The 72,089-nt window shown below is 34.0% G+C and overlaps 1 pseudogene; it reads right to left on the bottom strand.

The window, feature by feature from the left end:
* Nucleotides 1-30,746: 30,746 nt before the first annotated feature.
* Nucleotides 30,747-33,715, bottom strand: LOC100408000 (kelch-like protein 12 pseudogene; annotated as a pseudogene).
* Nucleotides 33,716-72,089: the final 38,374 nt, after the last annotated feature.

Here is a 72,089-nt window from a genome sequence, read left to right as displayed (position 1 = left end):
AGATATATGGTAGAATTATTTAGCTGTCCTCATAAAATGAATACAATTTCTTAAAAGTTGTAACAATTTCAATTGTCTGAAAAAATACTGTCCTGTAGTGTGAGAAAAAGTTTTTATTACTAGATGTGTTCAAGCAGGATATGGTAACGAATGCAAACCTAAAACTCAGTGATTCCGTAAAGTCATACACCTCCAAATATTCTCAAGATTCATGGAGATTTATCTCTACAACCACATCTAATATCCTTCCAGTCTTGCCTTCAGCAAACCAGTAATATTCTACTGGTGCATGTACTTCCCATTGTCATATTAACGAATGTATTATATTCTAAGTAAAACCTTGGTCTTCTCTGTCTCATGCTCCTAACATGCTATTCTTGCAATTTTGTTTTCTAAGCTAAAATTTAGTACCATTATTTACTCAGTTGTTCAAGAGAGAATGTACAAGTTAAATTTACCCAGTCTCTTTCCCATAGCCTTATATTTCTTACATTAGCAAGACTTACTAATTATAGTAGCAAACTCTACAACAAATTCCCTTCTTTGCTAAACCAGTCCTGCTCCCCATGCCACTCAGTTGGGTGAGTGATAACCCAGTTGTGAGTTATCAGACTCTGTTGTCTGATAACCCTCCAACAGAGTTATCAGACAGCCTATATGGGAGTGTTTCGGCTGGCATCAGGTAGATGCCCAGAGAAAGGAGCAGGAACCAATCTTTCTGTTCTACAGCCTCCTCAAGTGATGTTTCCAGGCACTTGAGCTAACCAGATGAATATGTTCTGAATTGAAGCCCCCTTTTGAAGAAGCCCAACTATGAAAAACTGCATCGACTACTGTGCAAAATAACCAGACAGTATCATGATGACAGAATCAAATTCACACATAATAATACTAAACTTAAACGCAAATGGGATAAATGTCCCAGTTAAAAAACACAGACTGACAAATTGGATAGAGTCAAGACCCACTGGTGTGCTAAACTCAGAAGACCCATTTCACGTGCAAAGACAACATAGGCTCAAAATAAAGAGATGGAGTAAAACTTACCAAGCAAATGGAAAAAAGAAAAAGGCAGGAATTACAATCTTAGATTTTGATGAATGAAAAAAGACAAAAAAGGGCATTACATAATGGTAAAGATTTAAATTTATCAAGGAGACTTAACTAGCGTAAATATATATGCACCCAATACAGGAACACCCAGATTCATAAAACAAGCTCTTAGAGACCTTCAATGAGGCTTGGAATCCCACACAATAATAATGGGAGACTTTAATACCCCACTGTCAATATTAGACAGATCAATGAGACAGAAATTAACAAGGATATTTAGGACTTGAACTCAGTTCTAGATCAAGTGGCCCTAATAGACATCTACAGAACTCTCCACCCAAATCAACAAAATATATATTCTTCTCAGTGCTACATGACACTTACTCTAAAATTGACCATATAATTGGAAGTAAAATACTCCTCAGCAAATGCAAAAGAGTGAAATCATAACAGCCTTTCAGATCACAGTGCAATCAACTAAGAACTCACCATTAAGAAACTTACTCAAACTCACACAATTACATGGAAATTGACCAACCTGCTCCTGAATGACTACTGGGTAAATAACATAATTAAAGTAGAAATCTAGTTCTTTGAAACCAATGAGAACAACAACACAGTGTGCCAGATTCTCTGGGACATAGCTAATGCAGTGCTAAAAGGGAATTTTAGCACTAAATGTCCACATCAGAAAGCTAGAAAGATTTCAAATCAACACTAACATCAGAATTAAAAGAGCTAGAGAAACAAGAGTAGACAAATCCAAAACCTAACAGAACACTAGAAATAACTAAAATCAGAGCAGAACTGAAGGCAATAGAGACATGAAAAACCCTTAAAAAAAAAACAATAAATCCAGGAGCTGTTTTTTTTTTTTTTTTTTTGAAAAACAAAACAAAATAGACAGAACGCAAGCTAGACTAATAAGAAAAGAGAGAAGAATCAAATAGACACAATAAAAAATGATAAAGGGGTATCACCATTGACCTCACAGAAACACATTACTATCAGAGAATACTATAAACATCTTTACACAAACTAGAAAATTTAGAAGAAATGGATAAATTCCTGGACACATACACCCTCCCAAGACTAAACTAAGAAGTTGAATCCCTGAATAGACCAATAACAAGTTCTGAAATTGAGACATTAACTAATTGCCTACCTACTGAAAGCAAAACAAAAAAATCCAGGACCAGATGGATTCACAGCTGAATTCTACCAGATACACAAAATGGAGCTGGTATCATTTCTTCTAAAACTATTCCAACAATTGAAAAGGAGGGAATCCTCCCTGACTCATACTATGAGGCCAGCATCATCCTGATACCAAAACTTGGCAGAGACACAACAGAAAAAAAACTTTAAGCCAATATCCCTACTGAACATCAATACAAACATCCTCAATAAAATACTGGCAAATTGAATCCAGCAGCACATTAAAAAGCTTATCCACCATGATCAAGTCAGTTTTAAACATGAGATACAGGGTTGGTTCAACACATGCAAATCAATAAATTAATTTATCACATAAACATATCCAATGACAAAAACCACATGAACATCTCAACAGAAAAAGCCTTCAATAAAATTCAACATCCTTTTATATTAAAAACTCTCAATAAACTAGGTATTGATCGAATATATTTCTAAATAATAAGAGTTATTTATGAAAAACCCACAGCCATTATCATAATGAATGACAAAAGCTGGAGGCATTCCCTTTGAAAACCTGCACAAGAAAGAGATGCCTTCTCTCATTCCTCCTATTCAACGAAGTATTGGAAGTCATGACATAATATTGAATGTCCTGGCCAGGGCAATCGGGAAAGAGAAATAAATAAAATGTATTCATATAGGAAGAGACAAAGTCAAATTGTCTTTGTTTGTAGACAACATGATTGTATATTTAGAAAACAACATCGTCTCAACCCCAAAACTCCTTAAGCTGATAAGCTACTCCAGCAAAGTCTCAGGATACAAAAATCAATGTGCAAAAGTCAAAAGCATTTCTACATATCAACAATAGACAAACAGAGAGCCAAATGATGAATGAACTCCCACTCACTATTGTTACAAAGAGAATAAAATACGTAGGAATACAGCTAACAATGGATGTAAAGGACCTCTTCTGGGAGCACTACAAACCATTGCTTAAGGAAGTAAGAGAGGACGCAAATAAATGGAAAAACATTCCATCTTTATGTATAGGAAGAGTCAATGTTGTGAAAATGGCCATACTGCCCAAAGGAACTTGACATATAGATTAGTGGAATAGCACAGAGGCCTCAAAAATAACACCACATATCTACAACCATTTGATCTTCAACAAACCTGACAAAAACAAGCAATGGGGAAAGGATTCCCTGTTTAATAAATGGTGCTGGAAAACTGGCTAGCCTTATGCAGAAAACTGAAACTGGACCCTTTCTTTACACTTATACAAAATTTAACTGAATATGGATTAACACTTAAATGTAAAACCCAAAACCATAAAAACCCGAGAAGAAAATCTAGGCAATATCACTTAGGATAAGGCAAGGGTAAAGACTTCATGACAAAATGCCAAAAGCAATCGTACAAAAGCCAAAATGGACAAATGAGATCTAATTAAACTAAAGAGCTCCTGCGCAGCAAAATGTACTATCAGAGTGAACAGGGAGCCTACAGAATCGGAGACAATTTTTGCCATCTACCCATATGACAAAGGCCTAATATCTAGAATCTACAAGGAACTTAAACAGATTTACAAGAAAAAAAAAAAAAGTCAAACAGTGGCAAAGGATGTGAACAGACACTTCTCAAAAAAAGACATTTACGTGACAAAGAAACATGAAAAAAAAAACTCAACGTCACTGATAGTTAGAGAAATGGAAATCAAAACCACAACGAGATACCATTTCATGCCTGTCAGAGTGGCTATTATTAAGAAGTCAAGAAACAATAGATGATGGCGAGGCTGTGGCGAAATAGGAATGCTTTTACACTGTTGGTGAAAATGTCAGTTAATTCAATTATTGTGGAAGACAGTTTGGCAATTCCTCAAGTATCTAGAACCAGAAATGCCTTTTGACCTAGCAATCTCATTACTGGGTCTATGCCCACAGGAATATAAATTATGCTACTATAAAGACACATACACATATATGGTTTTTTTGCAGCACTATTTACAATATTAAAGATTTGGAACCAACCCATATGCCCATCAATGATAGACTGGATAAAGAAAATGTGATACATACACAACATGGAATACTATGCAGCCATAAAAATGAATGAGGTCATGTTCTTTGAAGCCACATGGGTGAGTCTAGAAGGCGTTATCCTCAGCAAACTAACACAGGAACAGAAAACCAAATACTGCATGTTGTCACTCACAAGTGGGAGTTGAACAATGAGAACACATGGACACAGGGAAGGGAATAACACACACTGGGGTTAGTTGGGGGCGGAAGGGCAAGAAAAGGAAAGCATTAGGACAAATAACTAATGAATGTGGGGCTTAAAACCAAGCAGATGGGTTGATAGGTTCAGCAAACCATGCTGGCACACATATACCTACGTAACTAACCTATACAGTCTTCACTTGTGTCGGGAAGTTAAAGTAAATTTTTTAAAAAGTAACATAACATATTATATTTCTCAGTCTTATTTATGATAACATTTTCTATGATTGTAATAGTTAATGTTTACTTTATTCTTCAAATATGTAATATAGAACACTCAAAGTGTTATGATGCATTCTCTCGCAGTGTAGTTTTAGAGATGGCCTTAGGTATCCAGGGTAGAAATTTAAAAAGTTTAAAATTTATTTTTAAATTGTAACTGGGATTATTGTTAAATATGAGGTTGAAATTAATTTTTTTCATGTTTTTAAAATGTAGGTCTTACTGTTAATATCCTTGTTAAAATATAACCAGGAGTGTCATATAGTCAACTTGATGATTATATAATATTTTGTGAATTATTTGTTATTATTGAATAAAAATTCTTTCATGAAGAATTTTGCCATGTTGAAGTATTTTAGCTGTGAATTTGCAACTCAGCTGACAGCTGATATCACAATAATGCTAGATGAAATAATATGCAATATGAAATGTCAGTTTTAGCCAAATCATAAATACAAACAATAATATAGATATTTTATGATCCTCGACTTGCATCAAAGAAGCAGTTTCTTCTTTAAAAACTCAGCTAATTTATGTAGTTTTAGGTGAATAAAGTTTTAAATGTTCTTTTTTGTAAATCAAAGAGAAAACATACATTATATATGCAGTATACATATTAAATCAAGACTGTTTTATTTATGTGTAAATATTCTAACATTTGAATTATGTAAAAGGAACAATAGCAATATGGTATCTTCAAAAGAGAAAGGTTGTCTATAATGTAAATGGTGGCTCCTTGGAATGGTAGTTCTACAAACTCCACAGCTCACATAACTGCATGTGGCAATCTTGAGAAGAGATGGTAGTTATTGGTACTCTCATATTTTTATTAATTTGCAATGTATTGTGACATGGCTAATTTTCCAGGTTACACTGACTGGGAAATGAAATATAGTTAAAACACAGTTGACCTCACCATATGGCAAGTTGAAATCTCTTAAGTAGAATTACACAAGATCCAAGATAATTCTAACACAAGCAAATAGCAAAAAAAATATTTTATTACTGTCTGAATGCATTTTATCATTTCCCTTTATTACTGTCTGAATATGTTTCTAACAAAAAAAGATAAAACATTAATTTTCTAATTACATACTCTTAGACATGAGCTCAAAACATTCAAAATTATTAGGAATAGTATTAGAAACGTAGAATTAGAATGACTATTCTCAATAGTAAAATATAAATAGACTTTGCATATTTGTCCTGAGATTTTAAAAAACATTTGTACAAAAACATTCCCCATAGAAAAACTTTTAAAATGTAAAAATTATGAATGTGAAAATTATGAATATAAAATCAAAACATGTTTAGTTGTGTTTAAAGTCTGTAATACACATTTTATTTTTCGGAGTCTCACTTCCCACTCTGTCGCCCAAGCTAGAGTGCAGTGGCACCATCTTGGTGAATGCGTGAAGGTCACTACTTCTCTGTATCAAATCATGTTATATTTAGAAATCTTTACAAAAATTATATGGAAACATTTCCCTGGTGATAGTATGTTCTTAGAAAATACAAGTACCTATAAAATTTTTAAATCTATTTTCTAGCTTGTTAAAAAGTCTACAAAAGGAATAATTTAGTAGTGTTGAATCAACTTCTTAGGAACAAAAAGAACATCTTACAATTAGTTTTATAGATGTGTCAAACAATCAGGAAGATAAAAATTTGACAGCTGAATTTCAACTACTACCAGTTGAAAACCAAAAATATTTGCATATAATTGCTTAAAATGATTTAAATGATTGATTACATTTTACAAATAACTGACAACAATTATCATTTTTAGAGTACTTAACTTCAAATATATGTGTGTGTATATACGGCAGCCATTAAAATGATGTAATAAAGCACACTGCAGTTAAAAGCAGAGCTTTAAATTACTCATCTTTGAAAAATGTCTATTTCCATCCATTTAAAAATATCAATTTTATTACTTTTTAAAATTTATAATGATAGGTGAGAGTAACCATAGAACTCTGATAATTCATTGTTGATTTATTGCAAAGATCAGGGCCAATTCAAACATAATTCCTAGGTTTATATAATGTATTTTCATACATTATATTTTTCAGCTTATTGGAGTATCAAAAATTGACTATACTTAAGTTATTATCAAGTAGTGTCTGTGCTATAGTTGTATAGTTTTCCTGTATGGATTTCAGTTCACTGCAAGCTGTGGTAGTGTCTTAGTTCGTTGTGCGTTGATATAAAGAAATACCTGGAACTTTGTAATTTATACAGAAAAATTATTTATTCGGCTTACATTGCTGATAGCTGCAAGGTTATAAGATTGAGCAACTGTACGGGTGAGAGTGTCAGCCTGCTTCCACTCATGGCAGAAGGCAAAGTGGATTTAGCATGTGCAGAGATCACTTGGTGAGAGAGGAAGCAAGGGGGGATTGCCAGCATCTTTTTAATAACAGACTCTCATGGGAACTAACTGAGTTAGAAATCACTCATCAACAAAAGTACAGTACTAAGTCACTCATAATAAATCCAGCCCCTGACCCAAGTATCTCCCATTAGGTACCACCTTTGACATTGGGAATCAAATTACAATACGAGTTTTGGGAAGAACAAATATCCAAACAGCAGTAAGCATTATAATCAATTAACAAAATGATTCACCTAGTATGTAACAGGCAAATATAGTCAATGTAAATTGCTAAGTTATTTTAGCAAGCATTACTTTTGAGCCTTTGTTTACATTGATATAAAAATTAAATGTCAATAGATTAAACAATAGCAATTACACTCTAAATTAGTGCAATGGACATCTTTAGTAAACCAGTGAGGTTTTTCTTTTTTTATAGTTATTAATTATGCAATGATTCCATTACATAATTGTACTTGTTTCTTTTCAACCTGAACCTGGTGGGGAAGAAGTTGTAATTGATTTGTTTTGTTTTCACCAGTGCTTACACTATATCTGCGTTTTAATACGCAAATGTCATGGAACCATAGCTTAACTTAAAAAAGTTATTTCAGAATATCAATATCAATACTTCTGAAAAATATAGAACAAAGTAAAATATAATGAGGTCTTACATTTATTTTATATTTGTTTGGGAACATTTGTATCATTATACGACATAAAGTAATGCGGATGAAATTATAAATTTATTTTATACTTTCAAATGATTTTGTCTGAATTGAGAATGTACCCACGTTCAATTTTTCAACAAAAGAACTATATATTAAATGTTGTTTCAGTGTATAACAAATTATATTGTAGATCTACCTCTAAGTTAAAACACTAAACTATTGTTTTCCTCTGACAAGTTTAACAAAATTCCATCACTTCTGCCAGAACATGTTTATTGATGTTACCAATATAAAAATAAAGATAAATAAATATTTTGCTTTTTATTTTGCATTTAATTATGTGTATATAGATAGATTTCAAAAGAGAAAAGGCTGAAAAACAGTGATCTAAAATTTTACCTTTTGGATGTGGAGAATGTGGCAATCTATTCAATGAAAGTAAAAATTGGAAGTAATACAGAAAAAATTCAGACATAATGAAAAAGAACATAAATATGTAATTTTAAAGATCTCTAAATTTAGAGTACAATTCTTTAAAAAATTAATGAAAATGATAATCTCCTACAACTGTAATGAAGAAAATATATAGAAAATCCAGTTTACTAATAAAGGGATGACATTGTCACATAATACTGTATTTATGTGAAAATCTCTACAAAGTATTATCTTTCATTTCTGAAAAAATTTTTTAAAAGATATCCAATCACTGGGAAAGATGCAGAGCACCTAGAGGGCATGTACAATTTCATGTGCAGTTGGGGAACTGGCAATATCTGAAGTTGGCATACACATAATCGATGACCCAGTCATTGCATTCATAGGTACCTGCCCAATAATAACATGTACATGTGTGCCACAAAAGTATAAAGATGGTATTATTCATAAAGAATTCTATTACTTATAAATGATGTATTTTCATAAAAGCTAAAAATAAAATAAGTCAAATTCTATCAAGAATAGAAAAATAAATTGTGATATATTCAGAAAAAAGAACACAAAAATAAATGTGTGCTACATTAAACAACATGGAAACAAACATACTGCAGGGAAGAACTCAGATATAAAAGAGCAGATATTGTATGATTCCATGTAAATAATATTCAGAGACAGCAAACCTAATTGTTGCTGAAAGCAGGATACTGTTTGCCATTATGGAGACTGTGCCTTGGAGGACTCTGAGGACTTCTGGATGTTGGGGCTAACAGTGATTTGTTCACTTTGTCCAGCAACATCTTTGTGATTTGTGTAGTTTTTTTCTATCTTTGATAAACTCTAATAATTTTTTCTCTAAAAATGTAAGATCAAAATTCTGTAATGTATAAATTATTTGTTTAAAATTTGTTTCTGTCTGGAAATACAATATAAAATAGAACAGAAATATGAAAGCAAAGTCATTTGAAATGCACTTCTAGGAATTAAATGTTTACATCATAAGCCAAAGTTAGTTTGGGAACCTGGATATTCAATAAACATATGAAAGGATACCACCCTTCATCAATAGTAATACCAATAGCACATTTGATGACTAATTTTCTCTAATAGTTGGTAATGTTGGTACAAATAATATTTATTATATTGGTCAAATTAAAGATGCTTGTGATGAATACAGAATTTTAACGGTCAGTACCTGCACAACAAACCTTATTAAGTGGTATGTCATTGAAAATTATTTAAGTAAGAAGATAATGAAGTAAAACTCTTGAAATACATTTAGCATAATTAATTATGAAAAGTAGGGAAGTTTCTTAAAACTAAGAAAATAGTTTCCCATTTTAACAAACATTTAAAGTACTACATTTGAATGACTCATTATGACTTATGATATTTAAGCTTTTCTTTTGCCATTAAAAAATAATATATAAAATATTTTCTATAAATCACTTCAATAAGTCAGTAAAATAATATTATTCCTCATGAATTAAATAGTAGTTATAATTTCGTCATAATAGAATTACATAATTATATAATGATAGTTATAATTAGTAATATCTAGTTATATCTCCTATTAACATCTAGAGATTCCAAAAGGTTTAGACAAAGGATTATATTCTAAGAGTAAAACTACATGACTAAATCTGGCTCATATTCTTTTGAAAATAGAACAGTGCATTACCTATTATTTCCATTATTGTTTTATACTGTAATATATATTAATCATCAAGAAGCATCAGAGAAAACAAATTGCCAAAGTGTACAAAAGTTAGTGTAATTTGTAGAAACAATCAAAAAGTAATTATTATATTAAATGTGAAATGCAGAAAATCTTTAATAATAGAGATAGAAATCATAAAATATATGAAGAAAGACATTAACAAATAAAATGAACAGTTAAGAAAATAAAAAAAAAATAAGAAACCAGGGCACTACAATAGCATTTTTTATATACATATTCTGTATTTCTGGAGACCTGTATGTGCATCTAGATAAGAAAAGAGAATTGTAGAATTAATGCCTCTATAAGTCCAAATCATTTTTATGGCCTGTTAGTGAAAAATTGAGTTATTTTTTATTTCATAAAAAGTTGAAAATGAATATTAATCATACTTAAAAATATTCAGCTGATTTTTAATATATCTCCATTTTGACAAACTTTATGTAATCTCAGATTTATTCAAATAATTGTTTATATGTTATTTTTTCACAGTGATATAAAAGGCTAAAATTCCATCCAATTCCTTTTTGAGGAAGTTGTATTTATTATTCCTTGAGATGCTTGACTCAGAAATAAAATGTTGCTTTCTTCTCAAAAATATTAATTCAGATTTATTTTTGTTCGGGAATAATTTCTGCAAAATACAAACTTTCTAAAGTATGTTTAATATCAATTTAGATAACTCTCAGCTAGTATTTAAGTAATATTTTATGATACCTCTCTTTTCTTTTCTTCTGTTCTTTATCCCTTTTTATCTCCCTTCCTCCCTTCCTCCTCTCATAATGCAAACCATTAATGGAAAACCTGACAAGTATTTATCTCATTTTAAAACTGGAAATCTGTAATGAAATCAAATAACTTTCTGAACAGCAATTCTGCTCTTCATTTTTACCATGCCATTTTCTCTTCAAAGCAGACATATGGAATGAACAGGCTCTTTCTATATTTCACGTTGCATGGACTTTTTGTCCAGGAAAACCATTTATTGAACAATAACCCTTTAATGGTCCTATATATTCCACTGTTTTTCACAAAAGGGGAAGAAATACCAAGAGCCCAAAGCTAGCTGAGATGTATTGAACACTTCAATAGAAAGTATAATGTTTTTCTGGTTAATACTTAATACTTCAAGGTTAATTCCTAAAAACCATAGTTATTTTTAAGTGTCAGTACACCCAGATTACGAGTTTACTTTATTCAAGTCCTAATTTAGGTATTTTTTAAAAATTGCATTGGTATTCTTTAAAATATTCTAAAATGTATTTTTAAAAAGCATAGCAATCATATGCAGTCCAGATACCACAAACCAAACATTTTAAAATAATTCATTAATCAAACAAATTTCGGTATACAGATAATCCTTGTATTTAAAGGAGATGCAATTCTTATTTTCTTAAATATGAATAACTCAAAAGAAACTAAAAGAAAAACCACAAAAATCTGTTCTCTTTCATGAATTTAAATAATTCACAAAGAAATGCATTTTTATGTTTTATATATTACTGATATTTTACCATTAAAAGCAACACTGTCATCTTTTGCAAAATGCTAATACAAAATTTTTTAAATTGCATGCCTGCTGTTTCTAACTATGATTTGCAATTTCATTGAAACACATATTTTTGTATGTCTAATAAAAACCTTGTATCTTGCATGGTTTGGAAGTAAATATCAAAATATGACACCCCTAAATTTAACATATTATGGAAATACTATTTATCTCTGTTAGAGAAACATTTTTCAGTCTCTAGAATGTTAATATTAACATCCATGCTATAAATTATTAGAATTTATCTTGTCATTCACATGAAATGCCAGTACCTAAGGCATTCATTTGACATTAAGTTGGTTGCCTTTCAGAATATGACAAAAGCATGACTGATATAATTCCTATGTGAAAGAGACACTCTAAAGGACTTGCTAATTAATTATTCCTTCAGATCTTTGTTTCTGAAGAGCTAGTGTGCATAAAAATCATCTGTTAATATTCAAATGCCCTCTCCTATGATTAAATAAATGTTGATTAACAGGGTAATAGTCAGACTTCTTTTTTTTTTTTTCTCATAGTCCATCTTCCTCTTCCTAGTTTTCATTCTCAAACTTTTTCACTTGTTCACCTATTTCAATTAGATGGAGTCTGAGACACATTAGCCAATGTTTTAACAATTGTGGCTGCTATTTTTAAGTTAAAAACTAGATTCTGTCCTTCCTTTATTTTACTTTTTGTGCTGAGATGGAAATTATTTCATTCCCAGCTTCCATCTAATTCCAGGGTCCATATAATTTTCAATAAGCTAAATTCAGCAATTCCGGGCCACAGAAAGCATAGGTTTTTTAAAGCATTTTATGTTTTCTGCATGTATCAATTGACAAGACAGAAGAAACAGTATTCTTGTGTGATGGTTTGTCCCAGAAGTAAGGTTTGAGTTTGTTTCCTGAGTACTATACTAAAAGAATTTGTAAAAATGGAGAAACAAAAATAAATAATGTTAATAGTGAATAGAAAGTTGATTGAAAAGATCTCAGTGAAGAGAGAGGGTCCAAGTGATACAAATTTAGAACCTGTAGAGCAAACAATTTTGAGTCTGCATGATGGTTTATGGAAAACATGATAACAATAAACAGATTGGAGACAAGTAAACTATGAACAGACATTCCAGAAGCCACTGAAGAGAAGAAAAAATTTGGTTAGTCACAACTTGTCAGAAGTTTGTTATTGAATTTGAAAATCATTTTTAACAATGAGATTCTCTGATAAAATGAACTTTAAACCAACAAAGATCAAAAGAGATAAAGAAGGGCATTACATAATGATAAAGGGATCAATGCAGCAAAAAGAGCTAACTAACCTAAATATATATGCGCCCATTACAGGAGCACCCAGATACATAAAGCAAGTTCTTAATGACCTACGAAGAGACTTAGACCCCCACACAATAATAGTGGGAAACTTTAACACTCCCCTGTCAATATTAGACAGATCAACAAGACAGAAAATTAACAAGGATATCCAGGACTTGAATTCAGATCTGGACCAAGTGGACTTAATAGACATCTACAGAACTCTCCACCTCAAAAACACAGAATATACATTCTTCTCAGCACCACATCAGACTTACTCTAAAACTGACCATATAATTGTAAGTAAATCACTCCTCGGCAAATGCAAAAAAAAAAAAAAAAAAAAAAAAAAATGGAAATCATAACAAACAGTCCCTCAGACCACAGTGCAATTAAATTAGAACTCAGGATAAAGAAACTCACTCAAAACAGCACAGCTACATGGAAACTGAACAACCTGATCCTTAATGTCAACTGGATAAATAATGAAATGAAGGAAGAAACAAAGATTTTCTTTGAAACCAGTGAGAACAAAGACACAACATACCAGAATCTTTAGGACGCATTTAAAGCAGTGTCGACAGGGAAATCTACAGCACTAAATGCCCACATAAGAAGCTAGGAAAGATCTAAAATTGACACCCTATCATCACAATTAAAAGAACTAGAGGAGCAAGATCAAACAAATTCAAATGCTAGCAAAAGACAAGAAATAACTAAGATCAGAGCAGAACTGAAGGAGATAGTGACACAAAAAGACCTTCAAAAAAGAAAAAACAATGAATCCAGGAGCTGGTGTTTTGAAAAGATCAGCAAAATAGATAGATCACTAGCCAGACTAATAAAAAAGGAAAAGAGAGAAGAATTGAATAGATGCAATAAAAAATTATAAAGCAGATATCCCCACATATTTAACAGAAATACACACTACCATCAGAGATTACTACAAACTACTCTATGGCCATAAACCAGTAAATATAGAAGAAATGGATAAATTCCTGGACACTTACATCCTTCCAAGACTACCAGGGAAAAGTTGAATCCCTGAATAGGCCAATAACAGGGAGCAATTCATAGCCTGCCAACCAAAAAAAGTCCAGGTCCAGATTAATTCACATCTGAATTCTACCAGATATACAAAGAGGAGCTGCTACCACTCCTTCTGAAACTATCCCAAACAATACAAAAAGAGGAAATCCTCCCTAACTCATTTTATGAGACCAACATCTTCCTGAAACCAAAACCAGGAAAAGACACATCTTAAAAAGAAAATTTCAGGCCAACATACATGATGAACATCAATGCAAAAATCTTCAATAAAGAATTGGCAAACCAAATATAACAGCACATCAAAAAGCTTATCCATCGTGATCAAGTAGGTTTCATCCCAGGGATGCAAGGCTGGTTCACCATGCAAATCTATATATGTAATCCATCACATAAACAGAACCAAAGGCAAAAACCACATGATTATCTCAATAGATGCAGAGAAGTTAATTGACAAAATTAAACAGCCCTTTAAAAACTAAAGGGCTAAAAAATCTCAATAAACTAGGTATTGATGGATGTATCTCAAAACAATAAAAGCTATTTATGACAAACTCACAGTGAATATCATATTGAATGGGCAAAAACTGGAAGCATTCCCTTTGAAAATTGGCATTAGACAAGGGTGCTCTCTCTCACCATTCCTATTCAACACAGTGTTGGAAGTTCTATCCAGAGCAATCAAGCAAGAAAAGAAATAAAAGGTTTTCAATTAGAAAAAGAGAAAGTAAAATTGTCTCTATTTGCAGATGACATGATGGCATATTTAGAAAACCCTGTGGTCTCAGTTCAAAAGCTCCTTAGGATGATAAGCAACTTCAACAAAGTCTCAGTTTACAACACCAATGTGCAAAACTCACAAACATTTCTATACATCAATAACAGAAAAACAGAGAACCAAATCATAAGTTAACTCCCACTCACAATTGCTATAAAAAGAATAAAATACAGTGGAATACAACTAACAAAGGATGTGAAGAACCTCTTAAAGGAGAACTACAAACCACTGTTCAAGGAAATAACAGAGGACCCAAACAGATGGAAAAACATTTCATGCTCACGGTTAGGATGAATCAGTAATGTGAAAATGACCATACTGCCCAAAGTAATTTATAGATTCAATGCTATCCCCATCAAGCTACCATTGACCTTTTTCAGGGAACTGGAGAAAAACCACCTTAAACTTCACATGGAACTAAAAATGAGCCAACATAGCCAAGACAATCCTAAGCAAAAACAACAAAGCTGGGGGCATCACACTACCAGACTTTACACTGTATTAAAAACAGTAACCAAAACAGCATGGTACTGGTATCAAAACAGAGATACAGACCAATGGAACAGAACAGAGGCCTTGGAAGTAATGCTACACATCTACAACCATCTGATCTTTGATGAACCTGACAAAAACAATGGGGAAACGATTCTCTGTTTAATAAATGGTGTGGTAAAACTCTAGCCATGTGCAGAAAGATGAAATTGGACTGCTTTCTTACACCTTACACTAAAATTGACTCCAGATGGATTAAAGATTTAAACATAAGATCTAATACTATAAAATTCCTAGAAGAAAACCTAGGCAATACCATTCAAGACATTGGCATAGGCAAGGACTTCATGACAAAAACACCAAAAGCAATGACAACAAAAGCCAAAATAGACAAATGGTATCTAATTAAACATAAGAGCTTCTGCACCAGAAAAAACGGAAAAGAAAAATGAAAAGAAAGAAAGAAAGAATCATTAGAGTGAACTGGCAAACAATAGATTGGGAAAAAATTTTTCCAGGCTACCCATCTGACAAAGGGCTAATATCCAGAATCTACAAAGAACTAAAACAAATGTACAAGAAAAAAAACAACCCCATCAAAAAGTGGACAAGCATATGAACAGACACTTCTCGAAAAAAGATATTTATGCAGCCAACAAACATATGAAAAATGCTCATCATCACTGGTTATTAGAGAAAGGCAAATCAAAACCACATTGAGATGCCTTCTCACACTAGTTAGAATGGTTGGTTTTCATTAAATAATCTGCAAACAACAGATGCTGGAGAGAATGTGGAGAAATAGGAAGGCTTTTGTACTGTTGGTAGGAGTGTAAATTAGTTTAACCATTATGGTAGACAGCGCAGCAATTCCTTAAGAATCAAGAGCTAGAAATACCATTTTACCCAGCAATACCATTACTGGTTATATACCCAGAGAATTATAAATGTTTCTATTATAAAGACATAGGCACACGTATTTTCATTGTGGCACTGTTTACAATAGCAAAGACTTGGAACGAATCCAAATGCCCATCAATGATGACTTAGATAAAGAAAATGTGGCATGTATACATCATGAAATACTACGCAGCCATAAAAAGGCTGGAAACCATTGTTCTCAGCAAACTGACACAAGAACAGAAAACCAAACACCACATATTCTCATTCATAAGTGGGTGTTGGACAATGAGGACACATGGACACATGGAGGGAAATATCACCCACTGGGATCTGTTGTGGGTGATAACATTAGGATAAATATCTAATGTAGGTGACAGGGAGATGGATGCAGCATAACACTATAACATGTGTATACCCACGTAGCAATTCTGCATAATCTGCACGTGTACCCCAGAACTTAAAGTATAATAAAAGAAAATGAGATTCTTAAAAATGAAAAGCTTAGGCTATTATGTTATACATATTATTGCTTCATTAAACATCATCAAATGTGTTCATGTGAATATCAAAACCTTACTGCAACCAACCAAAAATTATGGGTTTTGCAAACACATCCACACCCACACACAAAGTAATCCTAATAATGATATATGCCGTGATGCCAATTTACTTACAGAGAAATGTTCCTCACATTGATTATTTTAATAATCTGTAAATGTTAGCTAAATTCTGGTTAAAGTATTGGGAATAGTGCACCAAATTTTGCCATGTACTGACTTGGCAAATTATTCCTAAAATCACACATTTCTTTTATGCTCTGAATAAACAAAAAAAAAAAATGTTTCCAGTCCTTAAATATATTGATTTTGGACCCAAGGCTTTGAGGCAATTTCGTCTCCCATTACTGTGCCTAATAACTTATGAACAAATTTTTATTTTTTTATTTTATTGATTCCTAAGTCTTCAACTTAGATATTTTCATATCCAACATCTTCCATTAAGGACAAAATAAAGTTTATATCAGATTGGATGCTGAAAGTGCTTTCTGGTCATTAGCCATATTCACGATTATCAAAAATGTGTTTTGGCATTTGCTGAGGTGCTTATTTCAACTCTTACAAGGAAATGGGAGAAGCAGGGAAAGAATGAAAGTGGTTCTCTGGGCTACCTCTAATACTGCAAATTGTCTACCAATAAAAGGGAATAGCAGCTAATGAGGTGTCATACAGGTAATAGCTCCCAGTAATCAGAATGTTCAGGGATGAGTGGGCCATATCATAAATTAAAGAACTCTGATCAGTTAAGTGCCAGCGTAAAAGAAATATGAATTGACTGTGGATGAGGAAAAACATATTCACCAAGTACAGCCTTTGTACAGAGCTTCACTCTGTCATGCAGGCTGGAGTGCAGTGTCACAATTTCAGCTCACTGGAACGTCCCCCTCCCAGGTTAAAGCAACTCTCCTGCCTCAGCCTCCAAGTAGCTGGAATTACAGGTGCATACCACTATGTCCGGAAATTTTTTTTTGTTTTTGTATTTTTAGTAGAGATGAGGTTTCACCATATTAGCCAGGCTGGTCTCGAACTCCCAGCCTCAGGTGATACGCCCACCTCTGCTTCCCAATATGCTGGTATTACAAGCATGAGCCACCATGCCTGGCCTATTTCCATATTTACTTATTTGTTATTTTATTTAAACAAGCTATTTCCTCTACTTTTCTCAATATTTTCACATGATACAATGTTAATTGATGGCGCAATTGAATCCACAGCTATAGAATATCAAAAAGGGAACATGAAAAAGTTGAACGATAAAGACTATCAGCAACAATTTTGACCCTGGCGATGATGCAGGATCCTGAGATTTTGGTTGGCCTTCTGCTGAGAATGAGTTAGACTTCTTACAGATTATACAGCAAGTAGATTCACTGTTTATGGGCATCATCAAGGGTCAGGGTAAACGAGTGGATAGTAAGATAAATGTATCTTAAATAAGTTAAATATGTAAATATAAATACATAAATGATAGCAGGTGTGGTGGTTGTACTGAGCTTTTATGGTTCTTTTTATCATGTAACATTGGTATCCCTTTTTCTACATCTGGGGAGTAGAACTACTTTCGATCTCAGTAAGAAACATATCTACCTTCCAACTAAAGAAGCTGAAATTACTAGATATTGACTTTCCAAGCTTCTCTTGCAAAAGAGAGTAGTGCAACATGTATCTTGGACTTCACTAATTAGACTCTGTTAAAAACAAGCAGGAACTATGGAGTCATCTTTCTAGTGGCAGAGATTGTTATAGCCAGATCAGACGCCTTTAGCAAATGCAATAGAGATTTCTTCACTGGATCCGTAATGCGGCTTGACATGAGGCATTTTCCAGCCCATGTAGCTTTAAATTTAGTCTTCCAGTTTTTCTGAAGATTATGTGAGAAAAAAATAGCTTCTTAAAAATTCCTTTTCAGCCCCAACAAGTCTCCTTTAAAACTAAGAATGCAAAATGACACAAAGTGTTTAAGACAGTCCCTGAACCATATTTCAGGTTTCAGTGCTGACGAGCTCCATGGGAGCAAACACTGGTCCCTTGCATCACCCACTTCATCATTCTCCCCAGGGAAAAAAGGATGAGTGAACACAACAGAAGTTGCTGAGTAAGTTTGTTCTTGGGTGCCCTGTTATTGGGAACCGCCTGATCTGATGGGTGTATTGTTGGCAATTATCCTGAAGAGCATTAGGTGGAGGGTAAATTTGTCTAGTTCAGACGCAAAATGAGAATTGGATTCTGTATAGCTATAAGAAACAAGTTTATTTATCTACAAATCTAAGACAGTAAAAGTACCATCATTTTTATGGGTTTTTTTATGGCTTTTATATGTATTTCTCAGGGTTTCTGAACTATGTTGAGCTGAAAAGTAAAAAAGAAAAATGCTTTTTACTACTCTCATTAGCAATAACATAATATAGATTTTATATATAACCAGATCATGAACATATAAGTAAATAATTTTGAGAATATAATTCAAGATACTTGTGCTTTACTGATTAGTGAAATTAGCATATACATGCTTTATTGATATTATTCTATTTCCCTTAATGGTTTAGAAATTGTTTTTGTTTCTGTTGTTATTACTTTTGTTTTAATCTTAATTTGTACTTTAGGTTCTGGGATACATGTGCAGATCATGCAGGATTGTTTCATAGGTACACATATGGCAATGTGGTTTGCTGCCTCCATCCCCCTGTCACTTACCTCTGGCATTTGTGAAATTGTTTATAACTTTATTCACTTTAAATTTGACATATAAAACTTTATAGATTAATATAGAAGAGTTTTATGAAGCTGAAAACAAGGAAAACCAAAATTACATATAAATTTAAATCTTTATTATTCAAAGCGTTTTTCAAAGAACTACTACATTTTGCTTCCTAAGAAGTGAAGAAAAATGCTATGTGAGGCATATAAAATTATACTTGAACAAAAGCCTCAAGCAGACTTTTACACTTCATTGACTCCATTAATCTTTATTTTTATTATTTTTGTTTGCTTGTTTGACTGCAGCCATCAACTGGATGTTATACCTCTGGCATTATCACTCCTCTGTCATTTTTTTTTTAATTGAAGAATCTCAAACTTAAACATTTGACTAAATCTTTTCCTTTCTATTATTCTCTCATTTTAAGTCCTAAATTTTATGTCAAGTGTCTGTTCTCTCCTGCTTCATTGTTTATCCCTACAATCTTTCTATACTAAGAGAAGGAAGTTGAATAATCAGTTCATTAATTTTTAGAGTCTCCCTTATCTCTGATTTTCTCCCAACTGCCACACAATGATTTTATATCTAGAACAAAGACAGTGGTCTCCTCTATCTATTCACCTGCTGTATATCTGAGTTCAGATCATACAAAGCAACATTTAAACAGATACATTCAAAATTTAATGTTTGATTCTCACCCCTGAAGCTGCTGCATGCCCCATCCTTTCTTTGCTATTTTGATAATTGTCCCCATCTACATTGGCCAATTGAGAAATCCAGAAATTATTGTTATTTTCCCCCTTAACTCATATATAATTTACCTCCAAATATATTTTAGATTCTGTTCATTGTTGTCTATTTCAATTGAAGTCACATGCATATGTGCACCAAATTTTCACCTGCAATTCTTATTGAAACTCTTAACTGTCCTTTCTTTTTTCCCCCGACTCCTAGATATGCTGTGCTATAATCAAAGTCAAGCTAAAAGTCAAATGTAATCCACAAAAGTCATCATCAAAAGTCTTTTGAAAACTCCTTACAGTCAATCTTTCACCCTCCATGCATATCCCCTTGATACTTGCACAAACTCATCATACACTACACATACTTCTACTCACTTATGTCATTTCCTATCAAATACTAAGTTCTGCAAGGCACTTCAAACACTTAGCAAATGTTAACCTTGATTTCACAATTTGAGATAGTGATTCATCACCATTCTTCAAATGACAGTTTAATCTTATCTGCTAATAGCTGCTTTTTTTGATCACTCCCCAAATGTAGGCCAGTTCATCCATATATTAGTTTTATAATTTGTTGGTTTCATTTTTACTTGGAGTATTATTTGCTTCTCTTTATAGTATTAAACAGAATTCATTAGTATTTAATGCGTTTTGTTAATTATTTACATAATCTCCTTACTACATCATAGGCTTCCTGAGGAAACAGCATCTGGAGTAGTTTCCATTTCATACCTAAAGTCTGGCACAGTTTCTGGAACATTCCTTGATTATAAGAAAATTTTACTAATAGAAAGCTGAATGAACTCTGGTGCACACTTTGTCTTTATTTCCATTTGATCTGATTGAGTCACCTGAATATTATGACTTCTCCTAAATATCTGCATTATAAATTTAACCCCTCACAAATTGCTTTATTAATCACTCTGGAACTCTCATTCAAGTATTATGAACAAGTTGCCTTCCTCTAACCAAGAAACCTCTTCATTACCCTACACTTTCCCTAAACAAATATGACAATATAATCTGAGATAACCTGATATAAATGTATTTAACCCAGTTTTTGAATCAATATATTTTTAATTTTTACATTTTTGCAAACATCTCAAAATTAATACTATGTTTTCTCCTCTCACACTCTTAAGTCACTTTCTCTGAATAATCTCTCTTTTCTTTTCTTTACACATATCTTAATCAGACTTTCAAACACTAAGTGTAATAAATTCAGTAGTCAAACTAAAATTGTATATGTACTTTAACTCTTGTCGTTTTCCATGCATTAAGCAGAAATTGAATGTGGAAAGGGCCAAATATTTTCTTTTCTCCACCTACTTCCTTTTTCGGGATGATTTTCTTTGAGTTTGGAGAGTAGGTTCAGGAAACTGTAAAAGGCAGAAAATAACATTTATTTTGGTGGTGCTGTTCTGTCCATCATTGGTTCTCCTAGTGAAGATTGACTCACTGATATTTGTGAAGTTGGCATCCAAATGCTGACTCCATTGTGCAAAAAAACAAGGGAGAGTTTTCAGAGACCTTGTAGGAAAGAAATTCACTTTAGTTTGAACTCTCTAAATTCTTTCTTAACTCTTGCCTATAATATTACACCCCAGTTTTCCCCCTTCATAGGTCACCTTTTTCCAAAAAATATTTTAAAAAGGGCATATGCTTAGCAAGAGTCCACATAGCCTACTTTACATACAGAAAACACAAAGATTCATATTTTTTCAATTCTCTTTTCCTTCAGAAAAACAAATGAGAGAATAAGAAATCCGGCACCACATTGGCAGAGGTCATCCACAAGAAAGAGATGCACAATACACTCTCTTTCAGTGACTTTCATTCTCCCTAATTGAATCTTTCTGAGTCCTCTCACTGAACTGGATGCATAGAGAAATATCTTGGCTTTCCACAAAGGAAGTAGAGAAATAAAAACAAAACAAACTAAAGAAAAACCTTCCCACTAGACAGAGAGTAATGGCTTCAATAATTTATGTGAATACATCTTGGAGGAGAAAGTAGCGAAATGCTGATGCTATTAATATGTTCTGATAACTTATCTGTCTTTAAAAGTTTTCAGTATTCTTTAGAAACATTCAATTCCTTACACATCTTTGATTTCTCCTTTTGTACTGGTCACAGATGCCAGGCAAGCTATTACAATAAGGCAAGCTATTACATTCATAAATATGAAAGAAATTTCTCCTTTATCAACAATTGAGCTTACCTTCTATATGGATTTTTGAGTTTTAGGTACTTATTACCATATTTAAACAATAGCTTTATTTATATAAAATTTACATAGCATGATTCACTCATTAGAAATGCACATTCAGTGGGCTTTGGTGTATTCACAGATGTGTACAGTCATTACCACAATTAATTTTAAAATATTTTAAAAATATTTTCATCACCTGAAAAGAAATCTTGTACACATTAGTAGTCACTCCGTTTTGCTCCTCAGCCCCAGACAATCATGAATCCACTTTTTATCATTATAGATTTGCTTATTTTGGACATTGCACATATAAAAATCATAAATTATATAGTCTTTTGTGACTGACTTCTTTCACTTAACATGTTTTAATTATCTATTTTGCTGCATCATGCATCAATACTTCATTTATTTTTATTACTGAATGATATAGCATTCCATGTACAGGTATTACATGTATTTTGTTTACTCCTTTTTAAGTTCATGGGCATTTGAAAGGTTTCTGCATTTTCTACCATGAATAATGAAGCATGAATATTAGGGTACATGCTTTTTCTGTAAGTATATTTTTAGTTACCTTGGTTTTGTATCTGGGTGTGAAATTGTGGGGCTATATGATAACTCTTTTTAACTTTTGAAAAGCAAAAGTCTGTTGTCAAAATGGCATTCTCAGTAGTGTATGCATATCCAAATTTTCTGCATCCTCAGCTACATTTGTTATTATCTGTCTTCTTTTTTATGTATTTAATTTTGTTGTTGTATATATTTATATATGTCTTACTGATTACATCTATTCCAGTGGGTGAGAAGTAGTATTTTATTGTTGTTTAGATTTCCACGTTCTTGATGGTTACATTTGTTGAATATCTTTTCATGTACTTATCAATCAATTGCAAAAATATTCAGTGATATCCTTTGTCCACATGAAAATTGTATTATTTGTCTTTTTATTATTTCATTGTCAGAATTACATATGTATGTGTGTGTGTGTGTGTGTGTGTGCATCTGTAAACTATCTGTAGAGATTCTCGATACATGTTTCATATAAAATATATAATTTGCAAAGATTTTTTCCAATTATCTGGCTTGTCTCCTCACTTTTTTGAGGGTATCCTTGTGATATGGTTTGGCTGTGTCCAAACCTAAAATCTCATCACTAATTGTAATCTGAATTATAATCCCCACATGTTGAAGGAGGACCTTGTGGGAGGTGATTAGATAATAGGGCAGTTTCTCCATGTTGTTCTCCTGATAATGAGTGAATTCCTATGAACTCTGATGGTTTTATAAGGGGCTTTTCCCCCTTTCATCTGCACTTCTCTCTCCTTTTGCCTTGTGAAGAGGTACCTTCCTCCATGATTGTAAGTTTCCTGATGCCTCCCCAGCCATGCAGAATTGTGAGTCAATTAAACCTCTTTTCTTTATAAATTGCCCAGTTTCTGATATTTCTTCATAGCAACATGAGAACAGACTAATACACCTTTGAATCATAAGAACTTTTAATTCCAATGAAGTCCTGTAGTTTTTGTCAGTGTTGTTTTTGTTATTATATATAAAAAGTGTTGCTTAGCTTGAAGTAATAGATATCTGCTTCTATTTTTTCTCTTCTTCTAAGAACTTTCTAGTTAGCTGTCCCATTTAAATCTGTTAACATTTGTTGCTAGTTGTCCCAGCCTGATTTGTTGAAGAGACTATTATTTTCGCCTTTGAATTGTTTTAGCACTTTCATTAAAAATCCACTGACCATAAATGTGTGGGTTTGTTTCTAGACTCTCAATTTGATTCCATTGATCAGTATCCCTATTACTATGCTGGTAACATATTGACTTGGTTAATGTAACTTTGTATGTGAGTCCTCCAACTTTGTTCTTTTCAAGACTGTTTGCCTTTTCTGGGTTTCTTAAAATTACACAGGGTTACCAGCATCTATTGTTTTTTTTTTTTTTTTAATTTCTACAAAAACAAAAAGCTAGCTGTTATTTTGATACAGATTACATAAAGTCTGTGCAAACATTTTGGAAGTAGTTTCATCTCAACAACAATAAATCTTTAATACATGAACATACTCTAATTTTCATTTTGGGCTTCTTAAATTTCTTTCAACAATGTTTTGTAGTTTTCAGAATATAAGTTTTGTTTTGTACTGTATTGTTTGATTTTTGACATAGAGTCTCTCTCTGTCTGTGCAGTGGTATGATCTCGACTCACTGCAACCTCTGCCTCCTGGGTTTCAGTGATTCTCATGCCTCTGACTCCCAAGTAGCTGGGGTTACAAGTGCCTACCACCATGCCTGGCTAATTCTTCTATTTTTACTAGAGATAGGGTTTCATCATACTGGCCAGGCTGATCTCAAACTCCTGCCCCTAAGTGATCTGCCTCCCTCAGCCTCCCAAAGTGCTGGGGTTACAGGTATGAGCCACTGCCCCTGGCCAGAATATAAGCTTTGAATGCATTTTGTTGTTTTTCCCAAATAATTTATTTTATTAATGTTACTGTAAATTATTTTTTCTCATTTTAGTTTTAATTTGTTGATAGTGTATGGAAATTAACTGACTTCTGTGTATTGATCATGTAATCTGCAACTTTGCTGAACTTTTTTCTTATTTCAAATAGCTCTTTATGTAGTTTTCTCAGGATTTTCCATTCAAACAATACCATGTCTTTTGAAAATATAGTTTATTTTCTTTATAAACCTTTATATATATTTCTTGCCTGATTGCCCTATGAAAACTTTGAGTCCAATGTTAAATAGAAAAAGTAAGAGGCAACATTATTTAATTGTCCCTAATTTAGGGAGAAAGCACTGAATCTTTCAGTATTAAGTATGATTTTATCTGTGTTTTTTTTTTGTATTTAACTTTTATCAGAGTGAGGCATTTTCCTCCAAATATGACTTTGCTGTAAAGAAGCATTAAATTTTGTCAAATAGTTTTTGTGTATTTATTTAGATTGATAAAACATAAACTCTGTAAATCAATGAGAAAATAGCATTATCCCACTACCAAAATGCCATTTACATGTTAAATTTGAAACCCTACATAGGTTTAATACAGGAAAGAAGGCTCTTATGGAGAGTGCCATCCAATGGGATGATATTTCTTCAGTCAAAGAATGGTTCATCTTTGCGGACCATTAATTCAAAGAGTTAGGTATAAGATTCATGTGAATATGATATGACAATATGTCATTTTATATCTTCCCATATATAAAACACATTTTTTCTTGAATAAACAAAGTGACTTTATTATACTACTTACTATCTTCTTTAATTTTAATAATAAAGAAATGTTAAGGGAAATCAGCAATAAACACAGGAGAATTGGTTTAAAATGTTTATTCACAAAATTATTTGATGTCTATTTTCTCTATCACACATTTACTTGCAAACACACACACACACACAAATACACAAAACAGACACTGTCACCACACATTATATTTACATGCTTTGCTCTTGCTTATTGCATCATAAATGCTGATTCTTTTGGAAGAGAGTAAGATGAAATTTCTGTTACAGTATTTCAGTGGGCTACCCTGAGGAAAATTATTTTCCCCACTTCTATTATAAAATACTCCTAGTGTCAGCAAACATTTTTCTCTCTACAGGGATTCACAGCATTATTCAACATTTTCTATAATAAAAAAATAAACTCTGCAATATATTCCACAGAAACCTTTGTTGAATTGTGAGCCCTTTATTGTTTAAAAGTAAAATCAGATCATTTGTCTTCCCAGCACTTGACAAATTCATAATTAGAAATCTTAAACAGGTATATTTCATCATTAAATGACATAAGTTCAATGTCTTCTATGGATTCTAGAAATCACTTCCATTATTTCACAGTCCAACATAATAACTATTGCCATCTTATTTTGAAATATTCAAGAATTACTATAATAGTAATATATATAAAATTATATAATAATATATAAGGTGTAGCATATTTAATTCGTTTGATAACTAAGGAAGTAATGTCACAATGAAAATATCTCTGATAATTTATATCTCATTTTTAAAGTCAAAGCATGAGCACAATAAAGATAATATATAGGTTTCTTTCTGCACTCTTCCTAACGCTGATTTAACTAGTATTCAAATAATTATAAATTACATGTACATATATATGTATATAACATTATCTTATATCTATATCTATCTATCTATCTCTCTCTCTCTATATATATATATCTGTGTGTGTGTGTGTGTGTGTGTGTGTGTGTGTGTAAAATAGGAGCAAGAAAGTTCATTTAATGCATAAGCTACCAAATTTGAATGTCATGCTGAGATGCAGTTGAAGTATTCATTTCGACTTTAGGTTTAGATTTAAAGTGCTATATTATTTGTTGCACGCCTTAGAAAATGGCTAAAATTTTATGTGATTTTCTTTAATAGGTTTCCCCATTCTAGCTTAGTCAGTAGAAGCAAATTTAGTGGCAGAAGTTTTTGGTTGTTTTGTTTAATCTAAATTGTTATTTTTTTTTTTCTGGAGAAAGCTAGAAATTAGGAGGTTAAAATAATTCCTTTTCCATTTTTCTCCTGACAGAGTAGAAAACATCTACAATTTTGACAGAGTTGGAAAATAAGTGCAAAACATAACTTTTATAGATGTAAAATAACCAAAACTGTATATGATATTTAAAAGATAATATATCTTTAATGTAAGTTTTTACCATGACTTTATTCAGCATGTCTTTGAATTTAGATAAAATTAATTATACTTAAGAAATATTATTAAAATAAACACTGAGGAGATAGTTATGTTTTTAGTTGTTTGAGAAAATATGTAGAAGATCAAGAGAGAAACTTTAAAGGAACTGTGAGAACTTTTTTAAGAATTTTAAAGTTCACTCTTTGCACTATATTAGTGATGCAGATTTTTTTTTAATTATTACTAGATCTTGAAGTCAGGAAAAAGAAACTGCCTTATAATTTTACTTTACAAAGAAGAGCAGTCCTTATCAATACTGCAAGAGGTGTCAGTTATCTGTCTGGAAGCCGTTCATTAATTTTGGCAGAGAAAGTAGATCTCCATCTGTGTTGTATATTCTTTTCATATCCAAATTTTTAACTTTTGAAAAATTAGCATTCATATATATACATAAACCTAACATAGATACATGTAGTATATATGTAAATTGATAGAATGTATACTATATATTTCATATGTATATTTATTTTTATTTTCTTCTAAAATAGTGAAAAAGAAAAAGAAATGACAAGGACTTTTGATTCAATTGTACTGTAGAAAGTAAGCATAGCAGAGAATATAAAGAATAGGTTTCAGAAGCACTTAGGAAACAGTTACTGGATTTATATAGTATATTTTTAATTTTACTCTCACTTTTTGTTAGTGAGACAACTATTATTAGCAGATTGGGCAAAAATTTGATTATTTATAATACATGATGTTAGTTTACTAGTGTATTATAGAAGAGAATAATAGTAAAAATATACTAATTGTGAACAAAGTACTAGTAAAGACATGTATCAATTATTTTTGTTATACTTCTTATTGGACCATGCAGATGATTAAGAAATAGGTAAAATTCAGAAATAAAGCTGTGTATCTACAGCCTGTGAATCTTCAACAAAGCTGACAATAACAAAAAATGAGGAAAAGACTCCCTATTCAATAAATTATTCTAGGATAGCTGGCTAACCATATACACAAATTAACTCAAAAAAGATTAAAGATTTAAATATAAGACCTTATACTATGAGAATTCTATTAATCAGCAATGAGTTTCTGGAGAAAACAATTCTGGAAGGAAACTCGGGACACATTTTTACATGGGTCTTGGTAAATAATTTGTGATTAAGTCTTAAAAAGCAATTGTAACCCAAACAAAAGTTGACAATTAATTAATTAGTTAAATAAACTAAAGGGCTTCTAAATAGTCAAAAAACTACCAACAGAGTAAACAGACAACTTGCAGAATAGTAGTAATTATTTTTAAACTATGCATCCCACAAAGGTCTAATATCAAGAAACATAAGGAGCATAAATCAACAAGCAAAAACAATCAAACCTATGAAAAAATGAGTATAAGGACATTAACAGACATTTCTCAAAAGAAGACACACAAGCAGCCAATAAACATATGAAATAATACTAATCATCAATAATCATCAGAGTAATGTAAATCAAAACTATAATGAGATATCATTTTACTTCTATGGAATTACTACTACTAAAAAGTAAAAAAAATAACAGCTGTTGGCAAGATTACAGAGAATAAGGAATGCTTACACACTGTTGGGTGGGAATGTAACTTAGTCAATTCACTGTGGAAAGCTGTTTGAAGATTTCTCAAACAACTTAGAACAGAATTATTATTAGACCTAACAATCCCATTACTGGGTATATATTAAAAAGGAAACATATCCTTTTATCAAAAAGACATATAAACTCATATGTTCATCACAACACTATTTATAATAGTAAAGACAGGGAATTTACCTAGGTAACCATCAATGGTAGATTGGATTTTAAAATATGGTATAAATACACCAGTAAATACTATGCAGCCAGAAAAAGAGTAAAATGTTATTTGCAGCAACATGGACACAACTGGAGGCCATAATCCTAAGCAGGATTAACATAGGAACAGAAAACCAAATACTTCATATTTTCACTTGTAAGTGTGAGCTAAGCATTAGGTATTCATGGACATAAAGACAGAAACAATAAATACTGGGGCTAACTAGAGCAGGGAGTGGGGCAAGGGTTGAAAATCTGTTAGGTACTATGCTCACTACTTGGGTGATGGGATAATTTGTACCCCAAACTTCAGCACCACACATTATACCTTTATAACAAATTTGCACACTTACCACTGAAAGTGAAATAAAAGTTGAGATATGCAAATAAATCACCAAATAAGTATTCCAAAAGGGATTTTTAACCTCTTTATTTTAGCATTGACGTTGTTCTGTCTTTTGTAAAACCACTATATTTTATCAAATCTAAATTTCATTGTAATGGATAGTAAATTCCTCCATTATTTTTGTAACACTAAAAATGTAAAAGCTATGTCAGTTACATTTTGACAGGGTGTTAATTTTAAGATGCATGCTGATTTCAGATGTGAGAAAATACATAGCTTAAAGTAATTTCCCCCATGGGATTGTGAGTACTAAAGGGCATTTGAGACCATTGAATTTTAAAATATATAGTTTTAAATACAAAGGAAATTAACTCTGTAGGTCAGTATGATACAGGGAAAAAGGGAAAAATGGAATTTCAGAGCAAAGGTTGTTTAGGTTATCACATTCCCACAAAACCAGAACTTCACTCCATGGCACGGAGGAACATTGAATGATAGCTCAGAAATGTTGATAGCTGAGGTACTGAAACTGGCAAAAGGATTTTGGTTGGCCTGGATTATTCTGTCCTGTGATGAATAAAATCTACACTAAAGACCAGGTAAGGGAAACTTATGGCAGAAAAATACTAAGTGTACCAAACACATCAGTACAACCCACTCCTTGGCAGAAGTTTACTCCTAAAAAAATGGGGCAGTAATCAGGTGGTTGAACTACTAGGCTACTGTCACTCCCAGCCATCCCCAAATTAACAATGTGGAATTGTAACAGTGCAGTAGTATTTGATTCAACAAACAAAGGCTTTCACTGCCATTCAAGGCAAACATTGCCATGGCTAGACGAACCCTGGTAGAGAATAAGACGACTTTAGAATCACAGGTATTTCTAGTTTATCCTCAGCTATACTGAACTCCCACATGGATGCCATCTTCCCTTATCCCAACAGTTTTTCACTCTGTTATGCTGTCTCCAGTGCCAAAATATGTAACATTCTACCTTAGAAAGACCTTGGGGGAATAAAAAATCCTTCAAATGATACACCCTTCTCAGTCGTCCAGGTTATGTAATACTTCAGTGTTGTTCTAGGTTCACTCACATTCCATCAAATTCAGTTAACTTCTTCTAACTTTAATTCTGACATACCAAACCTGTCCTCAACAAGAAATGTCAGATAAGTCTCTCTCCCTTGCCCCCAACGTTTTGTGGGGTTCTTCCTTCTGTTTCCCTCTAGAATGGAGCTGTGTTGTCCCTAGCTACCAGTATATTAGAAAATGTATCTGTTCCTGGAAAAAAATATATAGATTTTACCAAGTCTGCTTAAATTGGTATCCTTCCAATCATCTAGGCTGGATATTGCCCAAGCTAGTAGGCTATACTCATCTTCATTCTCTGCAACATATGAGACACAACATACATATATAGTACACTAAGCACTGGTAAATTAGAATCAACAGGAAAGTGCTCCTCAAGGCAGTGGGAGAGGCTATTTAGTCTCTCACATCCATTCAATCTGCACTCTTTTCCCTGGAGTATCTGTTACCCACCCTTCCCAGGAACAACAACCAGGACATAGGGGAGTATGATTCAAATAAATACAATCATCACTGCACTGGTGCCTGTAATCACTCCGTCCCTATAATGAGAAACGGATATTCTGGAAAGAATTCTTGATTCTCCTGCTAGCTGTTTACTGGACTGGTCGCTAGCTCTGGATGGTGATCTAACAATGGTCACTTCTTGCAGAGAACGCACACGCCAGCATCACAGCATTGTGTTCCCACAGATGTCATGACTTCCCAGCTGTCGACCATAGGGTCATAACATTCAATGCTACTTAGCAGGGAATTACCATCATATGCTGCAATTGCATAGTCTCTTCTGAAGAACTGTGGCCCCTACATACCATGGTGGAGTGGTCATACTCTTCATTCCAGCAATCAGTGCGAATGTTTTATGCTTCGGTGGAAGAAAGGTGCGTTGTACCATCAAATCTCCTCACTGCATAAATATGGTCATTCAGCAAGGCTACCCCTGCACTAGAATGCTTGGTGGCCATTGTTGTAACAGTAGTCCTATGTCCTGTACAAGGGTCATGTTTCTCAATTGAATTTAAGATATTCAAGCCATTATATCCTCCTAGACAGTAGATCACTCTGCAGGCCACTACGAGTCGGACACCTTCCCAGACTGTCTGACATCTGCCAGCATAGTCCACTGGTCAATGTTTGGATCATACAGCTCCATAATGGTGTGACACCTGCTTCCATCGAAGCCTCCAGAGACATAGATCATATCTCCCAGAGTGGTGGCTCCGGAACAACCTTGTTGGAAATTCATAGGGGCCACAGAATACCAGACCCCATCCTCATCTGCTGTGTAATCTAGACATTCCACTGAACTAAGATGGGAATGGCTGTCATAGCCACCAATGACGTAGATTCAGTCATACAGGGACACCGAGGCCACATAACGTCTCTTACAAGTGATGTTTGGCAAAAAGATCCACTCCTGACTCTTGAGATCACATTTCTCTACCATGTTGATGGGAAACTGCTGGCTTCTGAAACCCCAACTACTAAAAGCACTTCATTGGCACCTAGGCCAGCCCTTGTCCTGGGTCCCTGCATTTGACTCTGAAGTTCAGGCCTCAGATGAAACTTTCTTGCTTCATCAGCCAGAACCCTGCATTGTAAACTACAGTGGATGAAAAGATCAGCATCTATTACATCCATGAAATACCTGAGGATTAGCAGGGGCATCCATACTACATACTATAGCAGGTTAGGCAAGGATTCTTTCCATTCTTTCTTGGCATTCTTCACCCAGCTGATGAGACTGACTCTTCACCCAGTCCTCAAAGACTGACTCTTTGGAATCCACCTGAATTTCATCACACTTGATTAGCTTTTCCACCTCTCCTTGATGCAGAAGAATGAACTCTTCATGCTATACCACTTCAGGAAAATGCTTCTGGCTAAAAACCGCAGCTGCTTGCATCAGGTCAACACAATTGTGGGCTTCAGCAAAAGCCCTAATGCTCAGGCAGTTAAAGGGTCCACTGACTTTCCGATTTGACTTGTTCAACTTTGGCTCTTCTGAACACTTGGTACAATTCCTGGCACATATATTGTTCATAAGAGTTAAACAAATATTTGTTGAATTAAACTGAACAGTTCTCCATCTTTGCTTATTTTGCCACAGTTCCTAACATCATATCTCAGAGACAGGATATTTCATAGAATGAGAATTCTATCATCTGTTTCAGAACTCTGTATAGCATAATGAAATGAATCTACAAATAGTCAACATCAACAAAAATTTTATATTTCTCTTTTCATTTATCCTAACCTGAGCACTTAAAGTGTGGAGGATCTTCCACAATATGTTTTGCATATTCTTGTATTCATGTCATGAATTGCTTTTTAACACATTTATTTGAAAATCAATAACATCTCTTAAAAAGTTAATGTTTAGGTATATGTGGTACTAAAAATAATTTCAAAAATAAAAAAATGGGTGAAAGATACATTGGGGAGGATCATACTAGATTTGGACAATGGATGTTACATTGGAAAGGACACAACAAATTAGTTGGGTACATGAGTACATGCCCAAATACTTAAATTTAATTCCATCAAGTGTCTTTGTGTTCTGCTGCTACCTCATAACCCTAGACACTAGGTAACTTGAAGAAAATTTGTTTATTTGACTCAATATTCTGAAGGCTGGGCAGTCAAGAGCATAGGGCCAGCATCTTGTGAGGACCTTTGTGCTACATCATCCTAGGATGGAAGGCAGAAAGTGGGAAGGCAAGTAAAACTACCAAAGAGAGGAGTGAATCTGACTATTTTTTTTTTTTTTTTTTTTGAGGTAGGGTCTCACTCTTTAACTCAGGCTGGAGTGTAGTGGTGCAATCATGACTCACTGCAGTCCTGATCTCATGTGCTAAAGCAATCCTTCAGTCTCAACCTCCTGAGTTGCTGGGACCACAGGCACAAGCCACACAGCTGACTAGTTTTTAAATTTTTTGTAAAGATGGAGTCCCATTCTATCACTCAGTTTGGTATAAAACAACTGGGCTCAAGTGATCCTCCCACCTCAGCTTTCCAAAGTGCTGGGATTACAAGAGAGAGACACAGAACCTGGAAGCTAATTCTTTTATAAAGGACCCACACTAGCACTAACTAACCCACTCCCACAATGATAGCATTAGTCCATTCATGAGGGCAGAGCCTTTATAGTCTAATCATTTGATAAAGGTCCTATCTTTTAATACTGTCCTAGGATCCTTGGGGTGTTGTTTCAACAACCAGAAACCTCTGTGGTCAGAAGCACCTTCTGTCTGAGTATTGCTTTCTTCCACTGGGCTTGTTCCACCCACTCAGCTTGACAGGCTGCACTTAGGTTGTGCCACCAGTCTGGATCCCACATCTGTCAAGTGCAATCCAGGCATGGATCAACAAGGGGTGTGTAGGCAAGGGAGCATGGGTTCCAACCAGTAAGGACAGCCAGGCATGCTGTCTGCAGGGTGGGCAGCTCCAAGTGCTGGCACAGATGCTGGCTCCATTTGAGGCTGTCGCTGGACCAGATGTACGGGACATGGCTTCCACTGTGAGCACCCATGTCTAAATGAGGGGAATGTGGTAGCACCTGGAAGCTTGGAGAGCAAAGGAACCAAAGACTCCAAAGAGGGTGTCATAGCCCAAGCTCTGGGAATCCCTAGGTCTGGGCTCCCTGAAGGGCCCCACATCTCTTCTCCATCTTGCTGCCCACAGTGTGGTGGGTTTTAAGAAGGGTGTTAAGCCTTGTTTTCAGCTCTTTCAGTCCTGCCATTCAATGGGTCCCAAATTCTTGTCCCACATCCAGGAAGAATAAGATATATGGGTAACTGAAGGGTAAGCAAGATTGAGAGGAGCTTCATTGAGCAGCAGAACAGCGCTTAGGAGACCCAAAGTGGGTGGCTCCTTTCCATAGGCAATAGCTCTTAGGAGACCCAAAGTGGTGGCTCCTTTCCCCATGTTGTCCCAGTGAGTGTCCAGTTCTCAGTGGAGAGGAAACCTGTGGTGGGTAGCTCCTTTCCTCAGGCAGGTCATCCTAATGTCTGCAATCCCCAGCTGAGAGAACTGAAGTGCATAGCTTCTATCTGCAGGTAGGTTGGCAGGTTGTTCTGACATCTGTCTGAATCTGGCTGAGTGTGTGTGCTGGGAATTCCTAATTGGTCCATGGGTGTCCCAAAGTACATGGCTATTGGTTCATGGGTGGCCATGAGTGAGCTCCCAAAAGCACCATAAATTCTCTTTCCAGGCTTTGGACTCCACCCATAACTGACAGCCTGGCCCCCAGGCGTTAGGCTATCCCTGACTGGAAGGTGGAGCTTCACCTAGACCATTCCTCTCTGCCCAGGAAGCTGTCTGCCTCCTGCCACCATCAACATGTCATACACAGCACCCTGGTTGTTTGGGCCAAGAAGTGCCTCTTGGACCATGCCAAACTGCCTTAAGCCTCCCCTTGGCCTCCCTCTCATGCTCATTGGTGCCCAAAGTCTGGAGGGGGCTAAGGAAGCAGGGGATTGATGTGTCAACATCACCTGGAGCATGTGCAGCCCCAGCTGGGTCATGATAGCACTTGAGCTTGGCCTTAACTTTACTACAAAATTGAAGTGGGCATCGAGAGTGGGGAGAGGCCCGCAATGGGAATAGGCACTTCAGAGCCAGCAGGGGCAGGGATCTTTCTGGCCACAAGTACAGGGATGCCTGGGTCTGCAGCCAGGGCTGGCAGCTATAGGTACATCCAGGAGGGCGGGGCTCCTGCCCCACCGACTTGGAAGTGAGTGGGGCTCCCACCTGTTCCCGTCTTTTGCCAGGCCCATGGAGCACACAGCCCTGGGGGAAACTCCCTGCTGCAGCTGGTATCCTCACAGAGGCTGCTCCAGATGGGCTGCCACTCCCATCAATACCATCACAATGGCAATTAAATTTCAACATGAGTTTTGGAGATGACGTTCAAACCACAAAAGCAAATAATGAAACAGAAACCATTGAGTAATGATGGTAATAAGGAGGAAAAGGGGTTTTCATTTTATAAATAAACTCATTTTCTACTTAAACTCTTGTGGATCACTAATTAATGATCCAATTGTAAATGGAATAAAGAAAGTTGAATAATTAATTCATAAACAAAAATGAATGGAATTAAGTAGAATTAAACTGGATAATCTGAGGAATCTTCAGTAAAATATTTATCTGTATGTACATGTCCTGGTTTCCTAGAGTTGTTCTCATAGTTTAATAAAGTTAAACACACACACACACACACACACACACACGTGCACACACACAAACCCCAAATATTTTTCAGTGACTCCAGAAATAGTTCATGCAAATTTAAACCTTTCTGCCACAGATATGTTCAGTAGAGTTAAGTATTAATAAATAAAAATAATATACTTGTGTGGTCACAAGATTCAGTATTAGAATGCATTGTAGAACCATTTAAATAATGCTTCTTCTCTGGCATTTTGTTTCTAGATGTTGCATTCTGAAAGTCTTCTAAAATACACACAAATTTGTTTAGCATCCACCGGGAAACTCCTTTTTCACTGCTTCATAAACAACAAAGCCATTGCATTTTCAACTATATAAAGAGGTACATTCTGAAAGTAATGACTATGAGTTATGATTGATGGGTCAGTTTGGGATACTTGGGAGATCCTTGGTTAATGTTTACAAGTATTTTCATAAACACAAATTAGGGAGGATTGAGAAACTGCAGATGGAAGATATAGCCCTAGATTTCTCAACAGAATGTTATCCAATGGTGTATTTACTAATGAAAAACATGATTAAATCCTTTACTAGAATCAAAAGAATTCTTTATTAATGTTTGTGTGTATTACTGAATATATAAAGGCATGGTGGTAATCTAGTATTTGTTAAACCTAAAAATCATGAATCTTAAATATTATTTCATATATATATACAATTAATGGTCAAAGGGCACGACTCAGAAGACAATTGAACACTTGTCACATAAGCATTCATTTGAGGCTATTTTTTCACTGTCTTCAACAAAACTGACAAGCCAATGTTATCAATAGAATGTCAGAAATAAAAATAGAATGTTTACTGAAATCTTATCTAAAATGTGTGTATAATTCTATAATTCTAATGTTTGCAGAATTGTGCTTCATTATTATGGCTCTATGTAAAATTTTTCAAGCACTCTCACTGCAAGGACGTGTAGCTCTTCCATTATGCTAGGAAAATTGCATGTGAGTTATCAATCTTTCAACCCAAAATATGTGAACAACAGCTGGACTATTTTAGTTGGCATTCTACATGTGTAACAAATCGCCTTCATTAAAGAATACATTTCCTACAGTAGAAAGAACCATTTAACCATAGTTGTAAATTATTTCTTTCTAAGTTATGACAAAATTAAGAAGTCCAACTCTAGATTGAAAACCTATGTGTGGTATATGAGGCCCAACAAGAGGCAATTACAAAAACTGTATCTTTCAGTTCTTGCAGAGAAAACTACCCTCCCCACACCAAGTGTGGTGCACAAACAATGCATTGCAGCCTCTGAAGGGAATTGCAGCCAAGACTCTGGTCCTCCTTGCTGGCCATGTTGTTAGCACAGCTGCATTTCTAGACCAGGTGCATCCACTGGAGGCTTCTCTATAAAGAGCTCTCCCTAAGGGCTTCCTTAGGTATGTCTACTGAGACCTACTTATAGAGGGGAAGGAGAGAGCCTAGAAATACTTTCCCTCACCTGAATTTAGTACTTATTACTTTTCCACTCCTAATCATTCACCTTTACCCTGCCTCTAGCCCCTGGGTCCATAAACTATCAGGAGTTGGCCAGGAACCATGCTCATGCCTGTAATTCCAGCACTTTGGGAGGCTGAGGTGTGTGAATGATGGGGTCAAGAGATATAGACCATCCTGGCCCACATGGTGAAACCCCATCTCTACTAAAAATACACACACACACAAAAGCTGGGTGTGGTGGCCCACCTTCAGTCCCAGCTACTCTGGAGGCTGAGGCAGGAGAATCGTTTGAGTTCAGGAGGCGGAGGTTCCAGTGAGACGAGATTGTGTCACTGCACTCCAGCATGGTGAGCGAGACTCCACCTAAATATATATGTATATATCAGGACTCTTCAGTTCAGAACTCCTTCAGCTATGAGACAATGCACCTCTCATCTGTTATGATACAGTTGACCCTCACGTGGCACCTTTCCATAGACAAATATAGAATATTGTAGGAGTTGGTGCTTTATTTATCCTCTTCTCTTGCTGTAAGTGATTAATGGCTGGACTATTGTTTTCATTTTGACATGTTGTCTTTTTTTATGAAAAATAAAGGCTTTTTATTTATTTATTTTTTTTGCCCTTCTTGAGCATCTATTTTTGGGTATTGAAATTATATCCCTTACATAAACACTTTACTTTCTTGGACATGTATGAAATGATGAAGACTTTGGTAAAAGGGATAATACTGTCTTAAACCACATAAGGGGATGACATGTTGTCTTAATGGCTACTGCGGCATCTGTCAGATCAGCTCTCCAGCTAAGCTCAGCTTTTGATATGTTTATTCTGTCTCTATTTTACATTGAGCAAACAGACCAAGTTAGTAAACCTAAATTGCAAGCCTCTCAGGCCAAAAATAGTATAATTCCCAAGTCAAACCCTAAGCCCCACCGTTCTTATGCAAATTAGGTTATATTTATCAATTTGCAGAATCAATTGATCCCTGAAATGTTTTGTATGTTAAAATGGTTGAGAAAATTAAATTGATTTAAAAATTAAATCAAAACCCATGGGAGAAACTGAGTATAGTTTTTACAGTTAGAGTTTCAAGTAGCAGTTAGTTGAGTCACCTGAAGCAGAATGGTCTTCTAGGAGTCAGTTTATCAACACATAATGGAACTAAGAATCATATCTCATAAAATTAATTTGAAATTTAAAATATATAATGTAATTACTGAGTTATCTGGTACATTTATTGATGTTTATTAATTTTATCTGTTTTCATTAAAATAATTATACCAAAATCAGACTCAAACTTCACTCCTTTGCTTTCTTCTTGTGTTTATATATCAGAGTAGGTTCCTTCTGTCTTTGTGATATAATGATCATGACAATTCTTTTCTCCATATTCGACTATAAACTTGTTTATTAAATAAATATATTGTGAGTTTCTAGTATACATCACATGGTGAGTCAGGCATTGTGCATACAAAATCACTCAGCTTTGTAGCAGACAAAGTTACAAGCATTCCATTGCAAGATAACATTTTAATTTAGTAGTAGATATATGCATGGATGCACTTAATATAATACCATTTGAGTTTTCATTATCAGTATGACGTTGTACAACATACTGTAGGGAATAAAGCTGATAGATGGCAACACCTTCAGGCTGCTATCAAGAGCATTGAGAAAAAGAAAACTAGAGGAAAAAGTCTGGTTCTATTCATGACAAAGTAGCTTGTATTAGACAAAATATTCACTTAATAACAGTAATGAAAATGGAATGAATATAAAAGCAACTATTCTAAGGCACTAGAGAACAACCAAATTAGACAAAACCAGGGAGGGGATAGAATCCTGGTAAGAAAAGAAGCAGACTAAGTTTAATACATTGAATAGTGTCTACTAAAATTCATATCCATCAGAACTTCAGACTTTGGAAACAGGGTCTCAGCAGATGTCACTAGTTATGATGAGGTCACACTATTATCTTTATAATAAAAGGAGAAGACACACAAAAACAAATGCACACTGAAAACACAAGGGCAGAGATTGGAGTTATGCAGCCACAAGCCAAAGAACTCCTGGGACTACCAGAAGCTGACGAGGCAAAGAAGGATTCTTCTGTAAACCCTTAAGAAATAACATGGCCCTGCTGACAGCTTGATTTCCAGAGTCTGACTTTTAGAACTTGAAGAGAGTAAGTCTCTTTGCTTTTACCTACTCCATTTATGGTACATGGTTATAACAGTCCTAGGAAACTAATATGGTTGGTGAACTACCTATTTACTTCTCTTTTTTCCTGAGGACTTTTCTCTTTTCATGGATGTGATGGTAAGTACAAGAGGAAAGCCACCTTTTTAACAGAGATTGGTTGGTGGTTGAACTACCAATAACAGTGGGAAATTGAGGGAAAAACTCTTAAGACAGAGAGACCAAGTGAGTTGAAAAAGCGTATGTGTGTATATATATATATATATATATATATGTGTGTGTGTTAAAAACATGCTTTAAGGCATAAAATAACTAATGAGATAGTGAAGATTTATGGTTCAATGATCCAGGATAGGAAGGAAATTAAAAGAAGTAAACATAAATTTAGCTGTTGAGATCATATATCCTTTAAGGCATCTACATAGTTTGGAAAAAGTTGCCAACAGCCTGAAGAGCTGAGCTGAGTGTGAGAATAGGGGTAAAATTCTGAGTGTAGAAACTGCCAAAGGGTAGAACATTATAAAGCCACCATAAGCCCAGAGTGCTACATCCAGGAGCAAGTGTGAATCAGAAAATCTATGGCCTGACAAGGATTCATATTGTGTCCGGTGTGACCCACAGACCCTGATCCAATGATGGATGAACAAATCATGTGAGGCATGATTGCAGACATTTTTCTAGATTTCTGAAAAAAATATAAATCCCTTCTAAAGCAAGATAGTATTAATTCAGCCTTCAAATTATTTCTATAATTTGTTAAAACATGTTGCTTTTGGAGACAACAATCATCTTGTGAAACCAATGTAAATAAACTACAAGTAGACTCAGAATAGAAATAGTTAATATAAATACTATAATGAGGATATTTAACAATTATTTACTAGGTTTAAAGAGATAGACAAGATTGATATTTTTAGAGTAAAATATTAAATATAAAAAGAATAAAATGGTAATTTAAGAGTTAAAAAATACAATATCTAAAATTAAGATCTCATTTGGACATGATTAAGAGCAAACTAAACACAAAGATTATTAGATAACTAGAAAATGGAGAATAAGAAAATATACAAGACAAAACATGAATACAAAACTGTATATAAAATCAAAAAGAAAATGTACATAATTTAAAAAACAAAATGAGACCATTTATAATAATTTTTGTTGAAATTCCACAAGAATATTAGGAAATGATTAGGGTGGAGAAATACATGTAAAAAGCAATGACTGAGAGTTTTCTTGTACCAATAGTAAGGCTAGCCACAGAAAAAGGAAGCCATATAAACTACAAGTAGTATAAATGAGATAGCATTGAGGTACATCATAGCAAAACATTGAACATAAAAAAAAAAAGAGAGAGAGAGAGAGAATTACTTCAAAGCAGCAAAAAGAAAAAATGACGTTACCTTTAATGGGACAAAGAAAAAAAGAGATTATTTGTCAATTAAAAACAATGCAGACAAAAAGGCAATAAAATATTATTTTCAAAGAGCTGAAAGAAAATACCCTTTGAGGTACAATTTTGTGAACTTTAATAATATCTTTAATGAAATAAACAAAAACTGTAAGAATTTTTATCAGAACTGCAAAATATCAACTTATTATTCAGAAAAATGAAAGTAAATTCAGAAGAGAGTTTATTTTGAGATGAAAGAATCAAGAGAAATGGAAAGTTAAGCTATGAGGGTGAATCTAAATAAATACTGATATATAAAACAATATCTTAGGAATTATACATATTTCAAGTACCCAGCAAGAATAGCACACAAGTCCAATGAATGAAAGGTGGAGCTAAAATTTTAGCTTGCATTCTTATTGGTAAGTTAATAATACTAGTTTTCATTATTAAGATAACCTTAAGCATATGTTCATTGTAGCACTAGTCATAATAGTAAAGACATGAAATCAACCCAAATGCCATCCATGGTAGACTGTATAAAGAAAATGTGGTACACATACACCATGGAATAGTATGTAGCCATAAAAATGAATGTAATCATGTTCTTTGCAAAAACATGGATGAAACTGGAAGTCAATATCCTCAGCAAGCTAATGCAGAATCAGCAAACCAAAAGTTCCATGTTCTTATAAGTGGGAGCTGAACACTGAAAACACATGGACACAGGGAGGGAAACAACACTCACTGGTGCTTGTGGTGGGGGTGGGTTGGGGGAGGGAGGGCATTAGGAAAAATAGCTAGTGAATGTTGGGCTTAATATCTAGATGACAGCTTGATAGGTGGAGCAAACCATATGGAACATATTTACCTACCTGTGTAACTAGCATGTACATCCTGCACATGCACCACAGAACTAAAATAATAATAATAATAATAATAATATAGGTAGGTAACAAACAAGCCACCACAGAGGGAGAAAGTAAGCAATATAAAATATTCAGTCCACGTTAATGCAGAGAATGAGTTGGGGAAAAAATACATCTACACACACACACACACACACACACACACACACAACCCAATGTATTTTAACAAAAACACCAAAACACTGAGGCAAATTTATTGGAATAAGAAAAGCCTTTTCAACAAACTGCTAGAATTATTCTAAAAACATAATTACAGGAAGAAAATATATTGATAATTATTGAAAAATAATTCATTATATTAATCATGATTGGGTGAACAAATGCCTCTTTTTGACTTCTGTTTTCTAGCATTAACTCTGGAAACAAGAGCATTCCATTATAAATAGAGTATTTGGGAGACGAATTTGCCTAGAAAACATACATCATTGCTTTTTACTTACATATAGAACAGGATATAAAAGTAAAGGTGGGACCAATATTTACAAAAGTAAAGGTGAAAGGTTTCAATAAATACTCCAAGAAAGATAACATCTTCAAAGCAGATTGCTTATGAATTTGTTACAGTTATATTTGCAATGCCAACATTTTCTATTTATTAATGCTAATAAATTTGTTGCATAGGTTTACTGTTATTTAAAAACATTAAATATAATATATTTGCCTATATCTATACATGTCTACATCTCAGTTTATTTACTCATTTTTTTACATGTGACCATGATTCTCAAAAAAATGTTTACCTCAAATATCATTTCTTCTTCTGCCTTTTCAACATCAATTACCGAAATTGATAATTGTCATTTTCCACTGTATCTTTTGGCATACAGCAATAATTATACTGCATTATTAAATTTGATATATTATCTCACCAAATTATCTCATCCACTTTAGTAGATTATCTCTGTCATTTGCCAACTCCACCAAAGAAATTCTTTCAAGTGGAATGAAAATCCCAAAAGTACATATGTATTTGTGGTTATGTATGTATTATTAACATGAATTAACATGAATGTAAATTCACAAGCATGTTGAATTTTAGTAAAAGTTAATTTTTAAAAAACTCTTTTAGGGTAATTTGCTTGTGGAAATTTAAAGAGATTAAGATTTACTCCCACCAAATACTTATAATACATTAAACCGCTAATGAAATATTATCAAGGAGAAGTTGACTGCCTTAAGTAGTTACCTATTATTTTTAAATTATATAACCTGTTTGTAAACAAGTTACTATGAGTAATAAAATGTAATAATATGTATGAACTAATAATGTGTATATGGCACTTTGTTAAACACTTTAAATAAATTATATCTATTAATTTTCATAACTGCATTTCATAGGAAGGGACAATTAATATATTTATTTTTTGCACTACAAAGGACATGAATTAAGAGACTTAGTTTGTCATGCAGCTGACAACAGAAGAGCTAACATTCAACAGAAGAACTTAAATTTTTTATGTAAATGCTAACATTAGTCACAGTTAATATCAGAATTTGGCTTCTCTATATTCTGTATGATATACTGCTGAAATTCCTTAAATATTTTGCTTTTGTGACTAATTTAAATATACTTATGCTATTTTATATTATTTTACTAGCAAACTATTGAACAATGTTATTTTTTAATTTTCAAAAATTAAATGTTAGCCTCAATCTGACAAAGAATTTGGACTTTATATAAATGGAATATGAACATGAATTTATAAAAGACTCTCTACTTAGATTGTCAAATATATGCAAGAATTAATAAAGTGTGGGTAGTGAGAGTATTAAAAAATATGACCAAGAAACCCCAAGATATTGTGTACTGGGTAATAGCAATAGTAATATCTCACCACGTTACCTCATCCACTTTAGTTTGTTACCTCTGTCATTTGCCACCTCCTCCAAAGAAATTATTTTAAGTGGAATTGAAATCCCAAAAAGTACATATGTATTTATGTTTATGTGTGTATTATATAGATGGATGTAAATTCATAAGCATATTGAATTTTAGTAAACCGTAATTTTAAAAAGTAACAGATAATTTTAGTAAAAGGTAATTAGAAAACTAATACAATATTAAAACTGAAATATTGCCAATATTTCAGTTTTAATATTGTATTAGTTTAATTAAAGCAAATTTTTTTTATTGTTGAATCTCTTTTTTGCGACTTTGTGTAACAGAATTTATTCTTTTCCTTAACTGCAGTGTAAAAGAAGGTGTTCCTGTTCTATAGAAGATGTGGCAGCCCTGTAGGCCCTTCTTCACATGATTTTTGAAATATTGAGATTTTCAGAATTTGATATCTTTTGCATATGACTTCAGAATTTTTATTAACATCCAGTGGACAGACAAGGGAATAAAGAAATTGTATACACACTTTACCACCTTAAGATGGATGATAAACATTTTTGATGCTTAGTTTTCATAGTAAGAACAAGTCACACTCTTTTTTTTTTTAATTTTTTATTGCATTTTTAGGTTTTGGGGTACCTGTGCAGAACATGCAAGATAGTTGCATAGGTACACACATGGCAGTGTGTTTTGCTTCCTTTCTCCCCTCCACCCACATTTGGCATTTCTCCCCAGGCTATCCCTCCCCAGCTCCCCCTCCCGCTGGCCCTCCCCTTTTTCCCCCAATAGACCCCAGTGTTTAGTACTCCCCTCCCTGTGTCCATGTGTTCTCAAGTCACACTCTTGAGAGACACAAAAGAAAAGGGGACACAGCCTTCCCCTTCCCCTCCCCTCCTCTCCTCTCTCCTTCCTTTCTTTGAGATGAAGTTTGGCTCTGGTTACCCAAGCTGGAGTGCAACGGCAGGATCTTCGCTCACTGCAACCGCAGGATCTTCGCTCACTGCAACCTCAGCATCCTGGGTTCAAGCAATTCTCCTTCCTCAGCCTCCCAAGTACCTGGGATTACAGGCATGCCCCACCACACCTGGCTAATTTTGTATTTTATTTTATTAGTATGGATGGAGTTTCAAAATGCTGGTCAAATTGGTTTCATCTCCTGACCTCAGACCATCCACCCACCTCAGCCTCCCAAAGTGCTGGGATTACAGGCCTGAGCCACTACACCCGGCAGACACAGACAGACCTTTTCTCAACATTTAGCTGCCTCTGCTAGAAGGCAATGCCAAAATTTAACAATCTATATATGAAAATCTTGCCACCTTTAAGCAAATGAGTAATCTGTCAAAAGCAACTTGAAGGTGCTTAAATTAAATTAAAATGTACTAGTTAGGTTAAACAGGCATTTAGCCAACAGACAAAATGTTGGCAGGGCACAGAATTTGGCAACATAGAAGTTGTGTACACTGTTCTGCTCAAAACTTGAAACGGGATTCATCTGGTGATAAATCACTTATCTACTGATATAAATGTTATTCATAATTTCCTTCTTACAGAAAAAAATGAAGCAATGATACTCAAGAGAACAGGTTTACAATCATAAGACACCCTTGTTATTTCACACATGGATCTCTAGTGACTGCCTGACGGAAAAATGTACATTACAATAAGGTGATAAAACTACCAAAGCGATGATTCCATAGAAAGGTTCTCAGAGTTTCCAATGATGTAATGAAGAGACACATACCCAAGAAGAAATTAAAGTAGATCCACTTCAATAACACGAATCAAATAATTAAAATATTTCCATTGTCTAAAGCCCGAGGTTCTACTGTACATCAAAATTAATTTGCAGGATGATTATTCTCAAAGTATTGTAAGGATTTCACACTTCCTGTAGTGCAAATTGGGATGAAATTAAACACGTACATCATTCTAATAAATATCTCCCAAATGAATGTGAACTTTGAAAGTAAGAATGAAATTAATGGTAATGTATTTCATATGTGTGTGCTCTCTGTAATGCTTCAATTATTTTCCCATGAAGACATCATTATTCTACCCAAAAGACATTGGTCATACTTTTAATAGACATTGCTGAATGTACATAAAAATAACTTCCAATTGCAAAAATCTTAGCTATTATTTTTCTAATTGTCTAAATTGCAGACTTAATATGTAATGTTTAAAAAAAAACCCTAGAAAAATAGCATACAATTCTTCTATGGCACAAAACTTACAATTAATGGTTAGTGGCAAATGAAAAGAGAAGAAAGGTTTCAACCTAAAAACGTCTAAGATCACTAGAATTTCATGAAACTTTTCTATAGAACAAAGAGTATTGCATGATGTATTAATTTAAAATTATTTTCACTATCCAAGATAATATTTTAAATTGATGCTGAAATAGCCTTATCAGCAGGTATTTCAGAAATTTGTCATTTTTTTGTTGCTAAATAGCATACTGTTGTGTGGCTATACCACAACTCCTTCCAGTTTTAAATTATAAATACATATATATATATGCTTTGGGAGGCCAGTGTGGGTGGATCACAGGTCAGGAGATCAAGACCATCCTGGCCAACAAGATGAAACCCTGTCTCTACTAAAAATACAAAAATTAGCTGGGCATGGTGGTAGATGCCTTGTAATCTCACCTACTTAGGAGGCTGAGGCAGGAGAATGGCTTGAACCAGGGAGTGGGTGGTTGCAGTGAGCCAAGATCCCACCATTGCACTCCAACCTGGTGACTGAGCAAAATTCCATTTCCCCTCCAAATATATATATATACATTTGGTTATGTAAAACTTGTGTGTGTGTGTGTGTGTGTGTGTGTGTGTGTGTGTGTGTGGTCATAGCAAATGCCTCAGAGTAGAGTTTTACAAAATGATAAATGTATATTTAATTTATGAGAATGTGAAAATTCTTGTACCATTTTCTTTATTGTTCTTCTTAACAATATATGAAAAAACTCATTATTCCACATCCTCAAAAACATTATTGTCCTTGTCAACTTCTTAATTTTAGTCATTTTGGTGGAATATAGTGGTAACTGACTATGGTTCTAATTTGCATTTCTAAGATACTAAGGGTAATATCAATTTCTTGTGGCTGTTGATCATTTTAATGTTTTTCTTGGACCAGTTTATTGGATTGCTTGCTTTATTTTATATTTACAATAATTTTTCTATATTCTGGATACAAGTCCTTTGTAAGATCAATATTGGGAATATATTTTCCAATTTGGTTTGCCGTTTCTATTACATAACAGTGTCTTTTGAAAAACAGGAGATTGTGGGCTGGGTGCGGTGGCTCGCCCCTGTAATCCCAGCACTTTGGGAGGCCGAGGCGGGTGGATCACGAGGTCTAGAGATTGAGACCATCCTGGTCAACATGGTGAAACCCCGTCTCTACTAAAAATACAAAAATACAAAAAAAAAAAAAATTAGCTGGGCATGGTGGCGCGTGCCTGTAATCCCAGCTACTCAGGAGGCTGAGGCAGGAGAATTGCCTGAACCCAGGAGGTGGAGATTGAGGTGCGCCATTGCACTCCAGCCTGGGTAACAAGAGCGAAACTCCATCTAGAAAAAAAAAAAAAAATAGGAGATTGTAATTTTGATAAACTTTAATCCATTTATTTCATGTTTCAGGCAATTTTATTACATCTAAGAAATGTTTACCAATCAATAGATCACAGGTGATTTTTTTCTCTGTGTTTTCCAGGAGGTTTATATTGTTGGCCTTTGCTTATAGGTCAATAGATTATTATGAGTTAATTTTCTTATGTGGTGTACATAATAGCAAAAGCTCGTTTTTCATTCTTCTTTTTTCTTTTTTATATTAGCATAAACAATTATTTCAGAATCCATTGTTTAAAAGACAATGCTTTTCCGTTGCATGTTTTGGAACACATAATTGATATACATGTGAGTCTCTTTAATACCAGAGATCAGCAAATTATTTCCATAAAGGACCAGTTAGTTGTGTTTGTGTGTGTCTCTGTGTGTGTGCATGCGTGTGTGTGCATGTATGTGTGTGTGTGTATACAATCATGTGGAACATACAGTCCTCCATTGCAGCTACTCAACCCTGCTGAGTTTAAAAAAATCATTTCAATTTTTATTTCAGATTTGTGGGTATATGTGCAAGTTTGTTACATGGGTATATTATATGATGCTGAGGTTAGGTGTGTGTATGATTGATCCCATCACCCATAAACAGAGAATAGTTCTCAATAGGTAGTTTTTCAATCCTTTCCACCTCCCTTTCACCTCTAGTGGTCCCAAGTGTCTTTTGTTGTCATCTTTATGTCCATAAGCACCTAAAGTTTAGCTTCCCTTTATAAGTAGGAACACAAGGTACTGTGATGAACAGATGAGTCCATATGTTTCTTTTTTTGTTTTGTTTTGCGGGGGTGGGGGGGTGGGGGGGGCTGGTAGAACTATTAGTTTCATCTTGGGAAAATACCCAATATCAGGATGGCTGGGTCGAATGGTAGTTCTGTTTTAATTTCTTTGAGAAATCTCCAAATAACTTTCCACAGTGACCGAACTAATTTGCATTTCTACCAACAGTGTATCAGTATTCCCTTTTCTCTTCAGTCTCACCAAGATTTTGTTTTTTAACCATTTAATAACAGCCACTCTGAATGGTGTAAGAGAGTATCTCTTTGTGGTTTTAATTTGTATTTCTTCAATGATTAGTGATGCTAAGCATTTTTGTAATTATATTTGTTTTCCTGCATCTATGTCTTCTTTTGAGAAGTGTCTGTTCATGTCTTTGGCCAAGTTTAAATGTACTTATTTATTTTTTGCTTGTTCAGTTAATTTCCTCATAGATTCTGGATATTAGACCTTGGTTGGATGCATACTTTGTAAATATTTTATTACCTTCTGTAGGTTGTCTGTTTACTCTGTTGATAGTTCCTTTTTTTTGTGCAGAAGCTCTTTAGTTTAATTAGCTCCCAGTTGTCAACTTTTTGTTTTTCTTGCAGTTGCTTTTTATAATTAGTCATAAATTCTTTCACAAAGCTGATGTGAAGAATGATGTTTCCTAGGATATCTTTTAGTTTTCTTATAATTTGAAGTCTTACATTTAAATCTTTAATCTATCAAGTTAATTTTTCTGTATGGTATAAAGGTAGAAGTGCAGTTTCATTCTTCTGAGTATGGCTAGCCATCTATCTCAACCCCATTTATTGGGTAGGGAGTTCTTTTCTCATTGCTTCTTATTGTCAATTTTGTTAAAAATCAGGTAGCCATAGTTGTAGATGTACAGCTTCGTTTCTGGGTTCTGCATTCTATTCCAATGTAAGCTCTGCTGTTTTAGCATAAGTGTAGCCATAAAAATAGTTGAACAAATAGCTGTGGCAGTGTTAAAACAAAGTTTTATTTGAAAAAATAGCCAGCTGGTTTTGGAATCTAGTCTATTTTATTAATTTTTCTGTCCATATTCATAGTAAAATCATTGTGCCTTGATTACTATAGCTTAAAATGCAAATTTGAAATGGTTTGCAATGAATCTGTAACCAAACTTGGGGAAAATTGGCATATTAACAATATGTCTTTTAATCTATCATTTAGTACTAATGAATTTTTTTGTCAACAATTAGTAATTTTCAGTGTATATTTTTTATGTATACTGTTAAATGTAATCATAATTGTTTCAGATTTGCTGGTAATATTTCAATTATACTTTTTCTTTCACCTTCCATATATTTGTTGTTAATGAATAAAACCACAAAACATTAACTTTGTATCCCAGGACAGGCTAGCAGCCTTATTGTATATGATCATTGCTATGTAAAGCCCTTACAATTTTCTACAGAAACCCATATTTCCAGTAACTAAGGACAGTTTTAATTATTCATTTCCAATCTATATGTTAAATATAAGTGGAAAATATTACATTCTTCAACGTTACATGTGAAATGAGAGGTAGACTTTCACAAGTTCCTTTGATCAGGTTTCAGTGAAGACCTTATTTTTCTAGTTTGCTGAGTTATTATCATGTATGAATGTTCATTTTTAAATTGCTTTTTCTGTGTAAACTTAGATCATCTGGATTTTCTCCATTTATTTTCTTAGATGGTAAATTAACATTGATATTGAAATGTTAAACTAATCTGACACTTGTATGATAAATCCACTTCTTTTAGTATCCTTTTTTAATATTGCTGTATTTTATTTGGTCATATGATTTTCATGAGGAATACTGGGGTATAGTTTTCTTTTCTTGTACTATACTTTAAAAAAACTTATTCTCTATCTGGTGTCAGAATAATTCTGGCCTTTCTGAATATAAGGAAGAGTTTGCTCTTGCTCTTTGTTCTTCCTTTATTTCAACTAGGTTTTTTTTTTTGAGACAGGCTCTCACTCTGTCACCCGGGCTGTAGTGCAGTGGTGTGATCACAGCTTATTGCAGCCTTGTCCTCCCAGACTCAAGTGGTACTCCTACCTCAGCCTATTGAGTAGCTGAGACTAAAGATGTATACTACCATGCACAGCTATTTTTTTTTTTTTTCTAGTGATGGGGTCTTACTTTGTTGCCCAGGCTAGTCTCAAACTCAAGCAATTCTCTTACATCAGCATCCCAAAGTACTGGGATTACAGGCATAAGCCAATGCACCCAGCCTCTTTAATTTAAGAAAAATCTTTTAGGGCTGCTCTAACTCCTTCCTTAAACATAAAAAAAAATAGTAGTGTTTAGGTTGGGCATAGTGGCTCACACCTGTAATCCAAGCACTTTGGAGGCCAAGGCGTGTGGATCATCTGACGTCAGGAGTTCAAGACCAGCCTGACCAACATGGTGAAACACCATCTTTAAAAAAAAAAATTATCTTTATGGGCACATAAACACTAAAGGTGTATATATTTATAGGGTAGTTGAGATATTTTGATAAATATATACAATGTATGATACTCAGTGTAATGAGATAAATCAGTCTTCTAACGTTTACCATTTCTTTGTGTTGGAAACATTTTACTTATACTCTTTTAGTTGTTTTAAAATGTATGATGAATTATGGGTTACTGTAATCACCCTGCTGTGCCACAAAATACTAGATCTTATTCATTCTATCGAATTATATTCTTGTCTCCATTAATCTTCCTCATTTTCCAATTTCTTTCTTCTTATTTTTCTCAGCTTCTGGTAACAATCATTCTACTCTCTATCTCCATAAGTTCAATTTCTAACTCCCACAAATGCATGAGAACATGTAAAGTTAGTCTTTATGTGCCTGGCTTGTTTCACTTAGCATAATGTCCTTGGTTTTATACTTGTTTCTCCAAATGACAGGATCTCATTCTCTCTCTTTCTTTCTTTCTCTCTCTCTCTTTTTTTTTTTTTTTTTTTTGAGATGGAGTGCAGTGGCATGATCTTGGCTCACTGCAACCTCCAACTTCCAGGTTCAAGTAATTCTTTGCCTCAGCCTCCCAGTTACCTGGGATTACAGGCACCCACCACCACACCTGGCTTATTATTTATTTTGTGTGTGTATTTTTAGTAGAGATAGGGTTTCACCATCTTGGCCATGCTGGTCTTGAACTCCTGAACTTGTGATCCACCCACCTCAGCCTTCCAAAGTGCTGGGATTACAGGTGTGAGCCACTGTGCCCGGTGGATCTCATTCTCTTGATGGCAAATTATTCAGTGTATATTATCACCATTTCTTTATCAGTTTATCTATTGATTTATCCAACTTAGGTTGATTACAAACCTCAGCTATTGTGAAGAGTGTTGCAATAAACATTGGAGTGCAGATATCTCTTGATATACTGACTTCTTTGCTTTTGGCTATATACCTAGCAGTGGGATTGCTGGATGATATTGCACCTTTCTTTCTAGTTTTTTAAGTAATCTCCATACTATTCTCCAAAGTGGTTGTACTAATTTATATTGCCACTAACACTGTATGAGGATTTACTTTTTTCCACCTCCTTTCCAGAATTTGTGACTGCTTGTCTTTTAGATAAAATAAATTTTAACTGGTGTGCGATAATATTTCATTGCAATTTTGTTTTGCATTTCTCTGTTGATCAATGATGTCGAGCACCTTTTTATATACCTGTTTCCCATTTATATGCCTTCTTTTGAGAAATGTCTATTTACATTTTTGGCCCACTTTTAAATTGGATTATTATATATTTTTCCCTATTGAGTTGTTTGGCATAATAATGTATTCTGGTTATTAATCCCTTGCCAAATGGATAGTTTGCCAATATTTACTTCCAATCTGTGAGGTATTCCTTTCATTTGTTTTATTGTTTCCTTAACTTTGCAGAAGTTTTTAACTTAATCTGATTCATTTTGTCCATTTTTCTTTTGGTTGCTTGTGCCTGTGCAGTATTACTCAAGAAATGGTTGCCCAGTGCAATGTCCTGGGGAATTTCACCAAAGTTTTCTTTTATTAGTTTCATAGTTTTAGGTCTTATATTTAAGTCTTTAATCCATTTTAGTTTGAATTTTGTATATATCAAGATAGAGGTGTCTAGATTCATTATTTTGCATATAGATATCCAGTTTTCCATGCAACATTCACTGAGGGCACTACATATTCTAATGCATGTTCTTAGCATCTTTTTTGAGATTGAGCTCACTGTAGATGTGTGAATTTATTTCTGGGTTTTCTATTCTGCTCTGCTAGCCTATTCTCTTCTGTTTTAACTAATGTAACTCTGTGTCTGTCTGTTACAATGTTTAACATTACCACAACTAGTATTCTGGATACAAACCTAATTCTTATTATAAAAGCCTTATTATTTTCAAATAGAGAAGGGTTTTGAGATTACTGGTGTTATCTGCAATGGGTTAAAGTATAGTGTGAGAAAAATGAAGGCTGCATAAAGAAATTTGAAATGCCACATAGATGTTTATATACCTTAAATTGGCTAAATTGTTGAAATTTGCTGGTGCAAATTAAATGAGGAACCATTGCACATGCTTAACCTGACAATAAAAAAAATTTGAAAAAATTATAGTTTTTGTAATGTACTTATAAAATAGCAGCTAGAAAATCCAATTTAATCCACCGACTTCTTTTAAATATTTAGAGAAGGAACTATTCTTTTATTTGAAACATCTGCATTTTTATAGCTAAAACCATGCTTTATGTTTACCACATGTTAAAATAGAAAAGAAAGCATTAAAGATAGCTACTCTAGTGTAATGATAACATAGAAGCATAGTTTCACCAAATACTTTTGTCATTATTCTAAGTGGTTTCCTCTTTCAATTCATGTAGCAATTTGTCAATTGTCATCCCATTAGAAAAGTATTTGTAAGTATGTTTATGTGCATTTTCTTCTCTCCTTAATATTGTCACAAAACAGAGCATAGCTAAATGTAGTTATCTACAACTGTAAATAATTTTCTCAGGATCATTCACATTCATTGTTGAACTTTTCTCACTCACAATGGAATGAATAGTTTGGTTGCTGATTTCACCAGTTCTGGAAAGAATAGGAATAGCATTGTCTAGAAATTATCAAATACACTTAGTGTGAACTGGAAGAAACAGCAGTTAAGTTAAAAATTACTGAGAAAATTTAAAATTGATATGTTCAAAACCCCAAAAATTTGGTTGATACTTGAGCTTTTTCAAATATTGAAACAAAGTAATATATTGCAGCCAGGAAATTAATGGTGTATATACATTTTGACATTTTATGATTTTCTTAATAGTAATCATTGTTTTCTTTTTCAGTGGGGTGGAACCATGGCAGAGGAGATCACAATTACAAGTCTCAAATGATGACACTACATTTTAGAGAATCCTCTTGACTATCTGACTTTGGAGAAAATTAATTGAGCAAAAGTTGGGGGAAGAAATTGGGCAACAGCTGTTATTATCTGACAGTCAACATGGTTAGCATCTTTGATGGAGGATATACTGGCAAGACTTGGCTTACATTCTTCACTTTTTCCACTCTGTATTGATCTCTTCTTCTCAACTGTGGTCCTTCTATTCAAAAGTAAGCCTGGGATCATCTTTAGATGCTTTGATGCAAATTCAGATATATTGGTGACAAGAGGCAACAGCTTTATACAGCCCATTTGCCAGGCCCACTCCAGGAGCTAGACAAGGCTAGCTTTCAGAACTCCCTGCAAGTACCAATGTATTCACCTGAACCTCTCATTCAGGAAGCGTGGTGTGGGCTTTTTCTCTGATTCTGTCCTTTTGGGCTCTTTCCTATTTAAGCCTGTCTCACAGTGCGAAAGGTCTTAGTCTTACAAAAACTTTTCTTATGAAAAATAAACATGATGGTGGCTCTTCTATTGACTTCACTCGAATTGGTTCAGATAATTATGTTTTATGATTTTTATATTCTTCCTCTATTTCATGTTGCCATATTTCACAACAATATGTGTAGTATTTTTCTCACATTGTTGAATTTGTGATTTCATTCTCACTAGATTCCAAAAGAAAATTTAGAATTATGATTCCATTATGTTGTTCAGCAGTGATACACACTCTATAAGTACATGTTCTCATATTGTAAAATAATGACTAGATTAGTCAACTGTCAGGAAGCTGCAGACAAACATAGAGTGGACTGAATTATTAAGTATAAATCATAATAGTATAAATATTCACTTTCTTCTATTTCTTTTGGCATTATTTTCTCCTTCCTTTCTTTCTTTACTTTCCTGGATTTGATTGTGCCATTTCTAAATCATGCATAAAAATGATACTTTATTTAAATTTTCACATACATTTAATGAAATTGATACAAAAATCCCAGTAATTTAAGGAGAACCCATGTAAAACCTTCCAAAATATATTTTTATCTACCTTTATTTTGATATTTCCTCTATTGTTTTAAAACTTACATGTTTTTATACCAAATTGGACTTTATACCTCAGTTACTTCTTCCACCTGTTGAAAAGGCTCAGGAACTCCATTAAAGAGACATATAACTAATTGTTTCCAATTGATGAATCTACATCTGTGTTCAGACTCAAGAAGCCAAACACAGGCTTCAGATGCCCTTTCGCAAATTATGTGTAATACGAGATTAGCTTCACTTGATGCTTGGTTTTGTTTTCGGGAGCTCATTACAATAAGACTCTGCTTGAGATATATTTTGGAATCTGTTCTAACTTCAGGGCACTACTGATAATTACAGGAGTGTATAATGACAATATTCCCCAAAAGTTTATTGCATAGGGGCCTACAAGAAATTATTCAAATTAGTTAGTGGAAGGAAATAAGCACTGGCATAAGTAATCAAAAGTGTTTGATCCAAATGTGTCCAGAAAATATGTCTGCAATGGATTGTAATGGATTTTTTGCAAATGTCCCTTCTTAACTTATTTTAGTTTGACTAGTGCTATGGAAGATCAGCATTCTCTACAAACAATAGGCCTTGGGCAAAAGAAGTCTAATCTGGAAAAAACATGTCACATGGAAGAGGATCAGTGAGCTGGTTAAAAGTTGGATACAAACAGAATGGAAAATGTTCAGTATAAAAATAATAATATTTATCTTTATGAATCCAATTAATATTTAATTAATGAGCTTATAAGACAATGTGATTTTTTTTCTTTTATAGACATTTTTCTGTAAACATACATACTATATCTAAGGAATCAGCATATCTTAATGAAACACCTCAAAAAGGTCTTCAAATTTGTGCAGAGAAAAGCTTTTGCTAACTGCCTTCTGCTTTCTAATCCTTTTCTAGAATTTTAAATTTTTTTTGTGAGCACCAAACTTATCAAGATGTATTACTTTCAAAATTCTGACATAGAAAGAAATTAAAATTCTTTGAATGATTGAAATAGATTGGATTGAGTACACAAAGACACATAATACTTGTTTTCAAAACTGTAAGAAATAAAACTGGGAATAAGAGAAGTCAATATCAACATTTTCAATTATAAAGTATAAAATATGCTCCAAGATTTAATATTTATCATATCATGTTTAGAAGCTTGGGGCAGGTAGACCTATCAATTAAATGCAATTATTTACATACCTGTATCGTTGTTCTCATCTCAAATGGCAGCCCGTTTGCACCTATATTTTCTTCCTCATACTCTTTCCCACACTGCTGCATAGTACTGAGCTAAGAAGGCATCAATCAACTATTGACATTAATATGCAGGTCCGTCATAAATAAGTACTACCATCTATGTTATTAGTACCCTCCCACTACAATCTTAGATCTGTAGCTGGTCACATGATTTATTTTTTTGGAATCTCTAGTAGCCACTCCTTTAAGTTCTTCTAAGTAATATATCCAATGCAGATAATCTGGACAACTTAATTGTTCATCTTCTTTACCCAAGCACCTGAGAAATGCTAGAGAGATCACAAGAGTTGATAATTTTCTGTCATTAAATTATTAATTAATTAATTTCTTCACTTAATCACTCAACTTATTTTGATCAGCTCTCTCTCCTAATCCTCACTTACGAGGCATCTAAACTTTATCTCTCCTCAAATTCCTTTCCCAAATTTACCTCTATTTAATATAAATACTAGTAAACTCCCAATTTCCAAACACAATAAATATTTCTCAGACTTTGTTGACATGAGATACTTTACACTGATCAATGTCATCTCCATGAATTGCACTTGGTTTCCAACACACTAATTTCTTGGTTTTCCAACAGTTTTTCTGTCTCTTTTTTGTTGGTTTCTTTTGCCTAACTTCTTTGTTGCCATTTTTTTTGTCTATACCTTGCCTCTCAGTAAGCTCATATATAAACCTTGCTTTTAAACCTGCCATTACAAGGTTGTTGGAAGTGATTTAAAGGCAAACAGAAGAGAATTAAGTATCACCAAAAAAAATAGCCACTATGCCTAGGAAAGGAGAGAAAAAGGGAAGAGTTTATGTTACCAGAGCTGAGGATTCTAAACTTTCTAATGGAAACTGGAACCTATGAAGGTGGGATGTCAATCAGGAGCTTGAACCATAGCTGATATAACCTCTGATCTGAAAAAAACATAAAATGGAAGAAGTATTTTGGCTTCGTCACCTTCTAATATCTGATGTTTACCATTGGTAAACCACAACCAGAACCAGAGAGCAAGAGCACCTGTCACATTGCAAACATCAGTGCCCTGCCATAAAGAGCAGAGCAAAGAACAGGAAATGGATCAGAGAAAAGTAACACAAATTACTACATCATGATATTATTGACTCCTGGGCTTTTCCACTGGCTGTTGCTTTTATTTTTATTTTTCCCCACTCATATTGTAATTGTGACCATGTAGATTTTGCTGATCCCAGCAGACAGTCACATATTACATATTACATAGTACTGAGTATATAGTACATATTTTCTATCCCATATTTTTAAATATTTGGATAACATAGCATTGTAACATATATATCTATACAAGTTTTGAATGATTTTAGTATTTAATATTTATTTAATGTTTTTCAAATTTATATCAAAGTTCTGAATACAAATAAACTATTCAGTATCTGTTTGCTGAATAAATAAACATCACTTATTCCAAATACTAGTTTCTGACCTTATAAATACTGATAAAACCAGCAAAATGATTACCAGTCCTTGGAATACTTGGTTTACTGATAACTACACGTAAGTTCTTGATGTGTAAGTATAAGTTCATAAAATCCTTAATTCAAAGATTCTCATACTACAGAGAATCTCCATATTTTCTTCATTATACATAAATAGCAATTTTTCCCACTATTTTAAAATAATTTAAAAATGCTTAAGATGCAAATTGTATTCCTATTCAATTCTGTTGTATTGTCTGATGAATACATTTTACAACATAAGACAGACAGAGATCTGGTTAATAGGCTAGAGTTTTAGCCTGACCTGGTAATTTTGTGTTCTAACTTCACTTACCTATGAGAAAACCTGAGTGAAATTATTTAGTCTCCTTGTGCACCAGCTTTGTCATGTTAAAAATGAGGAGATTAATATTAGCTAACCTGTATGTTTGTTGTGAATACTAACTGAGAAAAGACAGATACAATGATTTTTAAAATGCCTGGCACACAGAAAGTACTATAAAAATATAAGTTGCTATAGTTCCTAATAATCAGATTAATACTCATGAATTTTAATGAATATTAATTCAAATGATTTGCTTCTCACAACTAACAAGACAATATTCCTATAAAAGCCCATTATACCAGGGTGTGATGCAAAAAATCATAAATATGTAACAGTGTAATATGCATAGTATGTATGAAACAATTAATATAGTTAATGTGATTACAAACTAAACTTGCATAAACAGGAAAAGCTTTATTTTACACTCTATTATATAATTATGTAATTCAGTGTGTAATTACATATCAGAGGCTGCTGTCTAAATAGAGAAGTTAGAAAAACCTACTGGAGTGCATCTGAATAATATTTGGCCAGAAAAACACAGTCTTGTGGAGCGTCCCAGAGGGCACTGCCATTTTGAAGTGTTGATATACGTATTTTTAAACAGGAAATGTTTATTAATGATTAACTTTTAAGGATTTCAACATATAAAAAAACTCTTAGAAAATGTATTGAAATGTTAGAACTCAAGACTTACTGACAAAGTGCACTATATTATGTAAATAGTAACATTAGACAATATGTCTGTATGTGCTTTCTAATAAGTGGTTTCTAACTTTTATAGTTCTCTTCTCAACTTCACCAGTGCTATTTGATTCCCTAAATTCAGGTCTAGATTTCTCTTAGTTGTCTAGTGTCTCTTCTAGCATCACGCAGAAGAAATTCTATTCTTAGAGATGGTGTCTCAGAATCAGGACCATTGTTACCAATTCAGTTATTGCATTTTTGGTCTTATCTAGAAATTAGAACCTTATTTTAACACCTGTGGAGCAGACATATTTTAATAGATCCCTTAAGTTTTTTCAGCCTGCTTCTGTCTTATATTTCTTTCTCTCAAGGTTTGAAACCATTATTTAAGATCCTCAGGCCGGGCGCGGTGGCTCACGCCTGTAATCCCAGCACTTTGGGAGGCCGAGGCGGGTGGATCATGAGGTCAAGAGATCGCGAGACCATCCTGGTCAACATGGTGAAACCCCGTCTCTACTAAAAATACAAAAAAAAACTTAGCTGGGCATGGTGGTGCGTGCCTGTAATCCCAGCTACTCAGGAGGCTGAGGCAGGAGAATTGCCTGAACCAGGAGGCGGAAATTGCGGTGAGCCGAGATCGCGCCTTTGCACTCCAGCCTGGGTAACAAGAGCGAAACTCAGTCTCAAAAAAAAAAAAAAAAAAAAAGATCCTCAGTTGAGTAGCATAAGAATTGTATCCGCTAAAAGACTTTAATGATAAGATAATTATATATTATGTGTCCCTGAGTTGCTATTATCATATAGCACCTGCATATCATAACACTCATAATTACGAGTTGAACTGTGTTCCCCCAATATATGCTGATGTCCTACTCCCTAGTACTTGTGACTGTAAAAGTCTTTGAAAATAGGGTTTTGTATGACAATAATGTAAAGTCTTCAGGGTAGCCCCTAATCTGATGTCCTTATAAGAAGAGGTAAATTTGAACACTGACACACAAGGAGAACATCACGTGACCACAGAGACAGAGAGTAGAGTGCTCCCACTGCAAGACAAAGAACACTAAGGTTTGACAACCACCACCAGAAGCTGGGGAGAGGCAAATTCTACCTAGTCTCACACCACAGATTCTTTCCCTGCCCACCATTTGATTTGGAACTTCTCCCCAACCCTGACAAAATAAATTTTTATCATTTGAAGCCACTCAGCTTGTAGTACTTTCTAATGTAGCTTCAGAAAAAAATACATTTATCTTAAAAATTATTTTAGCTATCTATCATCTATCTATTATATATATCTGTCTGTCTATCTATATATCCATCCCCAAATGACAGTATAATTTTTTCTGAGTTGTCTTATACAGACATGGAATCAAAAGTGATGCTTCCATGTATTTTATTTCGTAAAGAAAATATTTAAAATGGTCAATTCTTTCTTTCATAAAATTAACTGGCAATTCAGTTAGTTATGAGAAAGAGTTTACTAGAATAAAGATAAACTGTATTCTTAAAAAAAAAAAAAGCTTTGCAGTTGCATAGCCGAAATAATTTCATTTTTACTAATTCATTAAGAAAACATGAATTAATTCAATATGATATCTTCAATCTGCTATAGCAGAAGCTTACACTACTTATTTATTTTCATTAAAAACTTATGGAACTCCTTTAAAAGAGAATACAATATTATTGGAAAACTTTGTTAACTTCAGGAACTTTAACAAAAAGTTTGTCACTCTTTTCTTCTGCACAGGTGGACTTACGTAATTTTATGATTTTCTAATTAATACCTTGAGAACGAGTCGAGTTCTCAATGTCCTCTTTTAGTTTAATAATTTTTTTGGCAAATAAAGAGGAAAATAACAACTTTAAATAACTCTGGTATGAGCCAAGAAAGTGAATATGGCAAAGATTTCAGTTTTCTTATCATTGTAGGCTATAACAGAAAATACTTTAGAGCCTGTCCAGAATACAGTTACCAGAGGAATACCAATGATGATTGTGACAAAATGGAAATTGATGGATTGATGCATACTATAGAAAGGAATTTTTGAGAAAGCTATGTGAAGAATACTACATCATTTTTCTTGTAAAAAAAAAAATGTCCCTGACAACATTTTGTAGACTTTGGTTTTGAAGGTATATGTCTTTTATTACCCAGCATATAAAGATTTTTTAAATGTTAAAAATACAATTTCTAATCACTGCATGCCCTTCGTAGAGTAGAGAGGAGATCAGTAATTGATTTTCATTAAATAACATCATAAAAGACAGCCCTCCACTTCCAGTTTGTGATTCAAGCTCTACTTTAGATTTAAAATACAGAAAATGTATTTCACTAGGGAAAGGCAGTTTGCACTTGCAGTCCCAGCTACTCAGGAGGCTCAGATGGGAGGATCACTAGAAGTCAGGAGTTTGTGACTGGCCTGAGCAACATAGCGAGACCCAATTCCAAAAAAAAAAAAAGGAAAAAGTTAGCTAGGTGAAGTTGTGAGCACCTGTAGTCCCAGTTACATGGGAGGCTGAGGCAGGAGGATCTCTTGAAGCCAGGAATTTGAGGCTGCAAGTGGTGCCACTGCACAGCAGCCTGGGCAAAAGAGTGAGGCCCTGTCTCTTAAAAAAAGTAAAATAAAGAAAAAAGAAAACATTCCAGGACTAATTGGAAATTTGGAGATGTTTTGTATTACTTAGTTGCAGATTAACATTGTCATAATCAAATAAAATTCAGCATCAGAAAATGGTGTGTATAGTTTACAAACAGAAATTTTAACATTACTGCAACAAATGTTTACCTAGTGTATGTATACACTGATAAATATCAGCATGCACTCCTCTTAGCTCTAGTATTTTAGAAAATCAAATGAACTGTCCATGTACAATTTTAATAATATAAAATATGGAAATTCTACCCATTTTCTTTTATTTTTTTGAGGGAGTTCTAATTTTTATGATAAAATAGAAATAGGAATTTATTTTTATTGCAATGCTTTACCTAACAGTATGTTATTCTATTTTATTATTTTCTTGGATGGCCACTCTTCAAATACATTAATTGCCTTATAGCCAAAATCAAAAAAAAGATTTTTACCCACAACATTAAATAAAACTTTGCCATAGCCTGCCTTCTGTGGTGGATGTAATAGGATGTCTAAAATTACCTTGAAATGAGAGCAGAGAATATATGCACCTGAGTTTGGTAGATTGACAACCTCAGTACAAATGATATTGGATGGACCATCTGGGAAGATCTGATAGTTGTTTTAGTTATAAATTTGGCAGTTGATGGGCAAGAAGCAATAATACAGAGTTCACTGGATGACTGTGGGAAATGATGCAAGGGCCGTCAATTCTAAATGTTGTTATTACATGTCAGAGACAGAATTTAAATCCCAGTTTAATAATTTGTAACAAACACAATACTAATAATATGCAGACTCTACTTTCATGAGAAGGTCATGGTCCTTAGTGTGATATTAAGGCAAAGTGTAGGAATTTTTCTTTCAAAAATTTGTTTTTTTTTTTTTAATTTGTGGTGTGTGTGTGTGTGTGTGTGTGTGTGTGTGTATTTCAAGTTGGTCAGAAAATAGAAAAAAAAAGCATATTAACAATTAATTTAGCCCTATGTCAATAATTTCTATTTTTTTCTTTGTATCTGAACATGTAAAATAATGAGGCAAATAAATGGACAGCTACACTACTTACCTGTCAGTTTTTTTCTGTAATTAATTTTAAAAAGTTTGAACTTTTAAATTAGTACTCTGAGGATCTGAGCTATCTGGATAATTGCTAGTCTTTGTCAAATATTATTTCTATCAATTTTTATCAATGTTAAATATCTCTAATACAAACATTGTAGCAAATCCATGAGCCCTACACATTGGGCACCAGAATGTAGGAAGCCAGCCCTACATCACCAGTGGGTACCCCGAGTTTGGTGGCGACAAAGAAATGATAAAAAGATTAAGAGAAAAAGTGGGACCGGGGGCAATCACTTTATTACTCTGGAGGAGGCAGTGAAGACCCAGAGCTCTGATCATCCACTCTATTTATTGATTACAATGACTTTGATCTGTAGGGTAGGGGTGGAGTGATGGTGGAGTGAATCAGTGAGCCGGAAGTGAATTAGTGAGCCGGAACTGGTGTATTATTCTAAGGATTGATAACAGTGGTGGTTTGGGAGTTTCACAAAATAAGAACACATGGTTATCTTTAGCCTGTTATCTATGTACAGCTGGTGGAACAGAGGACTTACAAGGAGGCTACAAGTCTGGCTATGTCATAGTGTTACGAAGGGGTTTTTCGTCCTTGAGACTTGAGCACAATGTTTATGGTAACAGAACCTAGGTCACCCTGCACCCGAACATGAGGCATAGAGGGGCCTTCCTCCTCAGAGGCCTCCTGCCACCTTCTGCAGTTTGTTGTTCTTGTTTACATGTTACTCATAACCAATTTATCTAGGCACTCTGTAAGTCCTTTCTCCTTTTCTGCTTTTCTAAACAAAAATAAAATGTAATCAAATTTTAATTCTGTTTAACTATTCTTCAGACAATGCACACTTCCTTCATTTAATTCCAATACAATACAGAAACAGTTACTTGCCTATAGGACATCTCTACTTGTATACCAAGAGACACTTAAAGTATGCAAATTAAATTTATCCCACGGAAATAGCCTGAACTTCTGTTTTCCCATTCCACTGAATGCTGCCTCACTCTGTCCATTCATTTATCCTGAAATTTGGGGGTTAGAATTCATTCACTCCTTCTCCCATAAGCAATCAAACAGTAAGTTGCATATATTAAGTTGTTAAAATTTCTTTCAAATACATCTGGTTTTATGCATTCTGCCATTGTTTTGTCGAGAAAAGAGTGAATTCTTGCTATCTAACTAGTCTCCCTGACTCCAGGCTGTCTACTCACTCCCCAACCCATTCTCATCTCTTCATCCAGGGTGATTTTTTGAAAGCAATTTTTAAAATTACATGCTTAGAATTATGTGTAAAAATATCATCATTGTCCTTAGAATAATGTGTAAAAGTGCATCTAGACTTGATTACTTCTCCAGCTTAATCTTTGCTATCATTTTCCTTATTATTTTCATTTTCACTTTATTAATGCTTAAGCCATAGGAAAATGCTTTTATAGCTCTTAAGCAACAGAATGCATCCTTTTCTTTCTCTTTCTTTCTTTCTTTCTTTCTTTTTCTTTCTTCTCCTTCTTTCTCTTCTTCCCTCCCTCCCTCCTTTCTTCCCTTCCCTCCCCTCCCATCTCCTCCCCTTTCCTTCCCTTCCCTTCCCCTTCCTTCCTTCCTTCCTTCCTTCCTTCCTTCCTTCCTTCCTTCCTTCCTTCCTTCCTTCCCTCTTTCCTTCCTTTTTTCCCTCTTTCCTTCCTTCCTTCTGAAAGAAAAATATGTTTTAAAAATAATATCATCATGGCTTTTTACCTATCTTTCCATCAACTCTTAGTTGAAATCTCTTCCTACTGTAACTCTCTTCTATAAGAAGATGACTTATTATGGGCTGAGTTTGGTTCTCCCCCAAAAGTAATATTGAAGTTCCAACCTTCAGTCCCTCAGAATGTGGTCCTGTTTAGAAATAAGGTTGTTGCAAATGTAACTGGTTAAGACAGGGTTATACCAGAGTAGAGCAGGCTCTTAATTCGGTTTGTACTGGTGTCCCTAACAGAAGAGAAGAGAGCCACACAGAGAGAGCACCAGTGAAGATGTGTTCGGAGACTTAACTGCTGCAACTGCAAATCAAGGAAAGCCTGGGACTATCACAAGCTGGGAGAGTCAGGGAAGCACTGTCTTACTAATGCATGAGAGGGGAGCATGACCTCATCAACCGGTTATGGTGGCCCAGGAAACTAATGTGCTTCTGTCTTAGATCCCCTTTTAGCAATTGCCTTTATTTTTTTTTAACCTCTACCAGATTATAATTTCAACTCAAAAGAGTAAAAATTTCTTTTTTATTCACTAAATATACCTAGGGGAAAGAGTATTTGCCCACCCTGAAAAATAATTCAATAAAGATTCAAATATGATTTATAAAGACACAAAAATTGGTATTTTGATTATATGAATAAATAATGGCATTACTAAGAATACAGATATCTGAGTGTGTTTAGTATGTATACATGTACTTACCTATGTGTGTATACATACAGTTTTTACACTATGTAACACCTCTATATTCTGCAAGTAGATTATCAATTGCTATTTTCTAAAAAAAAATAAATAAAAATAGTCACAAAATAAAATTGCTATTTAAAATTATGGGATCCCTTAATATTGGTCTTTCTAAACTCATTATAATATGATGGACAAACACAGTCTCATGTGGGGGGGAAAAAGGTGAAAATAAGTAAAATGTAAAAATAAAACACCACTAAATATTCTCCCAGAATAGCCAAAAATTGTAAAGTACAAGGAAGCTGAATGCTACCAAGAATGCAGCAAAGTAACTTTCTTATGATGCAACTACACTGGAAAAGGCTTTAGCATTATCTTATAGTCTGTGACCCAGCCTTTTTACTTTTAGACACATAATTTAGAGAGATGTGTATATTTTCACCAAGATACATATTCAAATATGTTTATCATAACATTGTTCATAACAGCTAAATAATAACCAATCTTGTCAGGGTTTACTCACGCAACTATAGTCAACTGTCAGACAGCTGGGCACTGGCAGATGGGCCACTGGAATAAGCAATTTTCCACCTGACCCCTCATTTCTGTGTGGGGTGGCTGAAGCCTACTCACACAGTGGCCGCGAAATTCGTAGGGTCAAAAGACATCAGGCAAATCCTCTCCAGGCACAGGTGCAGAAAGATAACACTGTCACCTCTGCCACTTCCACATTTAGAATTTAAATATATTTTTACGGTAAAAACGTGTTTAATTTTATTATTTTGTGTTGTTAAATATTTTTAAAACTGCAGATGAGTGCAAAATATTTTAAAATTATACTAGATTGTTTTAAGAGCAAGCATGTTTATCTTAGAATATTGTTGAACTTTTTAATTCTATAAGATATTTTAAAATTATAATAATATTTCCATAATTGGGAATGGTGTTCTAGATGAACAATTGTAGTGGAATAAGTGATTTGATGTAACATATTAGATGGATAATATTATATCTGCTGATAATTGGGTTTATTAATTCATTGTATAAGACACTTCTAATAGAAAGCAAAGCAAATATATATTATGAAAATTATAATAATTTTGTTTACTAAAAATATCAAAATAATAGTCAACATAGCTTTTTTCTACATTATAATTTCATTTAAAACATGATTTTTTATTTAAAAATTATAAAATTATCTGTCTTTCAAAAATGAGTGCTTATCCATGGAAAGCAGGGTAGAACAATATAGAAAAGTATATCCAAGGATATCCCATATTTAGTCATATTTGGTTTATTGGTTAAGGTTTGTCGATTTACAATAAAACCAATTGATTTTATATGGGGACAAATTATTTGTAATAAAAATTAGAGTGTACATAAATGTAAGAATATCTGGGGAACTTAAGTCCTGAGGAATGCAAGGAGTTTGGAGGATCATAGAAAGTCATCAACCACGATCAGCTAAAGCATTTGTGTGCATAGTTACAGCTTACAGGGAGATTTTAGAAGCTTTGCATTTTGGACTACAAAAGAGATCACAACACTGGGAGGGCTCAAGAAATATGTGAAGAAATTTCCATCTCTGAAAAAACTGCAGCAAAATATTTGGGAAAGAAAGTATCTGAGAGAGGTCTCAATCAATTTACAAGTTTATTTTGCCAAGGTTAAAGAAGTCTCCAGGAGACATCTTGAGGGCTTCATCAAAAAAGATTATTTTGAGAGCTTCGACATTTAAAGGAGAAAAACAGGCTGGATGGGAAAGAGGGAGGGTATAGTCACATCACTGAATCCACATGTTGCAAGAGAAAAGGAGTGGGTAGGGTAATAGAAAATTCTGTTTTCATCGTGTGTTCAGTAAATCGGCACTTCATATAAGATAAAATGAACATTGAGTAGCCATATACTTCTCAGCCTTAGCCAAGTTGAGAAAAACAATTCAGCACAAATGAGAGGGATATAGCTTCCAGTATCTAATTTACAACACTCAGTCTTAAAATTTGGGAATTTTTTTCATCAATATGGCTCATAAGAATAATATAAAATTACAATCAAACCTCAACATTCCTTGAAAACAACATAGGCAATTTATTAAGCATTTTATTATTTGTTGCAGTTTTAGCCATTCAACAGATATCTATTGAGCAACCAGATGCCCCAGGAATTCTTTGACCTACTAGAAATACAACAATAAATGAAATGAGCAAATTCCTCAAGGGCTAGTTACATTATTTTTTTTTTTTCCTAGGAGTTAAAGGGAGATGGGTAGGAAACAAAGAGAAAGACAGTTTAGTAGTTTGCTAGAACTGCCCTAGCAAAGTTACACAAACTGGAAGGCCTAAACAACAGAAATTTATCTTCTCATGGTCTTGAAGCCTAGACATCATAATCAAAGAGTCAGAAGTAAACCAAACAAATTCTCAGAGGCCTCCCTCCTTGGCAGGTAGATGGCTATCTTCTCCATGAGACTTTATGGTATTCTCTATATATGTGTGTGTGTCCTAATCTCCCCAACTTAGTGGAACATCAGTCATATTGAATTAGTACCCATCCTAATGACCTCATTTTAATTTAATTACTATTTGAAAACCGTATTTCCAAATACAGTCACATTCTGAATTACTAAGGATTAGGACTTGAACATACATATTTTTGTCAGGAAGGAGGGAAATAAATTTCAGCCCACACACATGGCAAACACAATTAGTACATAATATAATATCAATTATACTGTTAAGAGGAAGCCATTTATCAGATATATCAGATACAAAAAAGCATCTAAAATAAGGAGTTATTTGATAAGACACTTGAGGAAAGTAAAAGACTGAGCTCTGTAGATATTTAGTGATGATGCATTTCAGGAAAAAGAGTAAGTGTGAAAGTAGAGGCAGGAGCTTGCTCATTGCTTTTAAGCGTAATGGAGCCCAGTGTCACCAGACTGCAGTGTGTAGAAGAGAAAATGCCTTCAGATGCTTTGGATGACTGAAAGGGTTTCTGTAGCTAGATAATGCAGAGGGTGAAGTACACAGTATTTTAATCAGGGAAATGAAGTTTTCAGTTTTTTGGTTCTGGGCTACTGGGTGAAGAGCACATTGAGATGGTGCATGCTGAATACCGCTTCAGGGAGGCCAGTTTAAAACCTGTCAGACGAATTCCATTTCTGAAGAAATGTGAAAATGCCACATTATATAGATGCTTTATTTATCAGCATTGAATGAATAAAACACTTGCAATGAAAGCCTGAAATCAGACATTAAAGAATCAAAATTATTTTTAAAAAGCTTCAAACTTAAACTTCTATAAATGTTCGAAAGAGTACACGATGAGGCTTTCCATTGCAGACAATTTTATTTCTTTTCAATTTTTAAATGATGTAGATACTCCTATTTTTCTCTCCAAAGTGAAAATAACAAAATACAAAAAGGAAATAACTATATTGAAAAAATTTATGAATACTATAATGTTTTACATAAAGTATAAATAAATATATAAACATGTCAATAATGATATGCATTAAAATATATGTTCCATTGTAAGAAATCCATGAGCCCCACATGTTTGTGCACCAGAATGTAGGGATCCATGAGCCCCACATTGGGCACCAGAATGTATGGAGCCAGCCCTACATCACCCAAGGGTATCCCAAGTTCAGTGGTGACAAAGGAATGAGAAAAAGGCAGATTAAGAGAAAAAGTGGGAACAGGGGGCCATCACTTATTACTCTGGTGGTGACAGTGAAGACAGTGAAGGCCCCAAGCCCTGATCATCCACACTATTTATTGATTACAATGACTTTGATCTATAGGGTAGGGGTGGAGTGAAGGTGGGATGAATCAGTGAGCCAGAACTGGTGTATCATTCTAAGGGTTGGTAACAGTGGCACTTTGGGAGTTTCACAAAACAAGAACATGTGGTTATCTTTAGCTTATTATCTATGTGCAGCTGATGGAATGCAGGCCTTACAAGGAGTCTACAAGTCTGGCTATGTCGTAGTGCTGTGCTATGAAGGGGTTTTACATCCTTAAGCACAATGTTCACGGCAACAGAGCCTAGGTCACCCTGCACCAGAACATGAGCCATGCAGAGGCCTTCCTCCTCAGAGGCCTCCTGGGGCCTTCCACAGTTTGTTGTTCCTTGTTTGTATGTTACTCATAACCAATTTATGTAGGCACTCTGAAGGCCTTTCTCCTTTGCAGTGTTTCCCAACGTTGTATTTATTAATTTACATACCAATCAATATAAAATGAACACAAAAGGACACTTTTTGGTTGTACTTTGTACCATTATGTAAAGTTTAGTACTAATAATTCAAGAAAATAAAATCTACATTTATAATCTATTTTTCTTCTGGAGTTGAAAATAAAGTTCGTGTGTGTTTGTGTGTGTGTGTGTGTGTGTGTAGATATATATTCTTGCACATTTTTTTGTTATTTACCAATAGCAGATTAATGAAGATTACTTACATCTACATTAGTTTTTTCAGTATCTACCTATAACTGAGCCGCAAATAACAATTTTTACAACAGTATATAATCCAGATTTCTGAAGGTAAAAATCTAATATTGTTTGTATTTTATTATATTTTAAATATTCTGCAAATAATGAAAAAACATCCAACTGCAATTTTCAATTCATTCAGTCATAATAGAGTTTTATAAATTTGTGGCCAATTATGATACTGTATTCTTGTTTTGAATATATTTTCTGTAGTTCATTTGCAGGCAATAAATTTGAATAGTAGTCTAAATTTGTAGATTAACATCATCATGTAATTAAAAGCTATAAAAGTCTGAATTATTTTGTCAGATTGTTTGCATAATCATTTAAAATTTATCACTTGATTTTTTAAAACCTAATGAGCGTATCAGTTTATCACTAATGCTTATTAAAAGAAAGTAAGCAGCCTCATTCTATTCAGAATGTGATGCTAACGAGGCACACTGAATGTGTTCTTCATCTGAGTGCACACTAAATTTCACCCACCATCCACCTCATTAAGCTCAATATGCCATCAATATGAGAAACAGAGTGGTGGATACATAAAATAAACGTGAAGAAAAAATAGCCATATGAATTCAATTTCATGTTTAACTGAAGGCTGTGTTTTTTACTGTGCTTATCTTTTGTAATAAAGTTCTCAGCACAAGGCTACGTTCTCAATATCAGTTCATTAAACCCGCCTACTATTTTGCACATATCAGATCAATTAATTTAAATAAAAATTATTTCTCTTGCAAACACACACAAATAAAAGAGAAAAGTTTTAAAGGTGTGACAACTAATCATATCATGTATAGTTCAAAAGAGAAAATCAAATTTAATGTGATTTACTAATAGAAATTGGAAGTAGACGGTATTAACTATGCCCACCTTATTAATAATCTCCTAATATAATTCACACTTCTGAAATACAATAACAATCACACAGAAATAAATGAGACATTGCTATTAAGTAGCTATATTTTTGTAATATTCTGTTTCTTCAAATGTCACAGCCATCATTCCAAAGTGAAAAATCAATCAAGAGTTAGCAGGTGAAATAATTCTAAAAATAATGATGGCCAGAGGTTTAGTTATCTAGTATGTACAAATATGTCATTTAATTGTCGATATTTTCTCCTTTATTGCTCTAAAATTTCTCACATTTTACATTTAAAGAAACTAGCTCAAATAGACCAAAGCATTTAATCAGAAAGGATAGGTATAATGTGGTCTCACTTTTAGTGTATCATCTTCAGAAAAATTCTAATATTAAAAATTGGAAAGAGATAACAATGTAATTATGAGAACAAGAAAACTAGCATCTGTGTAAAATTTAAGATATTTTATATATCATGAACTTATAGTTTCATTCTCAAAAACTACTATAATTTACGTCTTTTTAAAAATGATAAATCTCTCTATGAGAGAATGAATGAAACTGAAAGACTCTGGTATTTTTACTTTTAAATATCCTCTCTTTCATTCTTTTTTTTTTTCTTTTTCTTTTTTTTTTTTTTTTTTTTAAATTACCCAATCATGGGTAGTATCTATATAGCAGTGTGAAAATGGACAAATAACCTTATATTTCTTTCCAGTATCTGTTTTGGGAAAGGAATGCTAGTCAGCTGCTAGTAAAATTGTCTCCATGTACTCCATTATTTACAAGCTGTTTGATTCTAGTGTGGTGGTCATGACTACCTAGGTGGTCATTTTGTCTAATGTTGCAGCTGCTATTTCTGTCTTAGTCGAGAATAAGATGTTATATTTTCCTCATATAGTTCACTTATTCTGTTCCTTGCAGAATGACCAAGGGAGCTGTATTCAGGGCCTTAACAATGATTAACACTGTGTCCTTTAATCTTCAGAGCTAGCTCAACAGTTTTCTTCTCCTGTGGCCACTGTAACCTCCAAACTATGAGTAATCCAGCAAATACTTTTGTGTTCTCTTTATTGCAAATCGTATTCTTTTTTATCTTTAAGGAATGTTGTTTCTTAGTAAACGGTTGGCTTATTTAGTTCTACTTATAAGTCATTTCTTTCACTTCTCAAAAAAAAATTGACTATTAAAAGAAAAATAGTTTTAGGGAACATTTACCAATTGCTTTTTTACATAGATAGTGAGTGTAAAATGTAGCAGAAAGGCCAGGTTTTGTAGTCTTCACTGTTTAATTTTGGGCATGCATGCTCTCTGAGCTTTAAATTTTATAGTCGTAAAAGGGACGTTGTTTTGGGATTGTTAGGATTACATGAGATAGTATATAGAAAGTGCCTAGTACACTGTGGAGCACACAGAGTTCACAGAATAATGTAATTATTGTCATTGCTGGTATCTTCTCCTCGTTGTTGTTGTCTTATCACCATGATTATGTGGGAAAACCCAAAGGGAGTTTTGTACTAATGGGCTCAAAATGGAATGTATTGTTGATGAAGGTCTCGATATAGTAGATCACCTTGAGAAACTGTGTGTAGTCATACTTTCTTTGATGTACCATTCATCTTCATTAAGATGAGAATGTCTACCCAGGCTTAGAGATATATCAAGATTTCTGGCTGAGATTACTATAGACTTATGAAAATGGGTTAACTAGTCACTAATGAGCTACGCTACTGGGGATAGGGTTAGAGTTTTATGAAATATTTAGTTTAACTTTAGACTTACCTACTCTCGGAAGTAGACAGTTATTTAAATAGTAACTAATTTTGAAAGAAAAAAAAATCTATCTTTTCAGTTTGCTTCCTTTTATGGAAAAAATGAAAAAATTCCATCCCTAAATCAGATTTTAAGGGACAGATGTATATAGTTATTAACCATCCAGCTTCCTTTTGCCTGTACACATACAGTCATATTCTGTTTTTCATCCAGAATATGACAGTACAAGCTGTAGGGGTTAGCTAACAGCACATCAGACACCTTCTTCCTGCCAGTTTGGGGGATGATTGAAATGATTGACTCTTACATGAAGACAAAATAAAATATTTTTTATGCAGGAATACTAGAAAAATTCTTTCTTTCTTTCTTTCTTTCTTTCTTTCTTTCTTTCTTTCTTTCTTTCTTTCTTTCTTTCTTTCTTGTCTTACTCTGTTGCCTATGCAGTAGTGCAGTGCCATCTCAGCTCACTGCAACCTCCACCTCCTCAGTTCAAGTGATTCTCTTGCCTCAGCCTCCAGAGTATCAGGGACTATAGATAGGCATGCTCCAACATGCCTGGCTACTTTTTGTATTTTTTTAGTAGAGATTGGATTTCACCATATTGGCCAGCCTGGTCTGGAACTCCTGGCCTCATGTGACCTGCCCACCTAGGCCTCTCACCGTGCCTGGCCTCGTCTACTTTTCAATTAGAATAGTTTACTAGATGACAAGGTTTAATACCAAGTAGATAACATAAAAAATAAGACTCTGAAAGCAATTTTTCTTGAAAAACACATTTAAAATAAAGTAACACTTAGCAGGTAATGGGTAGATGGGAACTTGGAAAACCCCTAATCAAATAACTGGAGAATATCTAGGTCTCATACACAACACAAAAATAATTAAGGATAATAGGTGACAGTTAACCTGGGTCACTATTAGGGATATTATGTTCCTTACTTTTTGTTTTCTTTTGCAGTCTGGGATATATAGGGGAATAGGCACACTGATTCTTTAATTGGACAGAGAGCTCACCTTGGGACCACTGTCAAGAATCCTGAACATCGGCCGGGCGCGGTGGCTCAAGCCTGTAATCCCAGCACTTTGGGAGGCCGAGGCAGGTGGATCACGAGGTCAAGAGATCGAGACCATCCTGGTCAACATGGTGAAACCCCATCTCTACTAAAAATA

The sequence above is a fragment of the Callithrix jacchus genome, chromosome 3 (assembly GCF_049354715.1).
Source record: "Callithrix jacchus isolate 240 chromosome 3, calJac240_pri, whole genome shotgun sequence".
NCBI lineage: Eukaryota > Metazoa > Chordata > Mammalia > Primates > Cebidae > Callithrix > Callithrix jacchus.
The sequence above is the reverse complement of the archived record's forward strand: the minus strand, read 5'-3'. Positions and strand labels throughout refer to the sequence as shown.